Here is a 60,948-nt window from a genome sequence, read left to right on the forward strand (position 1 = left end):
ATAGGTAAAATGATAAAGCAAGTTATCATTTAAAGTTCAAACCATTAGTACAATATTTAAAATTATATTAAAACAACAAAATTATATATTGATTAGAACTTTTTTGGATTTACACTACGAAAAAGACATTCAAATTTTAACGATTCATAGCAATACATCATCAATATGAAATCAGAAACATACAAATTATAATGTTTCAAAACGTTAGTCATGATCATAAAGAAATAAACATATAAATTCACCACGTTATTCCAATTCATCACATAAATGATAAATCCATAAACGTAAACGAATAATTGGACCAACTAATTAGAAAGTCCATTACCAATAAACGACTCCATGATTCATCGGGTATAATTAGAATGGGAAATATTGCAATATGAGTCTCAATTACTAACCTTTCAAAATTTAAAATTAATTTCGCCGACCTTTTAGAATATAAGTTCGAGGCACACGAATTTTTCAGAATAAGGATTTTTGGATTTTTTTTTTTTATCTTCCAATATGCCTCCATCTCATTTTTCCCCCAACCGCTTCTGCTCGCCTCGATGTATTCTTCGATACCTTTCATCTTCACCGGTCATCGTCTCCTGCACGCGAATTTTTCAAAACAAGGCTTTTTGGATTTTTTTTATCTTCCAATATATCTCCATCTCATTTTTCCCCCAACCGCTTCTGCTCGCCTCGATCTATTCTTTGATACCTTTCATCTTTACCGGTCGTCGTCTCCTGCATGCGAATTTTTCAGAATAAGGATTTTTGGTAAAAAAAAATTAATCTTCCAATATGCCTCCAGCTCATTTTTTTCCCCCAACCGCTTCTGCTCGCCTCGATCTATTCTTCGATACCTTTCGTCTTTACCGGTCGTCGTCTCCTGCATGCGAATTTTTCAGAATAAGGATTTTTGGTAAAAAAAAATTTAATCTTCCAATATGCCTCCAGCTCATTTTTTCCCCCAACCGCTTCTGCTCGCCTCGATCTATTCTTCGATACATTTTATCTTCACCGGTCATCGTCTCCTGCACTTTTCTCATCCTGCCCCGAGATCTCGATGATTATTAACCGATGAAATAATTATTTAGACCTTTCAAATAGGGTTGATTGATTAAATAAAAAGAGTAGATAATTACTTTTTCCCTTTCTATTTTTCAATGCATTATCGAAGCTCAAATACTCAAAATCTCATCCTCCATTACTTTTTTGGCATATTCCAACATAAATGGATATTAAAAAGTTGTAAAAGAAATGATATACTACTGCGTCCTAAATGAATGAGAAAAGAAATATCTACACACGATGAACGATTTAATGCTAAAAGAATGCAAAAAGAAACACGAGTACTTCGATTTTGAGAACTTTAACGTCTATGGTTACAAAAAAAAGGTATATCTAGTCGAAAATCGCACTATTAAATTTTATTTTGAAATAATACCCGACTCAACAGCCGTTAATCAAACCGATTACGTGTGATTATTAAAAAAATGAGAAACGAAAAGCACACACACTTAGATTGGTTTCTTGAAAGCCAAGATCATCTTTTTATCACACTATTAACGAGTTCTTTTAATTGGTTCATTTTTCTAATATTTGAGGTAATTTTAAGATAATTAAGTTATTTATATTTTTAATAAAAAATAATATTCTTTCAAACTTTTTATCTTTTTATCTCTCTTCATATTTACACAATTGCATATAATGCTATTTTCATAGATATTACGTAATTGTACACGGAATCAACGATAAATGAAATAAAACCATACGCATAAAATTATTTAAAAATTTTACATTAAAGCCCGTAAGAATCACGGATGAACTTACGGGCTGGGTGGGCCTCATCAAAACCTCGGGATTTGGGTAAGACCCTCGGGTAGGAAAAAAAAGTGCCTTTGTTAAAATAAAAACCTAAACTCGAAATAAAAGACACAACACCGAAGCACCTGCAAAAAAAAATGTTTGGATTAGTTGACATAGTAATGGTTGCAACGAATAGCTAGGCTCGAATATTAAGGGGGCATAAAATTTTATATTTTACAATGGAATCAGTTTTAATTATGAATGCATCACTTTATTATCTTCGAACAAAATCAAGAAAATAAGTAAATAGTAGAGAAAAACGAAATTTCATGCATATTTTTTGTGACATAAATAAACAATTCTTTCATTTGTTTGACTCAAGAGAAAGTCTTCCACTCAATAAAATTTCGGCCAAAAAGCAATATGTGATTAGTATGAAGAAGTGAAAAGCATGGGTTGAAAAACATATAGATTAATAGATTATCTATCTATCGACAAATTCACAAAAAAAATGAAGAGTTTGATACATAGTTTAACTTACACCTAGCCATTTCATTTCTTCTCCTCCTCCTTTCCACCGTCTCCCCCCCATCCCATCCTGCGCCAGTGTTTTGCAATTTCACTTTCCTCGCCTTCCTTGGGGAGGGAGGCAGCGGGGAAGATGTCGTTGAGGTGGACATTCACGGTGGCTGTGGGGCGGCAGATCTGTTGTTTGAGTTCCTCCATCTTGTCCAGCCTCACCGGGGGCCGGTAGGGCTCCGGGATATCCATCAGGAGGCGCATGAGATGTGCAAGGTCTGCTAATTGCTTATGAGGTTTCGCCGTAACAATCTCCAAGGCTTGCTCAAACGCGATCAGCTTCTGCCGGGGGAAGGCCGGGCGGGAACGGCTAGAAGAAGCCTTACTATCAGCCATTTGGAATGTGGGAGATGGATGGTTATGTGATTGTTGTGGAGTGGGAGATGGTTATGCCTTATGTGATTCTTATAATGAATGAAATAGCCGTGCGTCACTTGGGAGTGGATCCTATGCTGTCCATAGGAACGACCACGTTTTACTCTTTCACCTTTTTCTTCTTTTTCTAATTATTAAGTTTCTATATACACTAGCCTGCCAGTCCTTTTTTTTATGTGTTTCTTTTACTATTTCTCTTTCTTAGATAATTAAATTTCTAATTATTTTTTATTATATTTTTGTACTAACAAAGAAACAAAAGTAGGTTTAATAATATCTTCATAATCCTAGTATTTTTTTAGTACACTAAAAAACTAAACTAATCTGAATTTGAAATTAAAAAGAAATTGTGGAATTAGGATTGAAATTATAAACTTTCTTCGTTTCTTAAAGATATGAACTTTTGAAACGACAAAAGTTTTAATGCAAAATTTGTAAAGTATGAGAGACGAAGAGAAAACATCAAGAAATAATAAAAACAATGTTGTTCCTATGCACAACACGGTGCTGTGTTTCCTCCCCACCGCAGAGGATCCAATTCCGTGCGTCACTTCCCCTCTGTGAAAAGCAATCTAAATTTAGTAGTTGTAGTAGTATATGCTATTTAGTATTTACCCATCAATTTTAATCAGTCATACTCATTTTAATCATATTGTAATAGTAATTTCATTTAATTGTGTTTTGTTCCGATGATGTGGAGAAAAAGGTGGGTAAGTAGAAGGAGTTCTCCATTTTTATAAATTGGACTATTTTTTGGACATCCTAAAATGATAAAACGAGATTATTGTTCGTGGACAGAGGGAGTATTAATAAATAAATAAAAATTTGCAAAAGTCGTATCTTGATGGTCTCGAATCCGAGACCTTTGTTTGGTCCGTCATTAACTACTCCACTGCTTGGCCAACAAACACATACGAACTCACTTCAATGCCACTTGACGAGGCAAATTAATTAGTACTATATTTACTCTATTATAAGAGATTCATTTAATTTTTTGGACTTCTCGTCCTCCATCAGTCCACAAAAAATAATCCCATTTTGATATTTTTTTATATTTAGTCCAATTTCTAAAAATAAAAAGTTAATCACATACTTTTTCTCATTCTAAAATGTTTTGAATGATTTTTTTTTCCTTTTTAAATTTGAAATAAAATTCTGCCTAATTTTAATCATTCTAAAATCACGTGTCCCACATCTAATTTTAGATCATTTCCTTGAGTGCACATATTTTTTTGACCTACTTATGTTCTACTTAAATTTTTACCCACACGACACACGCTTACGAATGTTGCCACTTCACGCGGCAAATTAGTGGAGTACAATATTGTGTATTACTACTCCTATAGTCCTACTCTTCGTACCATAGTAATAGAGTCATTTTGTCGTCCACAGGGACTTAGCGCAGTTGGTTCCGGGGGAGCAAATATTGCTACAAGGAGTTGGGTTCGAATCTCACTGCTGGCGTGTGGGAGCTTCCATTTCTCAGACACAAGTGTCGGTAATAGTCATTTCTCTTTTTAGTAAAAGTCAACACATTTTTTCCACTTACTTTACTCTCTCTTACTTTTTTCTCTCTATTTCTCTCGCTTTTTCATTTTCCACTTTATTCTTTCTTTACTTAACTCACCTAACACAATTTTAATAGTCATTTCTCTTTTTAGTAAAAGTCAACACATTTTTTCCACCTACATTACTCTCTCTTACTTTTTTCTCTCTATTTCTCTGCCTTTTTCATTTTCCATTTTATTCTTTCTTTACTTAACTCACCTAACACAATTTTTCTTAATTTTGCCTCCATTACTATGGAATGGAGGGAGTACTATGTAGGTAACTTGTTTATCTTTCGGAGAAATATCACCTAAAAATAATTATTAACAAAAATTATTTAAGGAAAATGAGATGGAGACACCTAAGGAGAAGCATCACCTAAAAATAATTATCAACAAAAATTATTTAAGGAAAACGAGATGCAGACAGCTAAAATTAAGAATGTGTTTAAATGTATTTTGAATGTATATGTAAAAATGTAACGAATGATTAGTTTACTTTAAACTAAAGAAAAAAATTTCTGCGTCTCACCTCTAATTTTAAGGGTTATGTTAACGGTTATGATAAGGGCATTTCCCTTACAGAGTGATAGGCATCCGAAAATCGGTGATCGAAGATAGGTTTTTTCGTCACGAACGTTGGAACCGTCAAGGAGATGGTCATTTTTCTAGGGTTTTCTCCCTAAACATGAATACAGAAAATAAAGTAAAATTCAATTTGATTATTCTTTAATGATGAATGATAGTCATCACATATTTATAATATGTGGGGATACAATGATATCCTATGAAAATAGAGTAATCAAATCTAATTATATCTAATAAAATACGGGAAAGATACGGTCCCCAACATGACCTGGATCAAAAGAGTCCGGCCCGAACAGTTGTCTGCACTCATCAAATTCATCCTATGTGTCATCGATCTTATCCAAAATTTCCGGATAATCAACGGAAACTAAGCTCTTCGACGCCTCAATGAGGTCGCGATGCACATCGTTGTACTTCTCCGAGCATAGTAAAATTTTATGTCGTTTGTCATACTGTAGTATAATTGAATTAACATCCATATAGGTATTGTATAGTTAACCAAATGGCGCTAGTGAATAATTGAGAATTATTCCATAAATGGAGTATAGTTGAATACAAATATAGATTATGTGTAATTTGCAAAATTAGCCGCATATGAAATGAAGTGAGCTCATTGATTTGGTTCCTTGTTGGGTAGGAAGGTAGGATACAGCACATGGTTTGGTATTGGTAGGAAGGTAGGATACAGCAGATGGTTTCAAAACTTCCAACATTTTTGTAAATATGGCTTACATGAAAATGGAAACTGCACTTGTACTCATATTTCAGATGAGAATTGCATTAGTCTCACTACATATATATAAGCATTGAACAACAGCACATTATTATGTAATCCTGTCAGTACCACAAATAATATCTCTGCATCCAGATTTCATTTTGGTGGTCATACTTTCCATTGTTTACGATGGTTAAAAATAGACATTATATTTTTAATTATATTTAATATGCGGTTAATTATAAATTACTGTATCAATCTATCGTGGGCAGGATAGATATGATTAATAGTATGGTCCAGTTCACTATTTGCAAATCCCAAAATGGTAAAATAGATGAAAGTAAAAATTAAAATGAAGCTTATATGAGAGTTTATCAATTAATTAACCTTATTTAAAATACGAATTTTTATTTTTATTTTCTAATCAATGATATGCATTATACATAGTACTCGAAAGAACTTATACACAAATACTACTTAATCAATTTGTGTTATGGAATATGAGTATTAAAATAGGGCACGATGAAGTAGATGAATGGGCTTTCAAAGTTAAATTTAGCAAATGGGTAAGGCCTGAACAATGTTTTATCCATCTTTTGTTCATCTTTAAACTATACAAGGTCCTACGCCTATTTTTACTACATCTCTTATTTAAACAATAACATCTGCAATTCTTCATCTTTTAACCATTTTTTCTCTTCATTATTCACGTGTTCCACTAACAATTTAGATATGCAACTATTTAGAAAATATTTCATTAAAAGTACTTAAATATTTAAATAACCGAACCATACAATATCACAATCCTAAAAATTTAAATATTGAACAATTAAAATCCTACATTATAATAGTCAACAACAAGGGTTCTAGTTTCCACCCTAGCTTCTTGAGGGCTCTAACGTCCGCACAAAAATTCAGCAGACACCCGACGGCTGAAGACTCGCCAATATGGAGGTACTCGTCGAACATGTCGGCCGGGCCTCCGTACGCCAGTTGCCTGATTGCGGCAGTGCACTTCTGTATGAGCGTGTGTCCGGGTTTGCCAGCCGCATCCTCCCTGATCCTGAAAAACTCGTATCTTCTCTCTAAAGCACCCACGATATGCATAAACAGCGGACGATGCATCCTAAAACGTCGCCGGAATAAGACATCCCCAAAACGCGGTTGCGGAACAAAGTAATCCTCATACAACCGAATATGTGCAGCAATGTGGTCCCGGGGTACATGACGTCGGCGATGGATCGGCCAAGGTATGCCGCCGCTGCTGCCTCTGCCGGAGCAATCGTTAATCGCCTCTTCCACAGCGAGATCCAATTCATTATCACTATCACTAGTGCCTTCGCCACTACCACCCGCACGACTACTTGTCATTCTACATATACTTGAAAATAGAGTTTAGAGAGAAAAACTTGTCAACACAAGTGGTGTGTGAATGAAATGAAGTTCAACGAGCCATATTTATAGAGTTTTAAAAAAAATTATAAAAATCGGACGTCCGAGTGACGCCACAACGGCGGACGTCCGCCCGCCCATGGGGAGGACGGGTGAGCCCATGCGACGGGCGCCCTTCGGTGCCACTACGGCGGACGTCCGATCGGACGTCGGCGACGTCCTACCGGGACGTCCGTCATTGGAGTCACTCTTAAACTACTAAAACCAATTTTTTAGGGCTATAATTTAATTTGTTTTAATTTCAAATGAAGAAGGAATTGAATTGGACGGACGGATTGGAAAATTATAAATGGTAATAATTAAAATACCTCGATTACTTTTATTTTTATTCTTTCTTCATTTTTATACTACCTTTTTTCCTTTTTTACTTTATTCTTTCATTATTTAACTCGTTTTACACACTTTTTTTTAATCTGCATGCTGAAAAGAAATATTTCTACTACTATAAAACAGAAGAAGTATTATTTAATCAAATTTTTTTAATATTGGAAAAATTGAACTTTTGAATTTTCGATCAAAAGTACCTCAATTCAAAAATTGAACAGAATTTTATATCTTTGTATAATTACTACTACCATTTACTCATTTTGAAAAAAGCAAAATACTTCTCCCTTGTTAATTAAAAATTGTTATCTTCGAACTGTGGAACTAAAATAACCAAAAACACAAATTCATTAATACTACTAATTAAAATATTCTCGTTGATTTTTTTGTCCAAACTATTTATTTTAATAAGATAAGATTAATTTATTTTAATTTGGTAGCATCATAATCATAATATGCCTTGAAGAATGTCAAACATAGGACAATTTTTCTATATTATAAGATAGATTCCAATACGACTACAATATATCAAAATTTTGAAAGTTAGCCCATAAATATTACGGCATATATCTAATACATTAGTCCATCACCAAAACAAAAAAATAAACAAAAACAAAACTTGTAAATTAATTGATGTGAACCTAAACCTATTCATGATTATGACCGTATCTCTGAAATTTGAAATAAAATATACAAAGATTTATACTCCATTTTTTTCTTTTCTCTTTTTTTTGGGATGATTTAAAAATTGTCAAACTCGATCGATCACTCCATTGGTTGGCATGGTAGTATATATATGATAGGTGAATCTGAGAGCACACTCAAATCAAAGCATTAAACGAAAGCACAACCCTAGTTTAAGTTGTAGGGTTTTGAAAACTAGAGGAGAGAAAAAATGGTTTATTCTTTATTATTCAATGTTTTTTTGATACCCTAGTATATATAGGCTGCTTGATTCGACTCTATAATCCTACTCGTGAAAAAATCAAGAAGAAAATCCAAAGATAAAATAATAGTAAAACAAGTAATTACCAAAACTATGCATGAAAATAAGAAAACAAAAGATTACAAGGACCGACATCTATCTTTGATGGATAATCCTTGTTTTGGCGGGTGTTCGAGTTGTGCGTGTCATCGGATGCTTGGATCGGGACTCCAACGAAAGGGCGAAGCACGCAGCGTGAAACACATGACTATTCGGCATTTTAAACATGGCGGCACTTCCGATCTCCGCCAAGCAGATGGGGCAAGCCTCCGTCACCGGCGTACCACCACCATCAAAAAACTTCATTGGCAGGACCCACGGGGCAGCCATGGCGATGCGGCGGCCTTTGCTAAGGTTATACATAAAAGTATATTTCATCTGTGTATGCAAATCGACATTTAATTCGACGTACTTGGTTCTGATCTTTGACACCTTTTCCCATACGTGATCGATCATGGATTTGCACGCCAACTCGTCTTCTCCAACATAATTGTAGCATCTGACCAGGCTGCGCTCGTCATTCTGGATATGATCACGGAATGGTTTTCCCACCGCTTCTTTTATGTCATCATATAACAAGTTTTCTCGGGCGATGACGTGGACGACTGTGGCGGTGGTGCTGGGGTTGTCATAGGAAAAGAAAGGAAGAAGCCGCATCGCCGCCGTTCCGGAATCATCTTGGCTTATAAGGTAGTTCGACTCTTGACTATAGAACAATATGTTTATTTTGATGCTAAGATGGGGGAAATCAGTCTCCTTGTATCGACATTCGCTAACCTTGAATCTCATCTGTTGGTTGTGTATCCAAACCATGGCTTGGATTAATGGCAATACCAATGGTTGGTGTTATTTTGTGAGTATTATTTTGTGCGAAGGTTTAGGCTAATATATATGAGCATGCCGAAAAACCGATTCCAACTGGGAGAATATTTTTATTTTTATTTTGTAATCTGTAATCAAATTAATTAATTGATATCGTATACTTTTCGATTTTTTTATTCTTATACTCAATTCTTTCCATTCAAGATAGCGATATTATTTTTATTTAACCTTTTTAAAGTTCTATGGAGTATATCTTTTAGTGCAATAGTGTTTGTCCACTATTGTGTAGTGGAATGTCCTTATAACGTTGCAATGCAGTAGATGTTCTTATAACATGGCAGGAGGTATTTTTGGAATTTTCGTAAAGAGATGTAAAATGTAACGAATGGTTTGTTTTCTTAGTAAATTTGTTTACTTTAAACTAAAATTAAAATTCTGAAGGAGAAGTACCATTTGTGCTTGGAGAATTACATTGACGTTCATCGCAACCTCATAACTTAGGTTCTGATTATTATTGGAAGATTTTGGTGGATCAGATTAATTACGAAGTAGATGAATTGGATGAGTGCAGGGAGCTATTCGGGTCTGGCGCGTACGTTTGATCCGGGTCATGTTGGGGACCCGAACAATGAGCAGGGATTACTTGGACGGGGTTTGTGCTGCGGCTAACCGTTTGGGAGTTCATTTAAATATAAAATAATGGTTTGTTGAATTATTGGGAGAATTATGCAAAATCAAAATAATAAAATGTTTGGAAAATAAGGCGGATGCAAAATTATGAATTTGAATAATACTAGTTTATGTATATAATTTTTAATATATATGTGGAGTAATTTATAAAGAGAGAGAAGACGGACACAAGAAACTGGTTTTGGTTCGGAAAGCTAAATTTGATATATTAATGTTAAAAAAAAAAAGAAATTGTTTTATATGGAAATATCTAATGAATTAAAAATATACAAATATAATCATATGTATTGAGAAATGTTATGTTAAATACTTATTTGAGCATTATCGATGAACAAACACTCATATTTAATTTATGCCACGCATACGTTATAGTAATAGTTTTTAAAATACATTATATGATTAATGGTATCAATATTAATTTTTGAGTTATTAAATAAAAATAAATACTACTATAAAGTAAAACAAATATAGTTTACCTACAATAAACGAGAGAATATTTTAGTGATGATGCTCGTTACACAACATCAAAATTGAAGTAAAATAAATATTTGAAACCGCCGCCTAATTAACCACTAACTAACATGATAACACCATAATTTAAAGCAAACACACTTACACTTAATTATGAATTTCGAAACCGCACTAAATTAGACACGCCATTACTATCAAAATTAATAACGCCTAAACTATATAACAACCAAATAATTCATAACATAAAATCCAAAAATAAATAAAAAAAATGGCTTCCCATTCCCAAAAATTGATCTTACTCGCTCTAATCCTCGCGATCGCAGTTCCAATTTCAAAATGTGGCGAAGAAGAAAGTTCTAGAAGATTCGAAGACCTCTGCTCCGAAACCAACCGATCAAGCGATTGCCGGAACATCCTCAAATCCAATTGGAACCGATTCAACCTCTCCGACGACCGAGCCGTCGCCGGCGTCGTCGTTGAGCTAGCGATTGCGAGATCGAAAGAGATCTACGACGGAATCTACCGGCATCGCTTGGATTCCGGCGACGAGAGGTTGAAATCGAAGTACCTTTCCTGCGCGATCAGTTACTACGATGCTAATTGCAATCTCGAAATGGCGCGAAGGACTTTAGATTTTGATGAATTTCCGGATATTTCCGGTGATGTTGACGACGTTGAGGAGAAGGTGATGAGGTGCCGGCGGGAGTTTGGGGAGGAATCGTTGGATCCGGGCTGGGCCGGGGGCTCGAGCGAGGAGATCGGGCTTTACTTGGAAATGATTCGGGCCGCGGTGGGTCGTGTGCCAAAGGAAGAAGAGGAAGCTTTGATATAGTAATAGTTATACTCCCTCCGTCCCGGATAATTCGGGTCACTTTGATCGGGCACGGATTTTAAAAATTGTAATGAAAAGTGGGTTGAAAAAGTTAGTGGAATGTGAGTCCTACTTTTATATATTAGTTTTATAATAAAATGTGAGTAGGAATGAGTTAGTGGAATATGGAGTCCACTATCAAAAATTGTAAGAGTGAAGTGGGACAAATTATGTAGGACAGACCAAAATGGAAAATTGGGACGAATTATCTGGGACGGATGGAGTATTAAATTAAAACAATTTTTTAGGGATATAAGTATTTGTTTTAGTTTGAATTGCGGAGGAATTGAATTGCAGGGAGGGATTTGGTAAATTATAATAGATAGAAATAATTAAATTAAATTAAAATTACGATATAAAGAATTAAAATATAGAGTTAATTTTAGTGAACTTTATATGAGTCCGGATTAGGTTGTATTTCGAATTGATGTGAATTAAAAAACCGATCCGATTATAACCATTCTTGTTCAAAGTCATTTCGATTCACTTCTGAGTCATGCCTTGGTTCGATTGCGCTTACTTAATTCAATCCATTTGACAAATCTAGACATGACTGTAATTTAACTATAGTACAATTCAAAGCGATTAAACGACACTCTCAATTAGTGGCACTAACTCAAATTGAATAAAATCATACAATTGGACTAGAGACCCCTAAACTCACAAGTCACATGTACTATATGTTAATTAAATTTTGAAAATTAGTGACGAAGTCTTGCACCAACATGAAAAACGTCCATTATTTGACTTTTGCAATTCATTTAGTAGTTTAATTTTACCCTTAAGTTTATTGGACAACACATCATCTCGAAATTCACAAGACGAGATTTGCCACCGATTTCATAAAATTATATTGACCAACCATATATACTTCACATTGTCAATGCCTTATTTCAAACGAAAGCGTTCGTTTTTTATTCCTATAATCCGTATGAATATAATCATTGCAGAAGAAGAGAAAATCTTTCATTTCTATTTGTGTTATTATTGTAATTTCTCCTTTCTATGCTTCTTGAATCGTATTCTATTTCAAACTGAGTCGCGATTGAGGCATTTATCTCAAATATTTCTTATTTTATTCTTTCGCCAACTTCACTTGCACTTCTTGCTAATACTTTACTATTTTATGTTCACTAAATTAATAAACAAAACTTTTATAAATTTCGTGTCAACAGAAACAGTTCAAATAACTTGATTACTGCATGTCTTACGTTGATATCCATCATAAAGCAATCTTTAAAAATTTATTATTCATCCACTAGTGTTTATTAATTTAGCCATGCTTCCAAGAATTTCCAAAGCATAAAGAGAGTGTGGGACTATCATGTCTTGTGATATTTATTTGCAGTCTTTTTTCCTAAAAGAAATAAAGAAATAAGGAAACAAAATTAATCTTAAAGCACAAGAATGTACTAGTGAAAGACAAAAAAGAAGGATTACTAATTGATGACTTTAATTTGATGGTGCTTTATCACTTCACTATGCAACACTTTCTATTGCTAATTACTACTATTATATACTCGCGGCATTTGCTATAAATATGAACTCCTATTATTGATTTATTGTGAAAAAAAAATGAATTTAAAGAGTTAATCTACAGCAATTAAAAGGGGATACGTATTGATAAGCAATTAAATTAATGTTTAATTTTATTAGCATTTATTTATGTTCAAATTAGTGAGGTATTTCAACTGCTCTGGAAGTAATTAAATTTTATTTTCACGTCCAAATAAATTAATTGTGAGCAGCTAAAAATTCAGGTATTAGGTAAATAGGAAGTGGAAATTTGTAGCTTATTTTTAACATGTAGTTTCAACGTCGCGATTTCAACGTATCTTATCTTCATAGAAGATAAACTTTTTTAAAAGTAAATACATTTGTGTTTGTCTCTTTTTCTTTTTGTTTGTTTTTTTATTTTGTATAGTACACATTTTATAATGGAGAGTGAGTGATGAATGATGATGTAAGACTATATCAGATTTCAAATTTTGATACTATGAATATTTAGATAGGAATATGTAATCTATAATATATAGTGCTACGTAAGCATGTGGCATAAAATTAGTTAATTAGTAGTATTAACTAATTAATTAAATGGTGCGATATATCTCAGTGTTTATACTACTCTATAGACTATAGTAGTAGTTGTTATAGTACTTTAATAGTGGCATTTAAGTCTACATTGTGTTTATCTGTATTTGAATTTTTAATATATGGGAGTAACTAACAAAAAAAATTAGAAATCAGATTCTTTTACCACTACTTAGTTTAATTATAAATGTGATTTGATATAAATTATGGCGCAATTAGTCAATTCATTAATCAAATTCTTTCCGGCAAGAGGCAGACATTCTGTCTACATCGTACAAAAAGAAAATTATAATCAAAGGGACAGCTGAATATAATTTGAGAATCATAGACAACAAAATTTCCATGACATCACTAATAAATTTACTAAATCCAACTTTCATTTATATGCGATTTAATTAATAATCGATTCGTACACATTATTTCTAAATTATACCTGCACATTTGATTGTGATGATTTACCAATAAAATGTGGTAGATAGGAATATAGAGCTTATTTTGATCAAATGTACACATGCCTTTGTTTATTCTAGAAAGCAACCAAATATAGTATAATTAAGAATAAAGCTCAATAAGTAATCCCCAAATGTCAAGTCTCAAACCTTTACTAGTTTGAGTTAGGTCAAATTTAGTGTTATTTATTTTACCAAAACAAAGCTACCACCTTGGCATTTAAGATGGATCAATAATCAATTGATCAAATATATCTTTTAGACAGAATTGTTGAAATTGGTCACCTTTTTCTACATTGTGGAATAATTGAAAAATATAACCATCTTGAAATTGGACACATCATCTACCCATTATCAAAAGTCTTAAGCTTGAGTATACACATTTTCTTAAAAAAAAAAAAAGACTATTTTAAGGCGTGCTTGTGTTAGCACACAAAGTTGAGATGTTTCTAATACTTTCTTTTGCATGCCTAGGATCTATCACCCCATATCCACCCCAAAAGAAATTGTATTGATATTATCCAAATCAAGTTTGGAATAATTTATGTTTCTCTAGTTATCTCATTGTTGATTTAGAATATTCAAATTAGAATTACTTTTTGGGGATTTGGACTAAATTAGGACTTGCATAATGAAAGGATTAATTTTGTATCTTCGTGAATTAGAAGCCAGTGCCTTTAATTGCACTTCATTGACGAATGAATTGACATCAACATCTAATGCTATCTTAATTCCCACTCTTATTGATTTGATTTTTCCTTCTGTGCAATATAGTGGTTGCTTGATTTGTATCAATATTTAATTTGTTGATTTTTAGAACTAAACATCTTGATTAGGAACTTTTAGTGTTGCTATTTTGGTTAGTGGCTTTTGCTAATCATACTTTTGCTATCTACTACTAATATGAAGTTAAATGTGAATTTTTATTTGGAAGACACTTTTATATCTCCAAATTTGTGATTTGATTTACTCCAACTATGTGCATTAAAATACAATCAAAACCAAAGTAAATAAAGGAGATGTGATGTTCAATGATTGATCTCTCTTATCCCCTCCCTAAAAAGAAAAGAAGATGAGAAATAAAAAAGATATATATGAACAAAGATGATATATTATCAACCTCTAATTAATATGCTACTTGTTCATCAATTATAGCTTTTTCTACTAAGTCTCACATGCTCTCCACATACTCATAATGTCTATGAAAACAAACATATTATCTCATATATTTTCTAATTTTAAATTACACCTAACGTTTAAAAAGAAGTCCAACATTAGTTGCATTTAAATACCAACAAACTTAACGATCATTTTTACGTTATGAAATCTGTCCAAAGACACACACACGTGCCATCAAATCGGCCTAAATCTTTTGAATAGACCCAATCATAAAATTATTCATTAATTTATTAGTAGTTGCACATGCCATGTAGCAAAATAAATTTGACAATTAAATGTAACCAACCTCTCAATTATCATAGTTAATTAATCAAGAACTTCTGCATACCTCTATTATTATTATATTAAAAGAAATCTCAACAAAAATTCGAAGTGGTGGAAATAGAATTCCACAAATTTGGCCCCACAAAATTGCAAGTCCCATTATAAAAAGTACTCTCTCTACCCCTTCAAATAAACCTACTCTCTTAATCTCTTCCCCACTTTCACAAATTCTTAATCTTTTCCTTTTCTTCATTAATCACTTTTTGGTGAACGTTAACACCAACTATCTGTTTGTCTCAATTTCTCCATGTAGATTTATATTAAACCCAATTAGTGCTTTAATCACACACAAACTTTTTCTTGATTGATTTTGATTAAAAAAAAATTTGATCATGTAATTAGGAAAAAATAGATGGAAGTGAGCAGAAAACAAAATGCCTCCTCGCCGTGCGCCGCCTGCAAGCTCCTCCGCCGGAGGTGCTCACGGGACTGCGTCTTCGCGCCTTATTTCCCGGCCGAGGAGCCGGGGAAGTTCGCCGGCGTGCACAAGGTGTTCGGAGCTAGCAACGTCAGCAAGATGCTTCAGGTAAGTTAGTTTGGAATTGGTCAAATTTTTATTAGTTTAATCTACTATACTCATACTGGCCCGGCCCGGCCCGGCCCGCAGGAGTTGCCGGAGGAGCACCGAGGCGATGCGGTGAGCAGCCTGGTGTATGAGGCGAACGCGAGGATGCGGGACCCGGTCTACGGCTGCGTAGGAGCCATATCCTATCTGCAGCAGCAGATAGACGGGCTCAGGCAGCAGCTCGCCCTGACTCAGGCCGAGATGCTGCACCTGAGGGTGCGGCAGGCCACGTCAGACCAAGCCACGAGCCCTAATTATAGCGGCTCGCAGCTTTCCTATACGTTCGTGTCCCACTCCAAGCCGTCGAGTTACGACATGGATGCGGGAGCGGTCGAACACGCGACCTTCAGAGAGTCCATGTGGTCGTCCACTTAGATACCCAAACTAGAATTGCTATTTATTTTTATATATAGAAAAATGATATGCTACACACCCGACATAGGTGCTATGAGAGCCTATGACTACTTTTTTTCAATCTGGGCTTGTTCATATTGTTATTAATTATGATTATGATTATTATTATTAATTATGATTATGATTATGAATATGATTTTGTAGACTCACTATAGTAGTATAGTTTCTTCTTTCTGCAAATTCAAATGTTGGCCCCTTTATCTACTCGAATAATATTTCATTTCGGATTGTCCCATTTCGATTTTAGGATAAAAAATTTCACACTATACATGCGATGAGACGCCACTAATCATCCAATTAACCTTCACTTCTATATATAACAAAATCCAAATAAGCAAACACATTCCTCATGAATTCCTTGGTTAATTAATGATTCCAAATACAAGTCCAAATACACAACAGAGTTTACATGTATAAATACAAGACTTTCTCCACACTACATAACCCCTTAACCTCAACCATCTTCACCTACATCAAAACAAACAATCAACAGCATTAGCCATTGCTCCAAAGCAAGATCAACCCAAACAAATCCAACAACAAATACCCGAAAACAGAGGTCTAAACGTTGGGATCGATGAGTTCTCCGGTCACGAACGCTCTGTAGGCAGCAACGGGCCAGATGAAGCCTCTCCAGGCGAGGCTGTTTGCCAAGGGAACGTCGATGATGATCTCCTTCATGGTCGGCTTCTTCTCGTCTCTGATGGCGATCAAGTAGCTTCGCCCGACCCACCCGATCCAACCGGCAATGTACAAGAAGAGGATGCCTGGGGTGATGAACTCACCCCAGTGCCTCTGGTCGCCGCTCACGATCAAGTGGGGCAGCCCATCCGCGCCGCACAGGAGCCCTTGCTTCCCGTAGTTATCGAACCTACGCTCACAACTCAGCCGTTAATGATACAAACTATGATACAAAATTAACGAATTAGATTGTTTAAAATATTTACTAGGATTGGAAAACCATCAGAAAAGAAAATTAATATACTAATAAAATTCCTTACTTTTTCATATTTATTTTCATGATTTATTAATACTAGATGATCAGTCAAAAAGTTACATAAGAATATATTCACAAATGAGATCAAATTCATTGTCTTTTATTAAAACAAAGGTATACATTTGACACATCTAAGAACTACTAGAAAACAAGTATATATAAAGGGAGGGTGCATTAAAAATAACAAATTATAGTACATATATTTGCAAATTAATTACTACTCCGTATTAACATGCAACATCTATCTTATTTATATGACCAATATTTTTATGTATTATGGGAGGTTCTCAAATTCATTTCGCTTTTATTATTTTTGGTAAATGCGATTAAGAACCACGTTCCACTGCCTTCTTATCATTCATTTTCTTTAAATTTTTTTAAAATTCGTACCGAATCAAAGTCGGACGTCTAGTTTATAAACTGTTTAAGAGCTTATTTTTCCGAGCAATTTACCTGCGCTTGGTTTTCTCGATGGTTGCGTTGATGGCGAGAGCCGGGGCGCTGTCGGGGTCGTAGAGCTTGAGGGACGCCTGGAGCTTCTTGATCTCGTTCTTCTCGCGCTTGGCGAACTGTTTGGATTCCTTGCAAGGGGTGAGTCCGGCGATGTCGGCGTTCGCGGGGAGCACCGGGGCGGAGAAGATCACGGAGGAGAGGGCCAGCGCCGCCGAGAAGGCTTTGAGCTGAGACGCCGTGGTGGAGGAGTCTTCTTGGTTGGGGGCGTTAGCTTGGCATACTATGGCGGCGGCTCTCGGCTTTGAGGAGCCCAATTTGGGGGTGGAGATGGATTTGGAGAGGGTGGTGGGGATTGTGAGTGACATTTTTTTTTCTAGATTAGAATTGAAAATGTGTGTATGTGTGAGTGTGTGTTGCAGATTATGAAGGGAAGGAGATGAATTTTTAGATTTTGGGAGAAGTGGTTCGGAGAGGATAAGGTGGGTTAGATTGTGTAAGGAAGGGGATGCTGACATGGACAGTTGTGATTGGGTGTGGGAGTTGTGATTCCATCTATCCGAACTGGAGTCGTGCTGCCGCCACAAGTTTAAAGATCCCAAAATCTTATGTAGGATTACTTACATCCAAGTATAGTAGTATTATATTTAATCGAATTTATTCCATAAATCAATCTGCATTAGTTATTGACTAAAACAAAAGGCAGAAAAGAATTAAATGCTTGCAAAGAAAATACAATAATTTTGCTAGTTTTACAAGATTATACAAACACCGACTATAACAAAAAAAATATACTAATGCAAATTTTAGTAGTAGCAGTAGTAAATTTTCAGCATTATAATTAACTCAAATGGAGTTTTACACATGGAGAAGGCCGAATACTTCATCCTTTTAACTAATTAATTGATTTCGAGCAGTAGATGGGGTGACGGCTAACACGATGAAGTCCCGAAGTCTGAGTAAGTGAAACTAACCGAGCAAAATAATGACTGAAAATGAATGCGACTCATCTAGTTATTCAGCATTTCATGAGTGACCAGCCATCCGGGCTTGAGTAAGATATCACCTTGACGACGGTGGCACTGGCAAGAGAGGTGTCCATCAATTAGGAAACAAGGTAAAATTCAAATTGAAACATAAACTATAGAAAGGAGGAAACAACAAACCTTGTAACATACAACGGCATCATCTGGGTACGTTGCAAACAGCTTCGTACCGAGCTGAGCATGGCAAGAATCGCAAGTGGTTTCATCATTGATCTGCACGAGGCGGAACCTCCTACAAATATGCCCAGAGACATTCAGCAGTGCTTCTAGCTCCTCCTACACTGCCCATTGAATTCCCAGGTCATTGTTTAGGTAAGATGGTAATTTGAATTTATATACGTAAAACTTATGCATTATTAACACAAAGCATGATTAGTTGAATCACAAAAGTTTGCAGCAATAAGAACTAGTTCCCATTCAAGCATGCGGACACCAAACACTAAGCAGCCTTGATGATCAATCTTCCCTCATTATTTACCATATAAGAACATAACAAATCAGTCCATGATTGATATCTCATTCAACCGAGGGAGAATTAAAAGGTAATCATTACCACAAGTCCACAACACAGCAGTTCCCTGAAGAAGCAAGCCTTTTCACACTATCAGCAGTCAGCACAATTTCGAGCTCTATAAAGATACATCAGAAGAGTGTCAACCCCATCCTTCACAGAAATGGCTAGATCTCTTTTGCGAAATGTGTACAAATATCTGCAGCAAATCAGTGAAAGTTGGACGAACAAAATTAGCCAGATCTAGAGTAGCTCACAATGCAATACAATAAGAAACCAAAGTATCTCAAATACTCATAAACAGAACTATGGCCCTCGGATGAAATTGCATATAGTGAACATCAAATAGCTACTAACAGGAATTTAGATACACCTTAGCATGTTGTCTATGGCAGACTCTAACAGATCAGCTCTTGTGGGTGGATGTAGAAGAAACTCATCATCAACAGCAGAATCTGCACCTGCCTTCTTTAGAAAAAGAGCTCTTTGAATAGCTTTCCGTCCATCATCTATTACATTTTCAAGATGTGCTGGAGGAGGAAGCAAACCCCAATACCGGTTTCTCGGGACCTGCATCCAAACAAATTATTGTATGTAAGTAATTGCCATCTCAAATAACATGACAAACACAACAAAAGAAACAGATGTTTACATGGACACAAGTGGTAAGTTTTAATGAGTAAGACTAGGATCGAGGTATGACATTCAAACGGACAAAAAAAGAAACATGTTGAGCTGTGCAATAAACACAAGTAGAAAGAAATTTAGACACACCAGCATCGTCCAGCAATTTGGGTCTGGCATGATAAATGGAAAAAAGTTCAGAAGGCTGCATGTTTTCTGAAAGCAAGAAATGATCTACTGCTTCCTTGAAATGCAAATCAGATAGCAACACGAATCCCACCTGTGCATGGACAAACGAGAGCATCTCCTTCGTTATTTCACCATCATTCCCTAGATCTTCAACCAAGGAGATGGCTTCCTTGAAGCTCTTTTTCCTGAGCAGATCTTTGATTTGTTCTTCTCCAGAAACTCTCCAGTAGAAGATCAGCTTCAATACAAAAAATAAGACACAATACAACAAGCTAAGCATCGGGAATAAAGCAATCGACACTCAATTGTCAGTTAAAATTGGCAATCACGTGAAACTCGTTCCCAAATCCATCACTTTTCAACCTTCAGTAACAAATAACCTACAAGATCAGGCAATCTACTGTATACAGCTGATGCAATGATCTAAACAGAATAACATGATATGAAAAACAATAGACATACAAACAAATCAAAATTGAGCATCATCTATGATTCACAGTGGCATGTAATGCATTCAACTCAAGGTTCAATCACTATTTCAAGCTTTAAATTTACCTTTAAGCTAGTTGTAATGTCCTCGTCTGCCGGCAGGCACTGTCCTGCACCTCCATTCCCAAATGTAAGCCTCTGAACACAGAATCCCGTTTTCTTGTGATACACTTCCAACGTCAAATTCCTCGCAGCAACCACATAACTTCCTATTTCCTTAATCGAATCGGGAGCCTCCTTAAACACCAAGCTGCCTCCCACTGGCTGCCCCGCCACATCCACAACAATCCCTACATTGTCAACCATTAACATCATCCATCAAACACCCCTTGAATCTCCTTCAATATCACCTGAGAAACACCCAAAACCAACTCTGCCAATACCAACTTTTTACGGCGAAAAAACTCTTCAAATCGTTACTATCGCCATTTCTATGCACATAATTAGCTTGACCACACGAGTCATAGCTTCCACTTCGGAATTCCCGAGAAAAAGCAGTGACTCCTTTGAAAAGAGCAATTCTCTTAGACGATTGGGCTAAATCAGAGTCAATCAGATACATGTATCCATCAATGAGGACAATGACTTTACTGATGTGAGCGAGCGGGAGGATCAAACTCAACGAGCCGTTGACAGGCAGCGCGAGGCGTCTCACGAAAGCTAGTTGCGGAGGGGAAGCCTGCGAAGTTCGCAGCGAGTAGAGTAACAGGACGCCGGAGATATTGCCGATGTAAATCAAAGATAGGTCGTCGGGTAGCTTGGAAAGGGCGGCGTGTTTGATCGGAGAGCTGCCGGAGTCGACGGTGGATTGTGCGAAGGGTTCGAGAATCGTGCGAGATTTGAGCTTTACAGCCATTGTTGATACTTAGGGTTTAGTGAAATCGATAATTGTGAAATAAAATGTATAAGAAACGGAACTTTCGCATACGACGTCGTCGGCCGGTCAGAACTCGGCCGCCGCCTGATTGGCTTTTGGTTGATCAGGCCGCCACCAACTGCCGTGCGTATGCTCTATGCTGTATACGGAAGCTTGCTGAAGTAACGTCGCACTTAACTAATGCGTTATTTCCTTTATTTTTATAGAAAATTGGTATTTGTAGAATATTATGAATTTATTTATGAACTACAGTTAAATAGTGGAGAACATAACCGGCAAATGTGATTATTTGAACAAACAATTATAAAAATAATATTTGATCATACAAGACGTACAAAAAGATTTGAATTTCACCACAAATCAACATATATGTATACCATTTATTTCACACTAAACATTAGCAGAATTGTCGGGCTTGAAGATGGGTTGTAGTGGCTGATGAGGAGCTTTGACGCTTCCCGGCGGCGGAGCTGGTGCGGTGAAAATTTGTGCGGTAGCGTATGCTTCTTTCCTGCCCTTTGCTCTTCCGAAAAGATAACACCCAAATCCTAGAAGTAATGAAAACAGAATCAAAGGCAAAGACAACACAATCACCATCCCCATCGCAGAGACAAAGAGATAGAATGTCAATGAATTGTGTGTGATTTATTGAGCTTGGATTATATATAGAGAAGAGAGTGTTTGAGCTGAACTGGACTATTTCATGGATATAAAGAAGAGTGGAAATTTCCAAAGCTCAACGTTCAGCTTTTAACGGTCACATTTTTATTATTGTTCTTGGCAATTTGAGTGTTTTGTCGGTTATGATTAGCTGGCATTAATAGTTTAAGTTACAAAATGAAAACAAAATATAGAATTGCCAAATTAAGATTTCTGATTTTTGTGGTTTTGGAAGATAATTTAACCAAGTTACCCCATTTCATAGTAGTTATCAAATCACTCTCCACCACGAAAAATAATCATGATAGTAAATGATACTCATGATATTAGTTAGGAGTAATACAAATCGGTAAAAATTTAAAAGAAATAGACAGAACAAAATGGTTGGAAGTTTGATTAGTGAAATACTCCATATGACACTTACAAGAGAAACATACACTACAAATAAATAGGGCATAATTCTAATGTACCGACCAAAATGAAAAATAAGACCATTTTACATAGACAATGAGTATAAACTAATTCCTTTTATATTTTTATATGCATTACATGCGATTAATATTTGTATGTATTCAATTCAATATGTGTTACTCAACTAATTCCTTTTATATTTTTATATGCATTACATGCGATTAATATTTGTATGTATTCAATTCAATATGTGTTACTCAACTAATTCCTTTTATATTTTTATATGCATTACATGCGATTAATATTTGTATGTATTCAATTCAATATGTGAAGGTTTCATTTCTACATTGACATGTGAATTTTGGATTGATAAACCAAGCTAAAAACAGAACATAAAATAACCTCACAATGAAATTTAGGCCTGTAAATTTATTTAAGACCGAGAATTCAAAGTAAAGAAAGAAAAACCAATATCCTGCAATAAATTAGGTGAGAGTAACATCACAGGATGGAATAATAGGGGAGGGATAGTGCACAGCACTTCTTCCTAACTTCAAATCAAAGTCTACAGAGTTAAACATAGCAAACTACAGATCTCAATAAATAAAGCAAAAACCGATAACTCAGACAAAAAGGGAGGGAAACAACACAATCCTACTCGAATTTCAACATCAACAACAGCCACCATTCGCAGTGTTTTTAATTGGCCTCAGCATCCGGCGCTTCGCAGATAGCCTGCTCCGCTTCCTGAACCTCCTTCTCCGTCTTCCTGCCCTTCTTCGATTTATAGTACACGCTCATGAAGGTGCCCACAGCTCCGTACTTCCTCCTGGCATGCTCGTAGAGGCCAGCATCGAACATTCTCCAGAAGTTCTTCTCGTTGAGCTCGGACACAGCATACTGTGGCTGGAAACCGTGGTTCTCAATCAACCAGGTCTCCATCCTGCGGACTGCCTCAGACCCGTCAAATTCCTCACCTCTCAGGACTGGCCCGGGGGCGTAATAGACTCCAACATCAGTGTACATTTGAGCATACTGGGTGTCACCCTGTCTGCGCTGTAGCTCGAATCCTGGCTCGGGATACACCATGGTTTTCACTGGGAGTTTGTACAGCCTGTGTGGGCAGAGCCAGATTGGATATACCTATACAGCATTCCCTTGTTAGCATAAATAAAAACTTATAACATCAAAATTGCAAGAAAGGTAATAAACTAGTTACTAATGTACCTCCATCTCTCTGTGGACCCATTCCAGAGCATCTCCCACCTTGTACAGCGGGACGAGCATATCCTGAATGACGTGCATCTCGTGATAATAGTTTCTAATAGCATCACCCTGGGTAGCCTTGAGAAGAGAGACCTTCGGGGGCATCAACCAACCAAAGAGAAACCTGAACCACCACTGGTCAGCAAAGGGAAGAATGAGTTTCCCCTCCCAATACAAGCACCTAGTGTGCCTGTGGTAGTATTCTCTCGTTGGGATATACTCGACAAATTCGCCTTTCTTCAGTGCAGTCTGAGCATGCTGGTAGAACCACGGTTTAAACCACCATCCAACACTGTTGGTCTTGTTTCCCTTCTTCTTGGCCTCTTCCTTTGAAGCATATCTACCCGTCATGAAGACAGCTTCGGTCGGAGAGTAAATCATGGTCTCAACAAAGTCTGGCACCTTTTCAGGATTGTCCTGATCCCCGTCCCTTGGTGCGAATGAATCAATATAACCTTGTGCGAGCTCCTTAAGATTACCCACTAAAGGCTTGTATGTTACCTTCATATATTCCTTGATAGGGATGAGCTTAATCTCAGCTGCAACAAGGAGTCCTAGTGTCCCCTGAGACCATGGGATAGCGTAGAAGAGGTCAGAGTATTCATTGTCTTTTGTTGCTCTAACCAACCGGCCGTCCGCCAAAACAATTTCATAAGCCACGACAGTATCGGAGAACAGGCCATAAATATGGGAGCTTCCTTCGATACCATAGCCATTGATCAGACCTCCAACGGTAAGATCATCAAGCTCTGCAACAACTGCAAGAGACAGATTCATCGGGACAGTGACCCTCGAAATCTGACCCATATTGACCAAAGGCTCAACTCTGGCTACCATTCTCTCCTGGTCAATCTCCAGAACATTTCTGAAGGCAGAAAGATCGACCTCAAAATGGCGAGCACGCTTGTAGTCCACATTGCGCATTCCAACAGCAATCCATGGCTTACGAGCCGTGCAGACTAGACCATCCTTCTTTGGGTTCCTCTCCTTGAGTCGCTTCACAACTTTCTCGACATTTTCGTCGTGTTCCTGCTGACGCTTCTTGAACGATTTGGACTCAGACCACACATCCCCAAGATACGTGAGGAAGTACAGCGTGAACGAAATCGGAAGGACAACAAAGATCACTATTATCCATCGGAATTGGACAAAGTAGTCCACCCAAATCTTCTTCCGCTTGGGGCGTACAAGAGGGGCCTCTAGATCTGACATTGTGGTTAAGTAGAGGCCTACAGAAATTCAAAAAAGTATTAGTGAGAAAAATGACAAGCACTGCTGTAACAGGAAATGAACAAGCATAAGTTCCAATGCAGCATTTATAAAGATTTCATGAGGTAAATCAATCAGAATCAGAATATCAATAGATTGTAAACAGCAAAAAAATTGAGGTGTAAAATCAAGGAAATTATGTCATTCATGTGGGATGGAAATACACAGCTAAATTAACAGGAATATCTAATCCAATTTAGTTCAGTTCAAAGCCACAATAATTTTGTAAATAGTGAGTCTGAAAAAAGTCGACTCATCCTAATAAAATCAAAGCATATGCATTATTTCGGTAAAAATCGAGAAAGCAGTTCAATCATAAGCTTGACTGTGCCTTGGTCAAAAAACAACAAAGGACAAGATTGACGCACTCAATTTTGTGAAATCCAGGAACAGATAATAACACACTCAAAATCTGATAATTTCCGCTCAAAATGAACAAAAAAAATTCTGATGTCAATTAAAGCACCTCGTTTTTGTATGTATCATGTTTGTGTGTAACATATCTCTTTGAAAAAATCGCCTTGTTTCAAGTGCAATACACAAAGTTGTATTGGATTTTGCTTATCAAGTATAGTAAAAAAAAAAAAAGATGCCTTAAGAAGTCAGATTTGGATGCAGAAAGGTTCATCTCTTTAACAAAAAGGAGATTTTCCAAATTCAGCAGCTCGAGAAATGCACTTATTGTGACCGTAATGTAAAATCATGCATGAACTAGCTAGATCTGCAAATGAAGCACGGATGCAGCTCATTATTCGCAATCAAGCGCATAAACACAAGGAACACACCAAATCAACACCAGAAGCCTCAAATTAACCAGATTGCAACAGAGGAAATGAATCAAATGCCGTTTCTAAAAAATATTCCGAACAATCACAACATTATTATTCTCTTAAGCACCATCGCCATTTCACAGTGAAGCAAAATTATTGAAATTGAAGCTCTAAACCTGCATTGAAAGCCCACCAATAGCAAGACTACTACATAAATCAGAGCTAGAGAGAGAGAGAGTACCTCAGTGGTGAGAGGAGACAGTGTGGAGATTGAAAATGAGTGGGTACTTAAATGTGAAATATAAGCTTTAAAACTGAAAATATAACGTATTTGAAAGGGTATTTTTGGAAAATGAAGTTTATTCATTGTGCTCTAGTTTTACTAAAGTACTCCCCCCGTCCTAGATAATTTAGGATACTTTGATTCGCCACAAGTTTTAAGAAATCTAATGGAGAGTGAGTTTAAAAAATTGGTGAAATGTGGGTCCTGCTTCTAAAGTATTAGTTTTATAATAAAATGTGAGTATGAATGAGTTAGTGGAATATGAGGTTCACTACTAAAAATGATAAAAGTGAAGTAAGACAAATTATATTGGACGGCCCGAAATAGAATATTGGATCGAATTATCTGAGACGGAGAGAATACTTAATAATTAAGGTGTGCTATGGCATTTTATTGCAGCACAAAAGTCATTTGCAGTACTAATAATTTTCTTTTAAGCTTTTTTTTCGTGAAAATAATAATAGTAATAAATAGTTAAAGTAGAGAAAAATTAAAGTAAGAGATAGAATTAAAAGAGAATTTATCTACATTATTATCTTATTTATTTATTTATTTTTTCTATTGTAACTATTTAGTAGGTACTACTATTTTTTTCTCCAAATATGTGTTTGAAAAATAACTAATCACGTGATAAAAATAAGTAAAATCAATAATAAATCAGGTTCTATAGTGTTTGAAATGATGATCGTGTCTCGTGACAGACTCTTATTACATGTGGTAACAGTAATAAACATGATTATTTAAAAGAAACAAACAAGCCATGTGTATTTAACGGCTAACTTGCTTATTTTTTATTTCTTCCACAGCACCAATAATTCTTAATTTTATTTTTATATGAATGAATTACAATTTTTGTCAATTTTAAAGTAAATTACATCAATTTATGTGACAAATGAGCTGTAAAGATAGCACTGAAAATGAAACATTCCCCAATTTGTTTGGTAATAAGTTTTTCTAGCCATCTAGTTTCTTATGGTATATGCTTTAAATTATGCACTTTCTTTAGTATTTTAATCTTGGTATTTAATTTTAAATTAGGTGAAGATGCCTATGCTGCTATGCACACTCACTAGCAATAATCACAATGTAAAAAGGAGTAGCAATATTTTAATGATATCGCGGTTTGTATTATTTTATACCACCACGATTGGATCTCTTTTGTTTAGTACACTTATTAGTGTATAGTAGCTAGCTACGTCACAGACTTAAATACATAAATTAGCTAGCAATCCTGATCGATTCAATTAAATATATGATATTGTAAGATTGTGGACAATTTTACAATTAATTAATTTTAAAACACGACAGATAATAATGATGAAATAGACAAAATGAGGTGAAAATCTCGAAATTGGATCCCACCACGATTCGCGGATTGCTGGCGGTCACGTTCTGTTCAAGATGTATGCACGTGACCTTGATTCCCACTCGCCATTTATTGATTAATTATTTATTACTAGTATCTAAGTTTATTTTTGGTTTATAAAGTTGCAAAGTACAGTATTCTATTCTCCGCTCTATAATGGAATTAAAATACTGTAGATAGTTTTTTTTTTCATCGTTTTATAAAACTAGTCTATTTTTATTTTCAGTAGATTTTTCTATATATCTTATGAACTTTATTCAGCTAATAAATGTATTAATTATGTTTTCTCTATATCCTTTACCAATACTTCCTCTGTTTCAATTTAAAAATTTTATTTTGTCATTTTCATCTGTCCTAATTTAAGAGTCTAAATTCCACATTTTATCAACTTATTCCACTAACATTATTATAAAAGTAGTATGTATAAGTGGGATCAATATTCATTAATTTATTTAATCTATTTTTTTCATTTTTTTTAAAATTCGTGTTCTAATTAATGAGGACTCTTAAGTTGGGACGGAGAGAGTGTATAGAAAATAGAAAGATTATAGTAATGATTTTCGGTGTCACCACTTACCAACGAAGGGGGCTTAGATTTTCACCCGTTGGGAAAAAAAAAACTACCACTGCTGCCATCACTCAATTGTACTCCTACAAAATTCTTTTAGTAATAAATATTTAAACAAATAATAATAAATTATTAATATAATCAATGTATAAATAATTTTAGTATATTTGCTTTTTTCCATTAACTTTGAGTCTATCTGTCTATGAATAGAGATTAATATTATGATTATTAATTTGTTTTTTCTTATTTTAAGAATTTATAGTATATAATTTTGAAAATTTATTCCAAACAGTTAAAATCTAAAGCTAATTGTTTAGCTGCAAAAACATTACTCCTTTAAAAAAACAACGATCGAATATATTACTAATATGGAGTTGTACATAAATTAAGAAATTATATAAATCTATTACTCCACTATTAGTACTCCTACTTTTCAATTTTAATTAATATTGATATTGATGAGATTTCAATTTTTTGATACATTAAAGTTTCGTTAAATCCAAGTCCAACTACCCCATGAAGCTGACTTTCAAATTCGTAAGGCACGTTTTCAAGAATCGTCGTGTCATTGTTGAATTTGACATGCTTTCTCTTTTTTCATCTTTTTTCAGCCCGTCACACTCTTCTATTGTTTATAGAAAAATATGATTAAATTCAAAACTTATGTCGCAGTTGAAAATTAAAATTGACTCGCAAACAACTTATATGACAATATAAGTTTGACTAACAAATTATACATTCATCCAAAAATTTGAAATATTGCATTCCATAAATTGACTAAATATTGGATTAGCAACAAACATCACTTGTTTATGCGTGGCTTAAAACTTATAATTGATTTTGAAAATATATGAAGAAGGTGGGTAATTCAGTGGTAGGTGTGTGAAGTATAATTGATAGATTCGATATCTAATATATTTGTCATATACATACATTACAAAGTATGTTGTCTCACAATAATATTTATTTTATTTTCCAATAATTCACAATAATATTCGCCAATAAATCAAATACTTCATCCGTTTATGCACTCTTGGTTGGACATGAGATTTAATCCACAACTAATAAAGTAAAAGAGAAATAGAAAAAAAAAGTAATTGAAATATTGTGAATAGAGAATGGATCTCACCTCAATAGGGAGAATTTTTTTTAAAAAAATTAGAAAGTGCATATTCTCATGGGACGAAGGGAATAATTCAGACTAACACACCCGCCAATTCAGTATGAAATCAAAAGATTTCATGACAACATTATTTACACTAACTAATTCTCTTATATCGAATTATTTGTAATATATCTTAAGTATGAGTATTATTAATAGGTCAATTATGATACTTAAAAATGTAATATGAACAAATTTATGTTGCATATTATAAATACCGACAAATTTGTGTTACGTATTCACATTGTTGACATTTTTATTTAAATGTTGATTTAGTTAACAAATGAAGTAGCACTTTAATTAGTTACCAAATTAATGCAATCCTCAATCAGTCAATTTATATATGCAAATAAAATGAAGCTAGGTTGTAATCGGGCCGAACAAAAGCCCATTTATCTCGGCCCGTTCAACCATCTATTCCACAAACATGATGATTTTTGTAGATGACCACCGTGACAGGTGTAAGATGTTTCCTCGTAGCCGTTACAATTTCAATATCTCCAAAATGTCCTCGCGCAATCATATCCATTGCAGCAATCACCGGAAATTACCCAAGGGCACTTTTGTCATTCCCATCTCTTCTCCTTGCTCTGTAGAATTCCTCATTCGGTGCAAAAATACCACAGACCTCTCTTCTCACAATCCACACTCTCTAAATCTCTCTCCCCTCTCCAGCGATTACTAGTGAATTTCTCTCTCCCGCCGCAACAAGGATCGCCGTGATCGCCATGGCTTCCTCCTCGTCGGAGCACGCCGCCAAGCCAGAGGAGACTGGCGGCGGAGAAAGCTCCGAAGCGCGCCCGCCGCCCGATCATCTTCTGCTTTACAGAGGTCTGAAGAAAGCGAAGAAGGAGAGAGGCTGCACGGCGAAAGAGCGAATCAGCAGAATGCCTCCTTGCACGGCCGGCAAACGCAGCTCCATATATCGAGGAGTCACAAGGTATTTATAATTCGTCGAACATGTGGTTTGCACTTAGCTTCGTTGCTTGTACTGGATGTTGTTGTGGTGGATTGAGTTAATCTGATGCATTTTCTGAAGTTCGTGGAGTAGGAGTGTTGTTTATGATTGCTGTTTAGAGCGAGGGCAGGTTTTGAAGCTGATGAAGTGAAGCGTCAGTTATCTGCATTTAATTCATTGTTTTTTCGTTGATTCAGCTTTTAATTGCGGTTTTGCTTTTTAGTGTTGTGAGATTAGGCATCGTTTGAAGCTGATGGCTAATGCATTTTATTGCTTAAATTCTTTGCATTTTTAATCATTATTTTGGCGTTGATTAAGCTTTTGATTGCGGTTTTATTGTTGCCAAATTAGGCATCGTTGGACTGGTCGTTATGAAGCACATCTATGGGATAAAAGTACCTGGAATCAAAACCAAAATAAGAAAGGAAAACAAGGTGAATTAATGCGTGTTAATTGATGTGTCTGTTTTGTGAACTGATAATCTTTTCTATCTGTTTTTGCTCTTTGCATCATTGCTGGGAAACCAAATGCTGTTGCATGGTCGATTGTGCAGTTTACTTGGGTAAGCAATCTGGTCATTTTTTGTATTGAAGCAGAAAAGGATTTAGACCTGTGTTGATATTTTCCATCCGAAACTGCTATAGGTGCATATGATGATGAGGAAGCTGCAGCAAGAGCTTATGATCTAGCTGCTCTTAAATACTGGGGTCCTGGAACGCTTATTAATTTTCCGGTAAGAAGTTTCTGACTCAGGATATAATTTGGTATGGCAATGGAGTAGATGGTTTCGTTTATCACATGTAATAATGTTTATGGGTAGACGAACTACTAACTTTGTGGCAATTGCATTTTAATTTCCTTAAAAACTGATATGGCTGCACAGGTCACAGATTATACACGGGACCTTGAGGAAATGCAAAACCTCTCTCGAGAGGATTATCTAGCATCACTTAGGAGGTCAATATCGGATTTTTGCTGTGTCCGTTCTTAAATGAATTCAGATTCTTACATGCCAAATCTTTTGCAGGAAGAGTAGTGGTTTCTCCAGGGGTGTCTCCAAATATCGTCCCCTTTCCAGGTACATTTTACACGTTTTTGACAAGATTAGCTGGTATTGGGTCCAACCATCATTCTTTACTTAGTGATTTTTTTTCTGTAAATTCTTTTCTCAGTAGTCGATGGGATTCTCAATTCGGCCGCACTCCTGGAGCTGATTACAGTAATGCACTTTATGGTGAGACTGGCTTTGAATAGGATACAATTGTCTTATTGCTGAGTTCAAATCCGAATTTATGCCTAAAGATGCTTTGTTTATTAATTTTCCAAATGATTTGTGTGCCGGTCTAAGTGTGCTGCTGTTAAAGGTGCAGGTGATGAGGCAGCCACAGGAAGTGACAATGCAGGTGTTTATAGTGTTGAGAGGAAGATTGATTTAACAAATTACATCAAATGGTGGGGTACAAGTAAATCTAGTCTGACTGATTTCCAGTCAAAAGCAGTAGATGAGACAAATCCTGGGGGTTCTGATGCTGTCGCTAGTGAACTGAAAACCCTAGAACGGTCTACCAAACCCACAGAACCCTATGAAATGCCACGACTTGGTGTCCCTCCAGAAAGATTGAACCATAAAAAGATATCTGCCATGAGTAGTTTGTTGAACTCAGCAGCATACAAGAGCCTTCAGGAGAGAATCACAAAAAATAAAGGGAAGGAGGAGAATGACGAGAATGAAAACAAAAGCAACATTGATAAAATTGAACTTGGGAAGACTGTTGAGAAATCATGCCATGATATTGGAAGTGAGAGACATGATGTTGCATATGGGATAACCGGAGGATTACCTATTCACAGATATCAGTTGGCCCCTCTTCTGTCCGCTCCCCTTCTGACCAACTACAGCAGTATCGACCCATTAACTGACCCCCTTCTCTGGAGCTCTCTTGTCCCAGTTCTTCCTGCTGGATCATCACGAATGAATGAGGTGTGATTTTCTTTTACTGAGCCTCTAATATATATATTCTCCTTGAGAAGTTTTTTAAGTTGACAATCTTGATTTGCAATGCCGTTTATATACTTAAACACCATGTTTCTGGACTATGTAACTTAGCCTTCTTAATTAGATACTACAGAGTGCTCAGAGATACATATTATGTAGTTTATGTTTTCTTCAGATAATATCTATTTAGATCACAATAAGAAATTATGTAAAGAGTAACAATAGTAACACCGTTTGATCTTGCCTTTCAACTTATGGAACTGGTTAGAGGTTACTGAAGGTATAACACTACATGCAGGTAACAAAAAACGAGTCTGGCTCGGGTTATACCTTCTTCCAGCAAGGAGAGTAGTCACAACACTCGCGTCTATCCAGACTCACGGTAGAATTTGATCCCTGACGTGCATGTGCCATACAAGCAACCCCTTGTCGTGTTACCTGTTGAGAAGCAGATAGAAACTTGTATCAGCATATTATGGAGTTGTGTATATTCCAAAGGTGTAAATTGTTTAAGTTTTATACTTAAAAGCTTTGCCTATTTTGATGGCGACTTTGTTTGGCATGTATACAAAGGTAGGCAGAGAGTTATACAGGCCTGCTCAGTTTTCCTTTTTTACTAGAGTGCATTTTTGCACATTTCTTGGTTCTTCCTTGTTGTAGACATCAGAGCAATCTACCTCGAACAATGTCATGTCTTGTGTATAGTTAATGCAATATACCATCTTTCATGTCGATGGACGCTGTGTCAATCTTTCTTTGCTACTTCTCCTGTGTTTGTTAGTGTTATGCGTGGTCTCAGCAGCAAAACGACGTCATTTTAGCGATGCAAGGCCGACTATGGCTTGACTGAGAATGTTTTTATGATCGAAACGTTTTAAAAACCGTACTACTGTATTTAAACTGTAGCTAAGCATAAATGCAAAAGCTGTGTTGCTTCGCAACAATGAACTGTAAAACCACATGATTATTCCATAAGGCATAAACCCAAGCACAGTAGAGGAAATAAAATGAGAAAGGATAATAATGTAAAATGACTAATATCAAGTTTCATTTATGTTAATCTCGATTAAAATTCAACTCAATGAGATTAATTTCAAATACTACAATTTTTGAATGAACTGCAATAATAATTTTGAAGGACAGCTTTGAACTGAACAACAGACAGGAGTATTGAGTAATTTAGCATCAATGTCAAATACAGATTTTCATGAAATTCATCGCATGATTCATTGATGCAAGATCTTGTTGTGGATGCCTCTGCTGCTGCAATAATCAAGAACGAGAGACAGAGAGAGTTGTTTATATCAAGCTCCATTGAAAAATAAGATAGGCGTTTGGAATTTGACAAAGCTACTATATTCCCACATCGAAAGAAGATAGTAGTAGTATGGGTGAGAGGACTATAAAAGGAGAAGTTCCTAAGCTTTAGAACTCATACCTTTCTCGGCCTTTTGGCTAAGATCAAGTGTAGTATCTGTTCTTATCAGTTTAATATCTGATATGTGGACCATCGGTCTACACGATATTAAATTTATTTTTTGAGGGGGAAGGCCCATCAAAGTAGCTTGCTACTTGGGCCTTCGCGCGTCGCCCATGCGTTGCACTACTGCTTGGGCCTGGCGCACCCCACCAATCCAGTTCAAGCTTTAATGCTAATTCAAGGACTAATCATGAAATTAATACAGAGCTTAACTAATTATATTATAGCTAAAAGCGTTATTTATGAATAGCAACTCTTCTCCCCAACTACCGATTACAGATTTTACTGCAACCGCGAAAATCTTCATCAAAACCTCATCTTTTCATCCATTAAAATTGTTTCTTCTCCAAACCTCAGTGAATTAATATTGGCCGAGATTAGCTCACAATCTACATTGTCATGTCAAATTGAAGAAATCGAGATGCTTGGTGGTTTGTCAGCGTCTGAATCCGCCGTTGAAGTTCTTCAATTGGGCCGGAATTCGTTGCTTCCTTGTGGATTTCCGACGCTGTGGAGGCCTGTTTCTGTTGCTTCTTTTAGGAGGGAGAAGCAGAGGATAGTTTCGGTGAGAAGCGCTTTGAATGATGGAGTTGTTTTCGGTAAGGAATTTGAGTTCACGCCGTCGTTCAGCGAGTATTTGAAGGCGATGGAGTTTCTCAAGAATGAGAAATACCAAACCCTGAAAGGTAGTGACGGTAGTAGCAGTGTTGGCGGCGATACACCGAGGGGAAAGAAGAGTGTGAAGAGAATTGTGCGGGAAAAGGATAATAGCGGTGATGAGGTGATTGCAGCTGAAGGGAATTCGAGAAAGGGGAAGAAAGGGGCGTGGTGTAAAGATGATACGAAAAGGGATGATAGGCAGAATAGAGATAGGGATTTGATGCGGAATAGGAAGATAAGTGATGGCAGTGAGAGTGAGTCGTTGAGTGCGGAACGAGATGCGTTTAAGCCGTTGGAATTGGGCGATGATGCTTTGGGGAAGCCAAGAGTGACAAGGGTAGACATGGAGGAGAGAATACAGAAGCTTGCTAAATGGTGAGGACTGAGGATAGTGAGTTTTGATCAACTGGTTATGTGCAAATATATATGCTTAGTGTCATTTCTTTTCTTATTGCTAGTCTTGCTAAGATGCTTAAGTAATTAATTAGGTGATTCTACTAAGCTCGTTGTGAACCGGATCTGTTTTTGGTTTGTTGCTTTAGCGGGAGCTAGACAGAAATGTAATATTGTTGCATAATTGGATGATACTATGAAATTCTGCAGGGTGCCACTTATATGATAACTTTGTTCTGTTTATTGATTTTCCTCAGGGAGGTGGTGGTTTATATGGAATCTATAGTTATGTAGCAGATGGTACCTTAAGGATTAAGAATATATATTGTGTCAATAGACTATGAATTGTAACGACTAGGCACAACTTAGTTTCGGGAAGTAGAACTTGCAATTACCGTGTTTGCAGATGGTGCATGGTAAGAATTGTATGTTTAGGAACTTAGTGTCACCTTTGGAGGACTTAGATCAGTGTGTGCTTAACATTCTATGCTGATTTTGTTTCTATGTGCTGGACCTTAGGGTAAGACATCATTTTGCAGTTAAGTGGTCTGCGTTCTCTCGAGTGTGCCAAATTGTGTTGAGTGTTGTATACCGGCAACTTTTGTTCCGCTCATAATAAAGTAGTTTACTTTTACAGTCTGAATGGTGCAGACATTGACATCCCCGAGTGGAAGTTCTCTGAAATGATGCGAAGTGCACAAATTAGATTCTCGGATCATTCTATTTTGAGGCTGGTTCAGATATTAGGTAAGTTAGGAAATTGGAAGCGGGTGCTCCAACTCATTGAATGGCTCCAATCTCGCGACCGCTTCAAATGTCACAGGCCAAGGTAATTTGTCCATGATCACAAGTTGTTGCACATTCAATTTACAGCCTATTGTGATACAATCTTTTTCGTTGTTTGATGGCTTCTTGGTAACAAGTTGTATTCATGTAGATTTAACTAGATTGTGCCTAATCCATAGGAAATGCAACTATATTGAAGTAATTATTTTGTTCCTTTGTGGATATAAGATGGTTAAGAAAGAGAAGCCATTAGTGCTTCACAAGTCTAAAGGGAATACCTTGATCAATGTGATGGCGAGGTATCTTCTGGTATAGAGGAATTCCGTTTGAAATGCTTAATTCTAGCTTGTGATGTTTTCGAGAGAAACCAAATGTAATGCAGAAAATCAGTTTTAGTTGAATGATATTCCAGAATTACACTGTTTTGGTTTCGTATTGACATTTTCGTGGATCGTTTGTTATTTTGATTCTTCTAAAGAAGTTCTTATTTTCTAGATATATTTGTACTGCTGCACTGGATGCTCTTGGAAAGGCGAGGAGGCCAGTAGAGGCTCTGAATCTCTTCTATAGGATGCAGGTAAAAAAATATTGTACTATGCATGCTTGTATCAGTGCCTAATATATACGGATAGCTACATTGTCGTCTGATTTCTATCTGATCACTTCGTGTAGGGGCAAATGGCTACCTATCCGGACATAGTAGCTTATCATTGTATAGCTGTCACTCTTGGACAAGCAGGGTATATGAAGGAACTATTTGACGTGATAGATACCATGAGGTCGCCTCCCAGAAAGAAGTTCAAAACCGAATTGCTTGCAAAGTGGGATCCAAGACTCGAACCAGATGTCATTGTCTATAACGCTGTAAGGGGCATCTAGGAACTACGCATCTTTATGCTCTCCGTATTTGTTTATATTGCATCAAATGTGTTTTCTTTTTAATTTGTAGCATTGCTATTATGTAATATAGGTGCTTAATGCTTGTGTTCGGCGCCAGAAATGGGAAGGGGCTTTTTGGGTTCTGCAGCAACTAAGCGAACAGAACCAACCACCTTCAAGCACAACGTATGGACTAGTTATGGAGGTAAGCCGGACATAGTTATATCTGGCTTGGCTCTGCTGAGACGCTGCCTAAAAATGGCTACATTTTTTTTTCTCTTTCACAAGTAAAATGAAAATTCTAGGAAAATACAAACATTCAATTCGGAGGTACTAAAATGCCTCTGTTGGAGCAGGTCATGTTGGCATGTGGCAAGTATAACTTAGTTTACGATTTCTTCAAGAAGGTGCAGAAATCATATATACCGAACGCTCTAATTTATAAAGGTAACTGACTGAAAAACCCTTACCGTGTACTGCTGCATCATATGTATCAGCTTGTAAACCTTTTCCCTGTTGTCTGTAGTTCTCATAAATGCTCTATGGAAGGAAGGAAAAGTCGATGAGGCCATAATGGCTGTTGATGAAATGGAGAGAAGAGGGATAGTTGGCACCGCTGGTCTCTATTATGACCTTGCTCGCTGCCTTTGTAGTGCAGGAAGGTGTCGTGAAGCACTAAAACAAGTACGTATATTCCATACACGTTATAAACTTTGATTTGCAACTTGGTGAGTTTAGCACACGAGCGATCATTTTACGCTATTATTCTGTGGGACTTATCAGAATTTAACTCTGGGGTTTTGTTTCCTCGTTTTCGTTTCATTTCTGCAGATTGACAAGATCTGCAGAGTTGCAAATAAACCACTTGTGGTTACTTACACTGGTTTAATGCAAGCTTGTGTGGAGTCTGGCAACGTTGAAAACGCAGCGTATATCTTCGATCATATGCAGAAGTTCTGTTCACCAAATTTAGTCACTTGCAACATAATGCTCAAAGCCTTTCTTGATCATGGAAAGTTTGAAGATGCTAAAAAGTTGTTTCTAACACTATTGGACAACAGCAACTTTATTCGCCGCGAAGAAGATTACAAAGTTAGGGTTATTCCCGATATCTACACGTTCAACACGATGCTAGACGCATGCGCCACAGAGAAAAGGTGGGAGGATCTTGAGTTTGTCTACGCACAGATGCTGAGATACGGCCACCACTTCAACGCAAAACGCCACCTTCGACTAATATTGGAAGCACGCCATGCCGGGAAGGTATTCACTGCATCAGCCAAAGTGTATTTCATTTCATTGCTTATTTGATGTGAGACTGTTTGATCTTTTCCAGGAATCGATTCTGGAGATGACGTGGAAGCGCCTGGTGGAAACCGGACGGCCTCCCCCTCGTCTGCTCGTCACAGAAATGTTCTGCACGAGGCTGGAGCAGGGCGACTACGCGGCTGCTCTGTCTTACGTTGTGAACTTCGCCTCCATCGAATCACAGGGTTTCTCGAGAAAGTCCTGGTCGAAGCTCTTGATCGAGAATGCCCACCGGTTCCCGGACCGCGCCCTCCACGAGCTCGTCCGCGAAGGAAGCGTTCTTCTTCACCGGTCCGAAAACCCGGCTCTTGAACATCTACTGGATTCTTGCAAAGATTTTTTAAGGAAACAAACATTAATAGATGTGAAGCAAGTAGAAGTAGGAACTAGGTTTCAAGATAATGCTGCCTTAGTATGCTAAATTAGGAAATACTACTATTATTTTGTTTATTCATCTTACATGTATCCACTTATTTACTGATTTAAAAAAAAATGTATGATGTGTCAAAAGCTGTAACAAATGATTGCCCACATTCTCTGCATTTTCTCAGCAGCCTGGCAATAATTTTAAATTTTTGATATTGTAATAAATAAATGTATTAGGTATGACTTAGGACCATCTCTTTATATTACTAGGGATAATTAACAACAACTGCTGATTTACTAAATTAATGATATAAATAATCGTGTAGGTTACTTGCACCCATAATTGAACTTGCATGTGCAGGCTTGTTCCTTTTATCAAATTTTCTTCTTTTCTCTTACAAACCATTCATCTTTTAACTTATTTGGATCAATATCTTCCAATACAAGAATCAAATCAAAATAAAATACATAATAATAACAATCATAACATCTTTTGAACATAGTAATTTTCTTTGAAAGTATGATTTTCTTGATACCCCTACATTAAAACCCTCATAGCTTTAGCAATTTTTTAATTTTGTTTTTCAACTGTTGAATATTAATAAAAGAAGACATATATTATTAGTAAGATGTGGGTCAATAAATTTGAAATTTCGAATATAGTAATACTAGTTAGTAAAGAGAGCAGTTGTTAGTGCATCACAGGCCACAGTAAGACAAATGACTATTGACACATTTCGTCCTATCTATTTGACTGGTTGCATTGATAATTGATTTGCTAATATATTTATTTTAAACAAGATTTTGCTATTATTTTCTTAATTGCCTTCAAAATGTTACACCTAATATTTGGCATATTATAATTAGGTGCAGACTGCAGAGCATCTATTACGTGAGTTATACTACAACACAAATGAATTAATTGGGGACAATTTAACCCACGTAGTGACATGAATAAAAAGAAGTATAATATTAATAATAAATTATTGGATGACGTATAAAAAAGATTATCATGGCTTCATTAAGATTTAAGGCGTAGCCTCATTTATTCGATAAAATTAATTAGTTTTACCTTGTTATATAGGGAGACTTGTAATTGATGAATCTAAAATATTAGAGCACTACTCCGTAAAAGAATATATAATAGTAATACATATATGTAGTATAATTGATCATTCAATTTTTTAATTTTTATTTTCATGTAGCAAAACGGCCCTACAGTATCAAGGCCTAATGATTGTGCCTTTAATTCATAGCAAATGCAGCGGTCAACCTTTCTAAATATTAGTCCATATATTTCGTTTTCAAATAAGTTGTGGGACATTAAAATTTAAAATCTGTATATCATTAAAAATTGGATGGTTTTACATTATTATTATTATTGCATGAAAATTTTGAAAATAAGAAAAGCTCGGTATCGCTTTCAATGAAATTTACAATCATGGTTATTATAATCTCTCAGTCACAATATCACATTACCATGCTCACCCTAAACACAACATAATAAACAAACTTCTCAAAATTACACCAAAAAACAGGAAAACGATTTTAACAATAATAGGATGGGGTAATGTCATGTTTGGATTGAGATTTCCTTAGTAGGTCGTGTTTGAATTTGATCTTAATTAATAAATTAAATCATTATTAAATAGACTCGATAACAACCTATCATACATAATTTGTCGGATTAAGATAAATAATCAACCATAATATGACTAAATAATACGGAGTATACACAATCGTAATCGAAGAAAAGGACCTAACTTGCTGTATTTAAATCCGGACACGGCACACACACACACACAAATCGTTAGCGATACAAATCATATTCACGTTGACAAGACACGATGACAACATGATAACAGTAGACAAACACATGATAGCGATTCGAAACGATTTAGGCGTGTTGCAAAGAGATATGACCTGACAATAACATGGTGGTCGTAACAGTAAAGGCAAAGAAGGCGGCACAGACTCGTTGAATTGGTGATGAAGACGTGAAATAGAGTGAAATCTGTTTATGAAATGTAAGAAATTAAATTTTTATCTGAAAATATTTTAATAAAAATGTTAAAAGGAGTATAAATAGTTAATAATAGTACTCCATTAGACAATTGTACTCCGAAATCAATCTCATTTATGATTTTTAAGTAAAAAATACCTATTTTAGGTTTACAGTAACACAAAACCAATTTTTTTTCAAAATTTGTGAGTAAATAAATATCTAATAAAATATAAAATATTCTTCTAAGTTTAAGTTTAGTTTAATAATTAGAATAAAATCATATTTAATGAGACATTTATACTAAAATAAGTTTGAGTATAGTTTAAATGGTTGGAAATGCTTGTATTTAAAAGTATTAGTCTAGATTTATTTATTTCTTTTAACATTAACTTTTCCCTATTTAAAAGCAATAAATTGGATAGTGCAGTTGAATGTGTGGGGTGCGTTTGGCATCGTGGTCTGGAAAAGTTGAGAAAAAGTAGGGAAGAATTTCTCCACACGTGGCGGTTTGTGGGTAGGGAAGAGAGGGCTCTCTCAACACATGCATGACAGTTCACGGCTGTGTTGTACTGTACAACACTGCGAAAGAAACGTTGTCCTTTTATTTATATACAACCAATTTTAATGCTCATATTTATTGAAAGTGTTACATTCCAACACTTGTTCTATCCTTATTTGTTCATTGCGTCTTCCTAAATTTATTAGTACTAGTATATCTTGGGTCCACAAAATTGAAACTTAGACGTTGAGATCGAGACGCTAAATAATCGTGCTAGTACAAACTATTTTTCCCTCCGTTTTCTTATAGTTGAGACGAAACTTTTCGATGCAAAATTTATAAAAGAAATGTTGAGTATGTTAAATAAATACTGTAAGAAAAAGAAAAAAAGGTCAAGAAAACAAAGAAAAGAGATAGAAAGAAAAATACGTTAGTAGAAAATGAATCTCACATTATTAGAGAGAAAGAAATTTCATTAAATAAAAAATTTACTCCCTCCGTCTCAGATAATTCGACCCAGTATTCCATTTCGGGTCATCCCACATAATTTGTCCCACTTCATTTTTACCATTTTTGGTAGTGAACCTCATATTCCACTAATTCATTCATACTCACATTTTATTATAAAACTAATACTTTAAAAGTAGGACCCACATCCTACTAACTTTTTCAACTCACTTTCCATTAGATTTTTTAAAATTCGTGTCGGGTGAAAGTTCCAAATTATCTGGGACGGAGGGAGTATATTTTAGAAGATGAAGATGAATTAAAAAGAAAGTTTATTTTTAGAGGATAAAGAAAGTCTACTTCATTTGAATTAAAAGATAAAAGAATTCGATGACAAATAAGTGAAATATTCTCGTGAGATAAATGGAATACTATACGGAATATGTTTTGGAATTGAGTTTTTATGTTTTAAACTTTTAATTATATTTGATTTGGCACGACTAATTTGATAAACACATGGTACAAAATTCCGAATCAAATTGATAAATGCTAGAGTTTGAGAGCCCCGAAATAGAAAGTTTATTGCAAAAACTGCAAATAATTATCGCAATTAATTGAACAACAATATAAACAGATCAAGAAATACTATAAGTGATTTAGAATCAGTTATTATCAAAAGGAGGAAAAACAGAGCATATGCAACTAAGGGAAACAATACACGAAGTCATCTACTTTTTAACTTCAAATGGTAAATTGGGGAGTGGCAGCAAAACGAGCAAATAGAAATAAAGTAATTATTTTTATACTCCATTTCTTTTTGTATTAATTATTTCCTTATTCATTTTTGGATTAAGGAAATATCTGATTTTTTAGTCACAAATTGGACCACATTTTCTTACTTCAAACAAAATCTATCTGATTTGAGCTATAATCTAAATTAACTATTGCCCATGTCCCATAAAAGATGTCAACTTTCATTTTTAGTTTATTTCATCAAATATGTCACATTTTTAATTTTTAAAAAAAGTTTTCTCTCACATTAATATAAAAATTATAGTTTCTCTCACAACATCACATGCAAAACAAAACCTTCTAAATCTTGTACCGTCTCACAAGTATAACATCTTTTGGGGGATTACAATCCACCGCCTTAAAAAGCTCATCTAGATTTTATTGGAAAAAATTACAGTTTTTTTTAATTCGTTTCCATACATATAAAATTCATCTCAAACATGAGAATATATTATCAAAAAATAAAATTACTCGAAGTTAATAAAGACATTTAAATGCTAGGAAAATTTTGGTGTAAATAATAAATGCAAGATATGACTCGTGGGATAACGACTGCGAAAGGAGTGGAAAAGGTACACATTTAATTTCCAATCTTATTTGTATCCAATTTTAAATATTTTATTGAAAAATACATCAATCAAATAGGAGTAGTAATAAGTTAAACTCATCGAATTATTAAATAGATTTATGTCTCAATTTTGGCGTATACAAAATAAACTAGGGGATGCATAAGATTAAAGTTGAATTCAATAAAAAGAAATTAATTAGGTCAATTAATTTGGACTTTTTCCTCTCACATCAAAATCAAAGTGGGGCTTTTTTGATTTTTCTCTAGTCTTCCCCGCGTCACCTATTTTCTATCAGCAATTGATGCAAATCACTCTTATTGATTTGATTAGTCAAATTTTGGCGTATAATTAAATGCAGCTACTAATATTAGGCTATTTTCATTAGCCACCTTTGCGAATTATGCACATAAAGCAAACAATTTAAAAAATTTAAAGATAGGGAAAGTCAATGACATAGTGTATATAAATTAGAAAATATAAATATTTTATTAAACAAATTGTATTTTATTTTATTTATTTTATTATGTCGATGGCTTTATAAGATTTTCAAAAACGTACACGCTCAGACCCAAGCAGGAACACCGCCACCTGCTCTCTCTGCTTTCTTGTATGCTCTCTTTCTCTCTCCATTTTCTTTTTCTTCTTTCATTTTATAAGAAAATTAAATTCTGGGTTTCTTCGCAATCCGTGTTTCGCGTGGAGGGTGTGTGCCAAAATTTGATCTTGGTTACGATTTCTTGAGGGTTTTTCGATTGAATGCACATGAGTCTTCGTCGTCTGTGTCTTTTTCTGTTAATCGATTCTATTGATTATTCAGATCTTGTGATCACTCAGATACATGCATACATGTGCCGAGAGATTTGTGGGATGAATAAGTCAAAGTCTTCTCTCTGATCATTGCTGTTTTTACAGCGCTTGGAATGCTAAATTGGGTCTTCACTTTCGTCTAATATAAGTTTGGGGATTCATATTTTTAAAGGTTTTATGCCTATTTATTTATTACTTGGTCTAAATCAGAAGTGTTTTTTTCTCACTTTTTTCTGGGATTTGGTAATTCAAGAATGCTTTACTTGGTTTATTGGCTGCGAAGTTTTAATCTTTTTCCAGTTTTTTGTCAGCTCAAGTTGGGAATTTTGATTGGCATAAGGGGATCTTGAGAGCTTTGAGTCCAGTTTTGGTCTTTGAATCCGAAATGCATGTTTTTTATGTTTCTGATATTCCTAAGATGTTTTGCAATTCTTATGTTGTATCACTCTCATTAGCTATTAGCTGCTGGAAATTGCTAATTCAGATAGGCTTATGCGGTTTTCGTTTCGATTTGTTGGTTGAATTGTCCCTATTTGTGACCATCTCCATCCTTTTCAATAGGGCCCAGCTTAGTTTCAGTTCCTACTTCTTGTATCCAAACAAGATATGTGATTTAACAGTGAGTTTCCATATAAAATTATGGTGGTAACAGTTTGAATTTTTATGCAGGACATCCGAGGATACGGGTGTATTGGTTGGTGATTGATGTGAATATTTGATTATAGAAAACATTTTTTTTACGAATAAAAGAAGAGATTTTTCAATGCTGAGTTTCAATAGGATCAGAGCTCAGCCGAGGTCCAATAGATCTATGTCTCTAGGAGGTGGAGTTCTCTATCCCTGAAGCGTCTTTGCTTGTCTTTCCCCGTCTCTCTAGTAGTTTCTGCATCGATTGTGTTCTTATTTCTTCGTTTTTGCAGGCATGGATTATGCGGATCCAAAGAAGAAAAACAATTTTTGTGGTAAAATCTTGATGGTTTCCACTCTTACAGCATTGTGCATTCTTATGCTCAAGCATTCTCCAACTTTCAACACCCCAAGCCAAGTAATTGATTCGATTTCCAGCCTGCCATTGCTTTATTTGCATGTTTACGAGTCTCTGAGGATTAAATGTGCAAAATTTTTGTGAATTGATACAGTTCTCTAGTCATGAACCTGGTGTGACTCATGTATTGGTAACCGGAGGTGCTGGATACATTGGTTCACATGCTGCATTGCGGCTTCTTAAGGATTTTTATCGTGTGACTATAGTGGTATCTTTCTGATATTCATAGTTCTTTGCAATTCCCAATCGCCATGATTGGTTCCTGTGACCGATCTGAGGTGCATTTTTGATTGACAGGACAATCTCTCGCGGGGGAACCTTGGTGCCATTCGTGTCCTCCAACAATTATTTCCTGAGCCGGGGAGGCTTCAGTTTATTTATGCCGATCTAGGAGATGCTAAATCGGTATCGTCACTGTACTATTTGTTTTATGATTCTTTTCTAGGTGATTGAGTTCACAAGAGTGTTTACCTTCGTTTATTCCTTGGTTAACTTACAGGTCCGGAAAATTTTCTCTGAGAATGCATTTGATGCAGTGATGCATTTTGCTGCCGTGGCATATGTTGGAGAGAGTACTATGGATCCACTCAAGTGAGTATCTTTTGATATTGCTTCGCAACATCCATTAGATTATATCCTCACTGTTGAGTAGAGCTTAGAAACGATTTTAGATAATCTGTAATTGGTTAGTGAGTGTTGATAATTTTGTTTATAAGAAAATTGATAGGGTAACTGCTGGTCCTGACTCCAGACTTGCCAGAATAAACTAAAAACATGTCATCGTCTTGAAATCCACCGTTCCAACAGTTCGTGTCTGTGTTTTGAACTTTTGAAATCTCAAACTTCATTTGAGTGGCAAACTTGACTTTTTGTTAAATTCTCCTTCGGATGAAGCCAATTCTTTTGCTGTATCTTATATTAGTGCTCGTTGGATTAAGAACAATGGAACCTAGCAATAGCAATATGTGCATTTCTTCCTTATATAAATTCCTGATCTAACTATTTTTGCAAAACAGGTATTATCACAATATTACATCAAACACTCTTGTTGTATTAGAAGCCATGGCGGCTCATGAAGTGAAGACATTAATTTATTCTAGCACGTGTGCAACGTACGGGGAACCTGAGCAGATGCCAATTACAGAAGAAACCCCACAGGTTAGGACTTAGGAGGGTTAATGAAGTTTACACTTCTAGTCTAGTGCTTTTGCTTTGTTAGGTGAGATCTGTCGACTAAGAAGCCCGTTTTTTTTTTTACATTTTGCAGGTTCCCATAAATCCATACGGAAAAGCCAAGAAAATGGCAGAGGATATCATTCTTGATTTTCATAAGAACTCTGATATGGCTGTCATGATTTTAAGGTAGAGTTTTTTACTGTAAATACTTTCTAACATCAGATTGCAACAATAATCGAGCAAACTACTTGTCTATCCCAGTTTAGTTCATCGAGTAGCTGTAATTCGTTTATGCTTGCATTTTGTACCTCAATTCTCTTACTTTGTTAATCTATCAGATACTTCAATGTGATTGGTTCGGATCCTGAGGGAAGGCTCGGTGAAGCTCCCCGGCCTGAACTACGTGAACATGGGCGGATATCTGGTGCTTGTTTCGATGCTGCTCGTGGAATAATACCAGGTCTCAAGGTCAGTGTTGCTACTCGACTCGACACCAACCAAATATGCCTTGAAAACTTCGAGAACTGTTCTTGTACACGAGCTTTCTCTTTTATACATCTTTCTTAAAAAAATATTGAATATCTTCCAAACACAGGTTCGTGGAACAGATTACAAGACTTCAGACGGCACCTGCATCCGTGACTACATTGATGTCACCGATCTAGTGGACGCTCATGTCAAAGCCCTCGAGAAGGCCAAGCCCGGGCATGTAGGCATCTACAACGTTGGTACAGGAAAAGGTAAAGCCACCTTTTAGTGTTCATGCTTACAGGTTAAAACGTAAGCTTGTAACTGAAACGGTTTGTTTCACCCCATCTCAGGCAGTTCAGTGAATGAGTTCGTGGCAGCCTGCAAGAAGGCAACGGGGGTGCCCATAAAAGTCGAATTCCTTCCCCGCAGGCCCGGTGACTATGCAGAAGTGTACAGCGACCCGTCCAAGATCAAGAACGAGCTGAACTGGACAGCGAGACACACCAACCTCGAAGAGAGCTTGCAGGTCGCGTGGAGATGGCAGAAGGAACACCAGAATGGGTACGGCACTCCTCTGATGATGTCTGCGTAAATAGAAGCTCAAGGTATTCGGATTCGTAGAAGAGGACTAACATGAACGGAACCCCCACGTCCGAGCTTGGTTTCGGGAAGTTTTCGTAGAGCTGGAGTGAGAAAGAGAGAGAGTTGAGGGCAGGGGTCTGATGTATTCTTTTACATCTCTATTCAGATACATTTGATAGAATGGTAGGGATGACAATATATAATGATTATGATTTGGAGACATATTTAGTTGAATGATAGTTTATGAGAGGTATAGATTATTCTTGTATTATAGCATAGCTTATAATTATTGTAGCAATTCTTGAATGAAAAATCCTTTGGTTTTCTTTCAACAGGTTCTTGCCCCTGGTTAAACATTTTAAGAAAATGTCACAAAATTATAAATAAATGAATAAAAAAAAAAGGAAAAAATAAAAGAAGATAAAATGAAAAGAAAAAAGAAATGGAGATGCGGGGTATCGATCCCCGTACCTCTCGCATGCTAAGCGAGCGCTCTACCATCTGAGCTACATCCCCAATACACTAGATTGTTCAGTAATAATTGTATTACTTAATTTTCTCAATTTAGCAATTTGTAGAAGAATGAATGATCTACTTTCGATTTTTGGTTGATAATTGATCAAGAGTATTAATTTGCTCATTTGAATAGAATGGATAATTTACTTGCAACGAGGATAAAATCTTGGGAAAGCTTCTTGAAGAAGAAGAAGAAGAAAAGTTCAACTCAAGAAACAAGAAATATATCCCAGAAGTTTATAACAATAGTGTTTCTCTAGCAATATAATTGTAAACGTAGGTAACTCGAGGCTCAAATGTGGCAGTCGTGATATCCAATATAGTGTACTCAGCCAAACGAACAAACATCTGGAGTAATAGTTATGTTGGACCTTTTCAAAATAAAAAGAGAGCCATTCAACAAATGACGACATCCACACACAAATTTTTTCGCAAGGTGTTACACCAAAAATGTACTTTTGACCGACAGACTAATGCAATCGCGTTGAAGCTGCTCCACTGCTCACGCGACTGTTTGGGCTGCTCTGTCGAAACTTTGCTCTGCTGCAGATGCACGTACGACGAGAGTGTGGTTTGGGTGTGACAGTTTCAATTGGCTACATTGACACAAGGAAGACACAAAATAATGTCACGGGTCTTTACAGGAAATTATAGGCAAAATAGAGATAGAAAAAAATGCAGAGAGAATAGTTGCACAGAAATCCAAAACAAGCAACACTGATGGGTAGCACGATAAACCCTGATGAACTAAAGCAGCTCGCATTCATTTAAAGAACCGTTATGCAAATTTCTAGCCAGCACAGGATGGATGCTAAGGATCCAGAGGCCCTTATGAAAGGTCTAGAATAAGCAGATTATGGTGTAAATCATACCTGAGGTAGCGCGATGCTGGTTTACCAAGGTGAAGACTACAAACAACCAGATTGGCAAGGGTCTCTGGATCCTTGGCATCCTGTGCAGACCAGAAAATTACATGTTAGTATGTTCAATAGGCAAGAAATTACAGCATGTCTCTGACTAACTTAGTGTGCTACAGATCATTGGAGGATTTGGCACACAAAAATAAGAGAGGAAAAGTAAATATGGAGCAAAAAGGCACAAAGTACATACATAAAGGAAGGAAAATCTAATGGGAAGGCGGCTGTGCATGCTTCGCGTGAAATAGGTGTAGAGAAAATAGCAACTAAAGTTGTTCGAATATTCAGAATTACTCCCATGCTAGAGAAAAGCATTGGGGACATTAAGAAAATAAATGTCTAGCAAATCAAACTTACTCTGTTTAGGGCCTCAAGCAGGAGGGTCTCTGCCTCGTCAAATTCCCCCTTGTGCATGCAACAAACAGCCTTCCCATTCAGAACCAAGCTAGTCATTGCATACCTCTCTGAGAAATCTTGGAAAATAAGATATGCCTCCTGGATCTTTGAACCACCCTGATTCAAACAGCAATATATGTTAAGTCTCCTGACAGGCAGACACAATTTGGAATTTACTGCATATATCTCATAAAACGGCCCTTACTTACCACAGCCAAGTTAAGCCATGCATTAGCAAGTTGGGTAAGTGGGTGGTCTTCATCTACTCCTTGCATGACTCGCAATTGTTTCTCAGCATAATCTGAACGGTGCATCTTAAGAAATATTTGGACATTTAAAGCATGCCTGCAGAAGTATAATATAGTTAAGCATTAAGTAAATGTGTGTGCGTTGACTACACTCTCTCATAGCCAACTTAGTAAGATATAACTGATCAAAAAATTTGCAAGCGACACATGAATCTGGCTACCAAAAGTCTCACTGAATCAATTCATGGGATTATTGAATGAAAATATCTTTAGTACTCAGCACGAACTAAGGGGACTTACAACTCCATAGTTCCTCCCGCGTGTGTATGCTTCAAAGCTTCGTTATAATCTTGTTCGTGCATGAATATAGTCCCGGCAATAAGTCGTAAGATGGGGTTGCCTCCAACTGCAGGATCTGCCAACCACTCATGGAGACTTGAAATTACATTTTCCTACACATGTATGAACAGAAATTAGCTGGGACAAACATCTGGGATAGGCAGTCGGCAAATGAATTACTAGTCCTCCAACAATGATCGTCTGATCGTCAAACCACTTTTCGGCACAAAATTGCTAACCATCTATCAGATTAACCACTCAAGTCTCGAGGGAAACCCCCACCCACAAAATTCCTTCAGGTACAAAAAACCCTAAGTAATATCTTCATTCAAATTGAGAGAAATGCAGATCAACAGCCAGAAACAATATTTCTCAATTACATAATTTACTGACAAAACAAACTCGAAAAAATGTCAGTAACTGTACAAGCAGAATTCCACGTTACAAGATCAAGCCAATGACACATCAATTGCAACAGAAGGAAACAAAAAATTTACCTTGTTGTCAGGGCTGGAGAGATATAGAGCCAATAATTTCACCGCCTGAAGTGGTGTTGCCGCAGAGGAATCAATCTCACTTATCACCAGCTGCACATCATAAATTAAGAGCAGAAACCAACACAAATATCAATCACTAATCTCGAGACAATACAATCGCCAACAAACTTAGAATCTGATCAATAGCGAATTCCAGCTCAAACACTGCTCGAATTCAAAGCAGATCCCCAAAGAGAATGCACAATCCAACCGCACCTGATAACTGCCGAGAGCAATGTAAGATCGGTGGACGAGGCAGTCCCTCTCAACGGCGTCGTCGGGCGAGAGATTAGGGATTTCGCTGGTGTTGATTGCGCCCTGGTACGCCCCCAAGTAAAAGTTGTTCCTCAATCCGAACAACGGGTCGGGTCCTCCAACCGCCGCCATTTTCTGATTCTCTGAAGCTTGAATCTGGGGGGAGAAGATCAGATCTTGAGAAGGAAATCAAATGCGATTGATTTTACACAGTTGAGAAATGAGAAGAAAGAGAAGCGGACTGTTGTTTAGCGATTTTTTACTCTACGTTTTCAGCTAAAGTCGCTGAATTCTGAATTTGATCTGAATTTTAGTGGGCCTCAAAATCGGGCCAGCATTTATTTTTTCAAGTTTCGAGGCCCATTTATGTTGATAATATTGGAGTATTAAATTTTGAATGAAAGTCTAGAGGAAATGTGAGTCTTTTGGATGACATTTTACAACTTAATGGAGTAATATTTACTTACATTTTGGTGTCACATTAGTTTATAGTTGTATGTAATGTGAATACAGCTAAATGTTGTTACATCTTTGAGGTTGAGTTTGAGTTTGTAACACATATCTTAAATTATTGCTATTAGCGAGTGGAATCGTTGAAAGTTCTCATTTGTGACATCCATTGGACGTTGGAGTGTAGCAATTATTTTATTTAAATAAAATGACATTATTCGGTACCATTATAGGTTGATATTCGTGTGAATTTCGATTGTTTTTTTAGCGTCTAGTCATTAAAGTGAAATTATTGGCCACATAATTTTTGCTAAAAAAGATTGGCTGCTTATGCAAGGGATTGGAAGAGAACACTTTGAGACTTCTTTACATATTTTATTTGTTTTTAAAATTCTTAAATTTTCTCTGTTGAAAAAAATTGAACAATTTGACTAATGGTAGAATTTCAGCATATATGTATCTATTTTCTGTGATCAACTCGTCAACACTAACACAAAACATATTTACTCATAATAATTAAATAAATCGGTATACATAAACATAGTGGCACTAAAATTAGATAATGCATGTATACCTTATAGAGTCATTTCTTTTCAGCAACACTCCTTGAAAATATGATTAAACTCTACTTTCTTCAATCTTGCGAATGTTATCAACAATTCGCAGCCCATCTTCGGCGGCGATGACTGCCGTGCATCTGCCATTTTCAGCTGGATCAATGCTATTAAATATTGAAAAGAAAATGGATGTGGCAAATTATGACATGAATAAGCAAATTACAATATAGTAATAGAGAAAATATATATCAGAATTGAGCAACAATATCACAGAGAAGAAGAAAGAGGGAGGAACTGACGGGATTCGGGAGATGACACCATGCTCGACGACACCAGCTAGTTGATCAAGACTATCAGCCACTTCAGCTGCATGAAATTGATGCAATTCCATTGAAAAATATTTTTCATAGATATAATTGATCAGACAAGATGAAGAGGTGAATAGAAGGATGCGGAAAGGTACCAAGGTTTTGAATTGGAGATGTAAAGATTACGTCTAGAACGTTATGCCCTTCTTTAGTGACAATCGGAAAGTCCCCTCCCAGTGGACCTGCATACCCCACAGATGATCTTCTCCAGACCTTAACAGTATATTCTTAGGTTACAATGGTGAGTGGAAGTATTCATAATTGGAGTAATGCATTGAGGAGTACCTCAGCATCACCGAGAAATAGGTCATCTATTTCTTCAGCAGTTTCCAGCCAGTTGACCTATATTGTAATAGTACATATCACTTGTAAGGTTTGACAAAAATATTTATCAATGTCACTTGCACTTAAACCTTACAGATTCAATTAGGACTGGAATGGATCCATCAACAGCACCTTGATATTGCTTTGCTGTAACGATGAGGACCAGTTTCCCAGCCGTTTTCAGTATGGTCTGTAAAGCAGATTTAACCAATGTATCTGAACAAGAAATGCCAATGAGAAAAGGAAGCCATGCTTAAATATGATATGACCAAGATGGCACATCATAGCCATATCAAAATGAGAGATGCGACAAGAGATCTATTACATAACACTGGATATCATCAAGACCAAGCAAGGCATATCGAAACAATGGCTAAAGCGATGATAGTTCGTATTAGTTCTTTCTCTTGCTTCCATAGAAGGCATTAAGTAAGAATGAGTGTTTTTGACTGACCTTCTCCTCAATTATCGACTCACCACCCTGCATCTTCTGGCGTCCGATGACTGCAGCAAGAGACTCTTCTTCCATAACATCAGCATCATCGAACGCCAAATCAATCTACATGTAAGAATATAGTAGTATGATTTAACTATTGGACCACTCAAGCAGATACTCCACCATATAAACTAACTATGCATATATCCATTTCTACAATCATGCATTTGCTCCCATAAAACAAAAGAAAAGAAAAACTTGCTTACTTTGAAGCTGTCCCTGTACTGGTCCAAAGGGACACCTGCTTTTGCTGCTTCACTTGCACTATCAACAGATCTGCATCATACTTTGCCAATCATTCCTATTGGAAAATAAGGAGGAAACTATAACTACTAGATAAATTTATATAACTAACACCAGAAGCTGAAAATGCCCTACTTGATCCTTTTTTTCGCGGCATTGTAGTATAGCTTCTAAGAAAAAGGAATCCAACTTCTTCATAACAAAAAAAAGTGAACTATTTTTTTTATTCTTCTTTAGTTCTTATAGTAGTAGTATATTTTCATCATAAATGATGACCAAGAATAAAGTCCTCCTATCAAGGCCTCCATAACATCATTAATCCCCAAAATGTGCAGGCGATCACACACATATCCAATCAGAAAATTGAGATCACATCAACCAAGAGGCCAAATTCAGCAACAACATTCAAAACTGCAACAAATTAAACCCTAAAATCAAGTAATCCTGCTTACGTAGGAACTCCAGTAATATGTTTAATGGCTCCGGACCGAATCTGCCTCCCCAAATACTGGATAGCGAAGCCCGAAGCTCGACCGGAACCCAGGCCTATCACCATCCCATTCTCCACAAACGAATCAACCTTTTCAACACACACAAAAACCAAATTTCATCAATCCAATTATAAAATTGTAAATTCCACTTCATCGCTCATGATAATGAATAGAAATGATGAATTAGAATACAGCAATCCAAAATTAGGGAAAAATTAAACACATTATTTCTAGAATCTTATAAAATTAGTAGAGAGAAATCACAGTGTATTTGGCAGCTTTAAGGAGGAGTGCGGAGTCGTCGGAGTAGCTCGAGCGAACCACCATTGATAACGCATTACTGCTTCTATTTATTTTACTCGGATTACGATTCGCTACGAAATTAGAGAATGGGAGAATTGGCGAAGATGATGATAACGCCATTGTCGCCTTCAACTGTCGCTCTGTTTTCAACTGTAATTCAATGGAGATTTAAGTCCACATTTTTAGATAACGGAATTAATTGATGTGGGCTGAGATATAGGCCCAATCCATTTCTTTAAAGCCTGTTTAATTTTTTGGGCCCAGTAGATGTCTGGGCCGATAAACCATTGACGATGAATTGTAGTAAAAAATTGGGCTCCGTTTGGTGCATGGAATTGGATTAGAAGGAATTAGATTTTGATTTCAAATCCTTTGTTTGGCAAAATGCAATAATTGATATGGAATTGAATTTGAAAAATTGTGCGCGCCCACACATTACACACGTGGCACAATCATTAAATATACGCACACTCACTAAAAACACACTAAGCGAACACGCGTGCACACACTACACACAGTCACTAAAAAAACACCACACACACATACATAACTCACTATATACACACATTGCACCACTCACTATACAAACACTACACATGCATTGTGTGTATGAGTGTGCATGTGTGTGTGTGAATGTGTGCAGTGTGTGTGAATGTGTGCAGTACGTGAATGTATGTGTAAGTGTGTGTGCAAATGTGTACTGTGTGTGTAAGAATGTACGTATAGTGTGTGTGTGTAAGAATGTGTGCACTGTATGTGTGTGCAAGTGCAGTGTGTGTGAATGAGTGATTGTGTGTGTGCGAGTGTGTAAAAATGTGTGCACTGTGTGTGAATATGTGCAGTGCGTGTAAGAATGTGTGCAGTGTGTGTGTAATTTAATAAATATTTGGAATTTCACTGCTATGGTTATGAAATTCAAATTGTGGAATTGGAGGATTTGAAATAGTAATTTAATACAATTACAAATTTAAATTTTTTTATAATATCAAACAATGAATTTGGAATTAAATGCTCCAATTTCAATAACGTGTAGTACAAAATAAAGCCTTATACTAATTATACGCAATAATATGTTTGAGAAAAACACTAATGTAGTAATGTGGTGTTAGCAAAAAAATTAGTCCAAAACTAACACAAAAAGAAAAGTGAGCAATAAAACAAAAGGTTAAAGCAAGAGTGATGGCAGCCCACACCTCACCGTTAAATAGTGTTAGCAACGTGACTTTTTAAAGTTCAAATTATCACTACAAAAGAAGAAGAAAACGTGAAAGTAATCATTTTAAGAATCGGATTCTCTTCTTTAATCTTTTCAAATAAAACAAAAATAAAAATAAAATAAAATCAAACGTCTCTCGTAAAATTGGCCTTTTTACTTTAGATATTTTTAGTCATAATTGATAATCAAATTGATCCTTTTTATTGTGGGGAGGCATGAAGAGATGGAATCATTATAATCCACTTACTATTGGAACAATGATAATATCGATTACACCACATGCATTAATTCATTTTTTAATTAATCTCCAAATACTATATAGCATAATCGTGTGATCGATACATAATTAATTCAGAAATCATAGATACGCCATCGCTAATTGGTGAATTAATTGAAGTACGTATCCATGTTCGATTCTTGACATTATAATTGGTGGAAATAATTGGTTGATGAGAAAACACAATATATAAATAAATTAGGTATTTTTAACTTTTTGAGATCAAGAATTTGTTCTTTTATTTAATTATTATTTGGAATTACACGTGTTGTTGTCACGTTGAATACCTCCAAAAGTGTAGAATTATTTGTTGTCACTTAATTAATAAATAATGATATACGTGCTTATACATCATTGTGGTATCCTACCCATCCATTTTGACTTCATATTAATATATACTTTTTTATTTGAGATTCTTCTTTTCCCTTTATATCTTTAATGGAGTATATTTTATGATACACAAGTACAAAAACAATCTAATATATTTTCGATCTTATATTAAATATGAGTTATCTTATGAATCATAAATATATGAGTCGTAAAGTAGAGCATTATTTTAAGCAATAAACAAAATACTACTCCATAATCATAAAATATTTTCTGGGGGGAAATCGAAAGAAAATGAACATGCAATGCTAAATAAATGTGTGCATAATTTTATGATAAAAATGATTCCATTAGTAGTGCTCCCCATTTGAGTGCCAGAAAATGAGGGTATGATAATATGCTTTAATAATGGCCCCATTTTTTTAATGCTGACCACATCTACACTTTAGTCTTTACATTTCACAATTACCAACCATGCATTACTCTTTTCCTACTCTTATTCACTTCTACATTTTAAGTTTATATATTAGTATGATTGTATGAGAAAATAAAATTTATAAACTAACAATATTTTTATCTTTTCTTTTCTATTTTTATTTCTCTTTGGATCTTGTTGGAACTTAAAAGGCATTATAAGAGCATCTCCATGAAGGGAATATATATAGAAAATGTATATCTATTCATCTATTAAAAAAGAAAAATTATCTTTTTAAAAAGTAACAAACTTCAAAAGAAAAAAAGTTTTGGAAAAAAATAGAAAGATAAATTATTTCTAAATAAAAAAAATAGTACAAGAAGCATTCCAAAACACAAAATTTTATATTTTCTCAAATACCTTCTCCTTGGAGAATGATGACATAAAAAGAATGCAAATATGGTAGTTATAAGATTTTACTCCCTCTGTCCCACATAATTTGACCTAGTATTCCATTTTGGGCCGTCCCACATAATTTGACACACTTCACTTTTATCATTTTCGGCAGTGGACCTCATATTCCACTAACTCATTCATACTCACATTTTATTATAAAATTAATACTTTAAAAATAAGACCCACATCTCACTAACTTTTTCAACTCACTTTCCATTAGATTTCTTAAAACCCATGACGGATCAAAGTGTCGTAAATTATGTGGGACGGAGGGAGTACTTCTATATTAATGGAAAGGTAAATAATACAGTCTCGTATGCTCTAATAGCTCTCCCAATGGCTCCTTTAACCGTCAATAAGTAAAAAAATGGAGTAGTAATTTCTTACCATTCGGTAAAACATTTTGGGCAGTTTTCATCACTATCAAAGGGCAAGAATGAAGATACAGACAATCTAAAACCTAGTTGAAAGAAAACGAATAACACCAAAAGATAAAAGATCCAATTTTTTTCAATATACCCGTTGATGATTTTGTTTACTTGTAAACAAAAACGTTTATCTACACGCCGCCCAAGTCTAGGTGGCAGATTCACTCCTGTCTTTATCTTTCTTAAATTACATTTATAAATTCACTTCAAAGTAATGTAAGCAAAATAAGGATGGAAATAAATGCCACATTATTAATGAACAGACAGCAGTCAATAGCATCATACTCCTGCCTAACATTTGTGTGTACCTATTAAATTAATTTTATAATAAATGCAGATATTTAAGTGAGTAGTGGAGTGAGTGTGAAAAAGGGTTCATCTTTTCTTCTTCTACTGTAAAAGGGAGAAGCTTGTGCTGGAAAACCATTAAAGGGCTGTGAGTCTGCACATCTCGGAATTGGAGCAAGGGTTGTACCTCTGCATTTCAAGAAAGTGGGAAAGATTGAATCTTGGCGAAATGGGAGGTTGTACTTCTTGAAGAAAGCGACGTACCTTCCCACCTTCCCATTCAAGGAAGAATTCTGTGCTTCTTAGGTTTTGGGTCATTGCTAAAAAGGAGAAGCTTTTGCAATGCTGATGGAGGGCAGGTGGGGAGTTGGGTTTTGGGGTGTAATGCTGTGTTTGGCTGTGTTTGTGGGGTGCAGCTGTGCTCAGGGTGATGCAGATAATGTTACTGCTGTGTATATTGTCACTCTCAAACAAGCCCCAGCTTCTCACTTATATGATGAGCTTAGAGTTAAGAAGGGGCACCATGTTAAAGGCAATGGGTCTGAGGGAATGAGTAGATTTGATAAACCTGCAAGGTACAATTTTTATTGAGAATTTTGTTTTAATTCGAGTGTATGTTTGCTATGGTGAGATTGAATTTTTTTCCCCTGATGTTCTGTGTTTTGTTTTGTATTTGTTGAGTTATTTTTAGTTTTTCTTGAATCAAATGCTGTTTCTAATCTAGTGGCAAGTTTGAGTAATTTTGTCCGTTTTTGTTGTAGTTGGGTTTTGCATATTTTGGGAAGCTAATTTGTATTTTATTGCACTTGAGGTGCATTTGATTCTGGCATTCAGGCTCAATCAAAGAATTGTTTTGTTTCCTTTGTTGGAAAACATTAAGTTATTAATGTCTATAAAGCTCTTATCTTTGTAAGAAGCATTACTGTATACTGTAGTGAATTAGCCTCTTGTAAGAAAATGTTAAGTGATATTGTTCGAAATTGTCATTTGCATTTGGCAATTAGGGCTATAGATTTCCTATTTATTGACTGTGTTCTTATTATCACTGATAAAATCATGGTAGTTAATGTGCTTCAACTGTGGTGAAATCAGAAATGCGTCAAGGACGGATAGGGGCCATAAGCCATACGTAGACCGTGTGCATGATTCTCTGTTAAAACAAGCATTGAGGGGTGAAAGCTATCTAAAGCTCTACAGCTACCGTTACCTAATCAATGGATTTGCTGTGCTTGTCACTCAGCAGCAGGTTAGTAAGGTCCCGAGTTTGGTCATTGCCTCGTGGCCTAATACATCGAGCAGCAAGTGTATGTGTGCGTGTTATGCTTCCTGTGTTATGTTGTCTGTGTTCATTGTGTGTTTTGATGATGTTTTTGAAGGCTTACAAGCTGTCAACGAGGAGCGAGGTGTCGAATGTGGTATTGGATTTCTCAGTCAGGACTGCTACTACTCATACACCACAGTTTCTTGGTCTTCCTCAAGGTGCGTGGGCACAAGAAGGCGGATTTGATACAGCGGGAGAAGGGATTGTCATTGGATTTATCGACACTGGGATTGATCCCACACACCCTAGCTTCTCTGATAATTCGCCTGACAAGCCATACCCCGTTCCACAGCACTTCTCAGGAATCTGTGAGGTCACACGAGACTTTCCATCCGGATCCTGCAACAGAAAGCTCGTTGGGGCTCGCCATTTTGCAGCCTCTGCGATCACTAGAGGGATTTTTAATGCCACACAGGACTATGCTTCGCCATTTGATGGTGATGGCCATGGGACGTATGTGTTCTCCATCTGCCTTTACTATTATTACGTAATTGCGTAATTGTATTTGTTATATTCCTTTGCGTTTATACGGAAACTATTGCAGGCACACAGCGGCTACTGCAGCAGGAAATCATGGAATTGAAGTTGTGGTAGCTGGACATACCTTTGGAAATGCCAGTGGAATGGCTCCTCGTTCGCAGTAAGAATCTTGCTTCGACTTTCTATTTGTTATCCGTATGCTGACTTATGAATTGATCTGATTCTGATATGTTACAGCGTTGCTGTTTATAAGGCGTTATACAAGAGCTTTGGAGGCTTCGCTGCAGATGTGGTTGCTGCCATAGATCAAGTAAGAATGTATTTCATATGTACCCATTCTTCATCAAAATCAGCCTTTCTTCTTCTTATGAGCGAGTTTTTGTTATTCGATATCACATTGGATTTCCATTATCATGTTTTTTGCTTTCGTAGGCTGCACAGGATGGAGTGGACATAATAAGCTTGTCGATAACACCAAACAGGCGACCTCCCGGCATTGCCACTTTCTTTAATCCCATAGACATGGCTTTGCTATCGGCCGTCAAGGCAGGGATTTTTGTTGTGCAGGCAGCAGGAAACACCGGGCCGTCTCCCAAGAGCGTCTCTTCTTTTAGCCCGTGGATCTTCACCGTTGGGGCTGCAACTCACGACCGGACCTATAGTAACTCTATAGTCCTTGGCAACAACATCACAATCTCTGGAGTCGGACTTGCTCGTAAGCCTCATAGTTCAAATTCTTGATCAACTGCTACATATGGTGTCGATTGAATAGCATGCGATTAACTCGTTCTTTTATCTGTTTTCTCCAGCTGGGACCGATGAAGGCTCAATGTACACGTTAGTTTCTGCTATCCACGCCTTAAACACAACAACAGCAGCTGCGAATGACTTGTATGTTAGCGAATGCCAAGACGCCAGCAACTTCAATCAGAGTGTTGTCAAAGGGAATCTTCTGATCTGCAGCTACTCTATTCGGTTCGTTCTCGGCCTCTCCACCATCAAACAAGCCCTAGAGACCGCAGACAACCTCAGTGCAGCTGGCGTCGTGTTCTACATGGATCCATATGTTATCGGCTTCCAGCTCAACCCAGTCCCAATGAGGATCCCGGGTATTATAATCCCATCACCAGACGATTCAAAAGTGAGTATGCTTGCTTCCGACTTCCTAGCACAAAATTATCGTTCCATAACGTGTATACACTGATATATTGATGCAGATCTTTCTACATTATTACAATTCTTCTTTGGAGAGAGATGATAGCTCAAAGGAAATAGTTAGATTTGGGGGATTAGCAAGTGTTTCTGGTGGAATAAAAGCAAATTTCAGCCACTCTGCTCCTAAGGTTATGTATTATTCTGCTAGGGGGCCAGATCCAGAAGACAATTCTCTTGCTAACGCCGACATACTAAAACCGAACGTCGTTGCACCCGGGAACTTCATATGGTCTGCGTGGAGCTCGCGTGGCCAGGAGTCTATCGAGTTTCGAGGTATAACTTCGTTTAAGAGGATCAATTATAGTTCCTCATTTAATCCGTGACCAAGATAACTTTGCCAATTAAGTTGCGCTTCATCATCGAGCTCACCGTTTTCTTGACTAGTGTAGGTGAGAGCTTTGCAATGATGTCTGGAACAAGCATGGCAGCTCCTCACATTGCTGGACTTGCAGCCTTGATCAAGCAGAAGTTCCCTTCTTTCTCTCCGTCCGCGATCGGATCCGCCCTCTCGACAACGGCATCCCTCAACGACAAAAAGGGTGGGCCGATCATGGCCCAGCGCGCCTACACCAACCCCGACGTGAACCAGTCTCCGGCCACTCCCTTCGACATGGGGAGCGGATTCGTCAATGCCACCGGAGCGTTGGATCCCGGCCTCATTCTTGATTCGGGTACGTCCCCCTCTTTCGCTCTACGCCCGTTAAATTACTAAACTAACTAACGTAAGTGGTTTTACTGCGCAGGCTATGATGATTACATCTCGTTCCTGTGCGGAATCAACGGCTCGTCTCCTGTAGTCCTGAACTACACGGGAACGAGCTGCGGGGGTCCGACCTTGAACGCCACCGACCTCAACCTGCCCTCGATCACGGTATCGAAGCTGAACCAGTCCGTGACCGTGCAGCGAGTCGTGACAAACGTCGGTGGCAACGAGACATACAGCGTCGGGTGGACCGCGCCTTATGGAGCCTCGGTGAAGGTGACGCCGGCGCACTTCTCGATCGGCGGTGGAGAGAAGCAGGTGTTGAGTGTGTTCATTAGCGCCACCATGAACAGTTCAGTGGCAAGCTATGGGAGGATAGGGTTGTTTGGGAATCAAGGCCATTTGGTTAATATTCCTATCTCTGTTATTCTCAAAATTTCATACAATAACACTGCTGGCTGATTAGTGATTACACCACCTTATTATAACTCTAAACAACATTTTGATTTTTTGATTGGTTACTCTGTAAATTCTTTGAGATGCAGAAATAGTAGTTGCCTGTTGACTGTCATCAGCCTTTGTAGTAGTATATGTTATTGTTCATTAGTGCTACCAAAATCTTTCTTTTTTTTTATTTTGCACCAAAGATTCCTGCTTTAACAAAATGCCACAAACAGAAATATCAATTCCATAAAAAAAACAAAAGACAGATGTTATTAAAGAGAAAGCCAAATTCAAAGATAAAGAGAAAAAAACAAAAGACAAAGTTAAAGAGAAAGGCAGTGATTGTTTGATTATGTTCTTTTTCCATATTGTGATTAGATATGTAACAGCAATATATATACTCAAAAACAAGCTGAACCATTCAGTTTGTGCTTTTAAAAAAGAAAAATTCTTAAAGCAGTCTACATAATTAGACTCATCAATCACTAAAAGATAATTACATGTAACAGAGAAAGGCAGTACCAAAGAAAAAGAAGATTCTTTGAGT

General features: G+C 36.4%; 11 protein-coding genes, 2 non-coding genes and 1 pseudogene across 17 annotated transcripts; 6 read left to right on the forward strand and 8 right to left on the reverse strand.

Moving 5' to 3' along the window:
• Positions 1–6,435: 6,435 nt before the first annotated feature.
• On the reverse strand, positions 6,436–6,969 carry LOC125206897. The gene has a single exon (XM_048106112.1). It carries the CDS (start codon positions 6,967–6,969, stop codon positions 6,436–6,438), a length of 534 nt encoding a protein of 177 aa, XP_047962069.1.
• Positions 6,970–15,381: 8,412 nt separating this feature from the next.
• On the forward strand, positions 15,382–16,343 carry LOC125204602 (LOB domain-containing protein 4-like). The gene is made up of 2 exons (XM_048103307.1): positions 15,382–15,782; positions 15,864–16,343. The coding sequence occupies exons 1-2, from the start codon at positions 15,609–15,611 to the stop codon at positions 16,194–16,196; spliced, it is 507 nt and encodes a 168-aa protein (XP_047959264.1). The 5' UTR covers positions 15,382–15,608; the 3' UTR covers positions 16,197–16,343.
• Positions 16,344–16,521: 178 nt separating this feature from the next.
• On the reverse strand, positions 16,522–18,112 carry LOC125204601 (photosystem I reaction center subunit III, chloroplastic). The gene is made up of 3 exons (XM_048103305.1): positions 17,686–18,112; positions 16,783–17,106; positions 16,522–16,703 (listed from the first exon to the last, which is right to left on the reverse strand). The coding sequence occupies exons 1-2, from the start codon at positions 18,048–18,050 to the stop codon at positions 16,797–16,799; spliced, it is 675 nt and encodes a 224-aa protein (XP_047959262.1). The 5' UTR covers positions 18,051–18,112; the 3' UTR covers positions 16,522–16,703; positions 16,783–16,796.
• A 580-nt stretch (positions 18,113–18,692) lies between these two features.
• On the reverse strand, positions 18,693–21,648 carry LOC125206898 (annotated as a pseudogene).
• A 39-nt stretch (positions 21,649–21,687) lies between these two features.
• LOC125204603 lies at positions 21,688–22,095 on the reverse strand. Its single transcript, XM_048103308.1, has one exon. The coding sequence runs from the start codon at positions 22,019–22,021 to the stop codon at positions 21,809–21,811; it is 213 nt and encodes a 70-aa protein (XP_047959265.1). The 5' UTR covers positions 22,022–22,095; the 3' UTR covers positions 21,688–21,808.
• An 847-nt stretch (positions 22,096–22,942) lies between these two features.
• Positions 22,943–26,084, reverse strand: LOC125205922 (delta(24)-sterol reductase-like). Its single transcript, XM_048105135.1, has 3 exons — positions 26,036–26,084; positions 23,717–24,984; positions 22,943–23,632 (listed from the first exon to the last, which is right to left on the reverse strand). The coding sequence occupies exons 2-3, from the start codon at positions 24,965–24,967 to the stop codon at positions 23,189–23,191; spliced, it is 1,695 nt and encodes a 564-aa protein (XP_047961092.1). The 5' UTR covers positions 24,968–24,984; positions 26,036–26,084; the 3' UTR covers positions 22,943–23,188.
• A 3,704-nt stretch (positions 26,085–29,788) lies between these two features.
• LOC125207237 (AP2-like ethylene-responsive transcription factor At2g41710) lies at positions 29,789–32,861 on the forward strand. Of its 4 annotated transcripts, none has more exons than XM_048106498.1 (9): positions 29,789–30,113; positions 30,483–30,565; positions 30,685–30,693; positions 30,776–30,864; positions 31,015–31,088; positions 31,159–31,209; positions 31,304–31,365; positions 31,502–32,112; positions 32,426–32,861. In XM_048106498.1, the coding sequence occupies exons 1-9, from the start codon at positions 29,902–29,904 to the stop codon at positions 32,477–32,479; spliced, it is 1,245 nt and encodes a 414-aa protein (XP_047962455.1). In that variant the 5' UTR covers positions 29,789–29,901; the 3' UTR covers positions 32,480–32,861. The 4 variants fall into 4 exon arrangements, with proteins under 4 accessions (XP_047962455.1, XP_047962456.1, XP_047962453.1 ...); XM_048106499.1 differs by having other exon boundaries at positions 31,307–31,365; XM_048106496.1 differs by having other exon boundaries at positions 29,790–30,113; positions 31,496–32,112.
• Positions 32,862–33,561: 700 nt separating this feature from the next.
• On the forward strand, positions 33,562–33,757 carry LOC125208683. Its single transcript, XR_007174166.1, has one exon. It is a non-coding gene; the product is annotated as a U2 spliceosomal RNA (small nuclear RNA).
• Positions 33,565–38,242, forward strand: LOC125207955 (pentatricopeptide repeat-containing protein At1g30610, chloroplastic-like). The gene is made up of 9 exons (XM_048107478.1): positions 33,565–34,642; positions 35,298–35,489; positions 35,942–36,023; positions 36,119–36,310; positions 36,417–36,530; positions 36,682–36,772; positions 36,852–37,009; positions 37,157–37,588; positions 37,662–38,242. The coding sequence occupies exons 1-9, from the start codon at positions 34,029–34,031 to the stop codon at positions 38,052–38,054; spliced, it is 2,268 nt and encodes a 755-aa protein (XP_047963435.1). The 5' UTR covers positions 33,565–34,028; the 3' UTR covers positions 38,055–38,242.
• Positions 38,243–43,046: 4,804 nt separating this feature from the next.
• Positions 43,047–46,724, forward strand: LOC125203372 (UDP-arabinose 4-epimerase 1). Its single transcript, XM_048101703.1, has 11 exons — positions 43,047–43,290; positions 43,788–43,942; positions 44,039–44,163; positions 44,258–44,371; positions 44,461–44,568; positions 44,663–44,754; positions 45,180–45,321; positions 45,431–45,525; positions 45,678–45,807; positions 45,935–46,079; positions 46,161–46,724. The coding sequence occupies exons 2-11, from the start codon at positions 43,882–43,884 to the stop codon at positions 46,400–46,402; spliced, it is 1,254 nt and encodes a 417-aa protein (XP_047957660.1). The 5' UTR covers positions 43,047–43,290; positions 43,788–43,881; the 3' UTR covers positions 46,403–46,724.
• Positions 46,725–46,835: 111 nt separating this feature from the next.
• On the reverse strand, positions 46,836–46,908 carry TRNAA-AGC. Its single transcript has one exon. It is a non-coding gene; the product is annotated as a tRNA-Ala (tRNA).
• Positions 46,909–47,110: 202 nt separating this feature from the next.
• LOC125203384 (coatomer subunit epsilon-1-like) lies at positions 47,111–49,845 on the reverse strand. The gene is made up of 7 exons (XM_048101717.1): positions 49,561–49,845; positions 49,306–49,395; positions 48,770–48,921; positions 48,431–48,566; positions 48,183–48,338; positions 47,781–47,860; positions 47,111–47,504 (listed from the first exon to the last, which is right to left on the reverse strand). The coding sequence occupies exons 1-7, from the start codon at positions 49,729–49,731 to the stop codon at positions 47,411–47,413; spliced, it is 879 nt and encodes a 292-aa protein (XP_047957674.1). The 5' UTR covers positions 49,732–49,845; the 3' UTR covers positions 47,111–47,410.
• A 692-nt stretch (positions 49,846–50,537) lies between these two features.
• Positions 50,538–52,976, reverse strand: LOC125207717 (probable ribose-5-phosphate isomerase 4, chloroplastic). Of its 2 annotated transcripts, none has more exons than XM_048107183.1 (9): positions 52,793–52,976; positions 52,490–52,617; positions 52,001–52,070; positions 51,753–51,857; positions 51,393–51,488; positions 51,260–51,316; positions 51,070–51,187; positions 50,906–50,972; positions 50,538–50,746 (listed from the first exon to the last, which is right to left on the reverse strand). In XM_048107183.1, the coding sequence occupies exons 1-9, from the start codon at positions 52,949–52,951 to the stop codon at positions 50,668–50,670; spliced, it is 879 nt and encodes a 292-aa protein (XP_047963140.1). In that variant the 5' UTR covers positions 52,952–52,976; the 3' UTR covers positions 50,538–50,667. The 2 variants fall into 2 exon arrangements, with proteins under 2 accessions (XP_047963140.1, XP_047963139.1); XM_048107182.1 differs by having other exon boundaries at positions 50,538–50,770.
• Positions 52,977–56,307: 3,331 nt separating this feature from the next.
• Positions 56,308–60,585, forward strand: LOC125203796 (subtilisin-like protease SBT2.3). The gene is made up of 10 exons (XM_048102246.1): positions 56,308–56,813; positions 57,331–57,484; positions 57,615–58,012; positions 58,104–58,199; positions 58,277–58,349; positions 58,472–58,754; positions 58,849–59,180; positions 59,257–59,527; positions 59,644–59,925; positions 59,998–60,585. Exons 1-10 carry the CDS (start codon positions 56,581–56,583, stop codon positions 60,417–60,419), a joined length of 2,544 nt encoding a protein of 847 aa, XP_047958203.1. The 5' UTR covers positions 56,308–56,580; the 3' UTR covers positions 60,420–60,585.
• The last annotated feature ends 363 nt before the right edge of the window (positions 60,586–60,948 follow it).

Source organism: Salvia hispanica, chromosome 2 (assembly GCF_023119035.1).
Source record: "Salvia hispanica cultivar TCC Black 2014 chromosome 2, UniMelb_Shisp_WGS_1.0, whole genome shotgun sequence".
Classification (NCBI taxonomy): domain Eukaryota; kingdom Viridiplantae; phylum Streptophyta; class Magnoliopsida; order Lamiales; family Lamiaceae; genus Salvia; species Salvia hispanica.

What these genes read in the sequence shown, in the direction of transcription:
- LOC125206897 (XM_048106112.1), bottom strand. Translation starts at nt 6,969, where the DNA reads ATGACAAGTAGTCGTGCGGGTGGTAGTGGCGAAGGCACTAGTGATAGT.
- LOC125204602 (XM_048103307.1), top strand. Translation starts at nt 15,609, where the DNA reads ATGGAAGTGAGCAGAAAACAAAATGCCTCCTCGCCGTGCGCCGCCTGC. An exon ending in ACGTCAGCAAGATGCTTCAG is followed by an intron (nt 15,783 to 15,863) that starts GTAAGTTAGTTT and finishes CCCGGCCCGCAG; the next exon opens with GAGTTGCCGGAGGAGCACCG.
- LOC125204601 (XM_048103305.1), bottom strand. Translation starts at nt 18,050, where the DNA reads ATGTCACTCACAATCCCCACCACCCTCTCCAAATCCATCTCCACCCCC. An exon ending in ATCGAGAAAACCAAGCGCAG is followed by an intron (nt 17,107 to 17,685) that starts GTAAATTGCTCG and finishes TTGTGAGCGTAG; the next exon opens with GTTCGATAACTACGGGAAGC.
- LOC125204603 (XM_048103308.1), bottom strand. Translation starts at nt 22,021, where the DNA reads ATGGGGATGGTGATTGTGTTGTCTTTGCCTTTGATTCTGTTTTCATTA.
- LOC125205922 (XM_048105135.1), bottom strand. Translation starts at nt 24,967, where the DNA reads ATGTCAGATCTAGAGGCCCCTCTTGTACGCCCCAAGCGGAAGAAGATT. An exon ending in GGGTCCACAGAGAGATGGAG is followed by an intron (nt 23,633 to 23,716) that starts GTACATTAGTAA and finishes AATGCTGTATAG; the next exon opens with GTATATCCAATCTGGCTCTG.
- LOC125207237 (XM_048106496.1), top strand. Translation starts at nt 29,902, where the DNA reads ATGGCTTCCTCCTCGTCGGAGCACGCCGCCAAGCCAGAGGAGACTGGC. An exon ending in ATATATCGAGGAGTCACAAG is followed by an intron (nt 30,114 to 30,482) that starts GTATTTATAATT and finishes TTGCCAAATTAG; the next exon opens with GCATCGTTGGACTGGTCGTT. An exon ending in TTACAGTAATGCACTTTATG is followed by an intron (nt 31,366 to 31,495) that starts GTGAGACTGGCT and finishes CTGCTGTTAAAG; the next exon opens with GTGCAGGTGATGAGGCAGCC.
- LOC125207955 (XM_048107478.1), top strand. Translation starts at nt 34,029, where the DNA reads ATGCTTGGTGGTTTGTCAGCGTCTGAATCCGCCGTTGAAGTTCTTCAA. An exon ending in TTCAAATGTCACAGGCCAAG is followed by an intron (nt 35,490 to 35,941) that starts GTAATTTGTCCA and finishes CTTATTTTCTAG; the next exon opens with ATATATTTGTACTGCTGCAC. An exon ending in GAACGCTCTAATTTATAAAG is followed by an intron (nt 36,773 to 36,851) that starts GTAACTGACTGA and finishes TGTTGTCTGTAG; the next exon opens with TTCTCATAAATGCTCTATGG.
- LOC125203372 (XM_048101703.1), top strand. Translation starts at nt 43,882, where the DNA reads ATGCTGAGTTTCAATAGGATCAGAGCTCAGCCGAGGTCCAATAGATCT. An exon ending in TAGATCTATGTCTCTAGGAG is followed by an intron (nt 43,943 to 44,038) that starts GTGGAGTTCTCT and finishes TCGTTTTTGCAG; the next exon opens with GCATGGATTATGCGGATCCA. An exon ending in ATGGCTGTCATGATTTTAAG is followed by an intron (nt 45,526 to 45,677) that starts GTAGAGTTTTTT and finishes TTAATCTATCAG; the next exon opens with ATACTTCAATGTGATTGGTT.
- LOC125203384 (XM_048101717.1), bottom strand. Translation starts at nt 49,731, where the DNA reads ATGGCGGCGGTTGGAGGACCCGACCCGTTGTTCGGATTGAGGAACAAC. An exon ending in TGCTTGAGGCCCTAAACAGA is followed by an intron (nt 47,861 to 48,182) that starts GTAAGTTTGATT and finishes TGGTCTGCACAG; the next exon opens with GATGCCAAGGATCCAGAGAC. An exon ending in CCAGCATCGCGCTACCTCAG is followed by an intron (nt 47,505 to 47,780) that starts GTATGATTTACA and finishes GTGTCAATGTAG; the next exon opens with CCAATTGAAACTGTCACACC.
- LOC125207717 (XM_048107182.1), bottom strand. Translation starts at nt 52,951, where the DNA reads ATGGCGTTATCATCATCTTCGCCAATTCTCCCATTCTCTAATTTCGTA. An exon ending in TTAAAGCTGCCAAATACACT is followed by an intron (nt 52,618 to 52,792) that starts GTGATTTCTCTC and finishes TGTGTTGAAAAG; the next exon opens with GTTGATTCGTTTGTGGAGAA. An exon ending in AGTACAGGGACAGCTTCAAA is followed by an intron (nt 51,858 to 52,000) that starts GTAAGCAAGTTT and finishes TCTTACATGTAG; the next exon opens with ATTGATTTGGCGTTCGATGA.
- LOC125203796 (XM_048102246.1), top strand. Translation starts at nt 56,581, where the DNA reads ATGCTGATGGAGGGCAGGTGGGGAGTTGGGTTTTGGGGTGTAATGCTG. An exon ending in GATGGTGATGGCCATGGGAC is followed by an intron (nt 58,013 to 58,103) that starts GTATGTGTTCTC and finishes AAACTATTGCAG; the next exon opens with GCACACAGCGGCTACTGCAG. An exon ending in CTCTGGAGTCGGACTTGCTC is followed by an intron (nt 58,755 to 58,848) that starts GTAAGCCTCATA and finishes TGTTTTCTCCAG; the next exon opens with CTGGGACCGATGAAGGCTCA.